The following is a 72,089-nucleotide window of genomic DNA, read 5'->3' on the forward strand; positions in this document are numbered from 1 at the left end:
AGGCACTTGTTCTTCTCTCAGACTGCACTGTTCTTTTCCCCTCTCTCTGAATGGCTGGGCCATTATTGTTATTCAGGCCTCAGTTCAAATTTCATCTTCCAGAGAAGCCTTTTCCATCTGTCCTAACATGGTGGCCACCTCCAGTAACTGTTGTCTCATCATCTGGCTTATTTTCTCCATGGCATTCCTTACAACCTGGAATTATAATTTGCATTTTTGGTTGTCTTGTTGAGTCTCTGTACCTCCCACTAGAAGGTAAGCCCTATGAGGGCAGAGATGAATCCTGTTTTTTGTTGTATCTCTAGGCTTGGCACTTGGTATATTATCAGTAATATTTGTTAAAATGTTGAATAAATGAATTGTGCACCCCTTAGAATGTGTGGGTTCATGTGAGATGAGTGTGTGAGTATGTGTGTATTTATATGATTGTGTGAGTATGAGGTTGCTCTACTGCACATGAATGTGCATGAGAATATGTGAATGTGCACGAGGGTGTGCCTGTGAGAGTGTGAGTGTGGTTGTGTTACTGTTTGGTGTGTGTGTGTGTGTGAAAATGTATCTGTGAGTGTGTCAATGTGTGCATGTTTGTGTATTTGAAGAACATTAGAGAAATCTGATTTCTCTGATTTGATGTGAATCAAATACTTTAATTAAATACTTAACAATTAAGGTGTAATCAAATACTTTAATTAAAATAATCCCATGATGACAAACTACAGTGTTAAAGGAATATTTTATAGTCCTCTATCTTAAGAGACTGACCTCATGAAGCTCATCATTACAATGGGATATGTTGAGTAAGAACTTGTGGGATTTTTGTTAAATCCTATGGGAACTCAATGCTTTTTCTATGTCCTCTTTACAGAGACAACCCTGTGATCTACAGGGATTTGCTGGATAAATGCATATCTTTCCTGCCTAATGCCCATGCCATTCCTACTGCTTGGAGTATTCTTAGCCTGCCTCTTTACTTGGCTGAGGTCATTTAGGGATTCACTGTCTGTCTCCTCCTCTAAGCTTGAGGAGTGTAGAGACCTCCTTTTCTTGTTTACTGCCACATATCAGCATCTAATATAACCTCTGACATAAATGTTTAAGAAAAACTATATAGTAATTAAAAAGGAAAGCTAATACATTTTAAAGTATATGTATATATAAAGTATTAAAACTATATGTAATATATACGTGTGTGTGTATTTCATATATATACATATGAAATAATTACCGTTCCCAAAGGCAGGGCTTGCTTGGTGTGTGACACACACATAAAAGCTCAATAAAGAGAAGTCAGTCAGTGGAACCTTGAACTCATACTATCCTATGCCATGAATAAGGGCATTCTGAAATAAGTCCACCTCATTAGAACCCAAATTCTGTCACTTATTAGCTATATGACCTTGGGGAATATACATGGCCTCTGAGGCTCAATTTGCTTCTCTGTAAAACAGGTTTTCTAATGGTACCTTCCTCAAAGCAATGCTACAAGAATTAAATAAAATAAACACTTTGGACCATACCTAGAACATAGTGCTAAATAAATATTGAAAAGAAAAACAAGACTATCAGAAATTATATCATTCAAACATTTAACATTTCAACATTTTAGTATTCTAACCTTCAGAACAGGGTATATAAAAATATTCTTGTAGAGGTGCCTGGTTGGCTCAGTTGGTTAAGCATCTGACTTTGGCTCAGGTCACAATCTGACAATTCATGGGTTCAAGCCCCATGTCGGGCTCTGTGCTGACAGCTCAGAGCCTGGAAGCTGCTTCGGATTCTGTTCTCACTCTCTCTCTTTCTGTCTCTCCCCCGCTCTCACTCTGTCTCTTTCTCAAAAATAAGTAAACGTTTAAAAAGATTTAAGAGGCATGTTTGTAACCTAACAGTTGGGTAGGATTTCTTAAAACTTTCAAAGTGCAAAAAATTAGTGCTTTGATCACATCAGAATTAAGAATTTTTATTCAGTTCAGGTAATGATGGAAAGGATAAGCAGACAAAAGGGAGAAGCTATTTTTAATATTTCACTGACCTTGATTATTCTAATATCTCTTGATTACTATTTATAAAAGTAAATCCTAAATATCAATAAGGGAAACACAACTGTGCAACTGTGATAGAAAAATAGACCAGGGATATGAACAAAAAAGAAAGTATAGACAACAAATTCCCAAAGGCTAATGAGCATAATAATTGCTTAAATTAATTTTTACCAGGGAAATGCAAATAAACAGTGAGACATCCATTTATTCCAATTAGAGTCACAAAAATTACAAGCTGGAAAATGTAAAATGTTAGCAGGGATGAGATACGTAGGGAGTGTAGACCAGGGTAGTCATCTCGGAGAGCTGTCAATACTTAGCCAAGTTAGATATACACATACCAGTTCTGCTCTTGGTTATATAGCCTAGATAGATTCTCCCAGAGTGTCTTAGAAGATACAGCTGTCAGGAAAAGCTCAGTTGTGTTGTGAGACAAAGAATCCCCAAATCTCAGTGGTTTGAATAACTACATTTTTGTTCATACTATGTGTCCATCGTGGCAGGGACTTCTTTACTCAGCTAGTCTCTTTGGGGCCCAGGCTGATAAAGCAGCCTTTTTTGAACATTGCTCATCCCTGAGGCAGAGGGAGAAGCATGTCTTAGGAAGTCCTGAATGGGCAATTAAATGCTCTAACCCAGAAATGACCCATGTCACTCTTCATACAATTCATTGGTTAGAACTAGGCACATGGTCCACCTGACCACTAGGGATGAGGAATTAAATCCTACCTTGTGCTAGCATAGAGAACTAATCTGACTGTTGTTAAGGGGCATATATAAGAATACCCCCTGGAAGGACTCAGAGATGGCAGCAACAGATTAGATACATACATAGTAAGGTGGTTAAAATTTGAAATCACAGTGTTGAATACAAAAAAGAAATAGAATGAGATCAATATACATACATACATTATGTACATATACAGTTTTATACGTATGTAAAAATACATACATCTAAAACTGTATACATTTCCATGGCTTTTGCCTTCTGAGCCCAAGGTTCTGCCTTCAGAGTCATTCTGTTTTGTTTTATTTATTTTTTTTTTGAAGGGTAGTAATAGTTTTTGCAACTGAAAAGTTTTATCAACCTGTTTCTTGCTTGTAGAATTTGAAGGATGGGGTCCCATAGCCTTACTTCATTTCATCCTTTCCCTGTGCCTTTTGGTCCATGTTGGCAATGTCTGCTTAACAGCTGATAGTGGTGGAATAACATTTTCAAACACTTTGTGAGTCTGCATATGTATCAGGAGATTCACACCATTAGACATTACAGTCTTCCAAAGATCTTTCCTGGGTCACCCCATCTCTATTCCTCACTTCTGTTGAGACATTTGAAGGTATCCGTGAGTCACACAATCTCTCCTGCAAATCTTGTCCAGCTAGCTGTACCCTCGGCCTTCTTGACAGAGCACATATTCCTACCAGTGAATCTCCTCATTTTGTCTGGTTAGACTAAGAAATGCCAGAATCATCAAGTCCTGGTTTTGTTTTACTTAACAATTCTTCTCTTAGTCCCCCCCCCCATTTTATCATAAACAGCAGGAAGAAACCAGCCTGAACTTTGAACATTTTCCTTAGAAATCGCCTCAGCTAAATATCCACAGGTCATCACTTACAAAAACTGCTTTCCATATAACCTGGCAGAATACAATTCAGCCAGATTCTCAGCCACTACATAAAAGAGGATCCGCTTTTTTCAAGTTTTCAAAATAATGTTCCTCATTTCCTTCTGAGCCCTCACCAGCAGCTTCAGCATGCATTTTCCTACCAACATTTTGTGTATGGCAGTATATATATTTTATAAGACAATACAGGCTTTCTGTCATGTGCTCCTCACTTCTTTCTTAGCCCTCACCAGCAACATCTTGAATATTCCTCTTTCTACCAACAGTCCATTTAAGGAAACCTAGGATTTTTCTATCATGTACTTCAAAATTTTGCCAGCCACTACCCACTATTTAATTCCAAAGCCACTTCCACATTTTTGTGTATGTGTTACAGTGTCATCTTCTTCTCGGTACCAAATCCGTATGTTTCCAGTGCCTGCTGTAACAAATTACCAGAAACCTGCTGAAAACAACAGAAATATATTCTGTCACAGTTCTAGAGGCCAGAAATCCAAAAGCAGTTTCATTGGTCTAAAATCAAGATGTCTGCAGGTCTATGTTCCTTTGGAGTCTCTAGGGAAGAATCATTCCTTGCCTGGTCTAGCTTCTGGTGGCTACTGGCATTCTTTGGCTTTTGGCTAGTCATTCTAATCCCTGCCCCCATGGTCACATTGCCTGAATTTCCTTTGGGGAGGCGCATTATTCATTCTATAACAAACATTTATAGATACAAGATATTTTCTATATTAATATAGAAAATTATTATATTCGATTTCCTAGTGTGTAACCATGCTTGCATTCAGGAAAAACTCTACATAATAATCACTTGATGCTTTTGAAGGCTCTGCCATATTTCATTTTATAATTCTACCATTCTTGATTTAGCCAAACTTGACCAATAAACATTAAGGTTATTTTCAATCTATCTATATTTCCTTATAAAATCTCTACATATGTACACACAAATTCTGTGTGGAATATGCTCCAAGGAGTGGAATTGCTGACGCAAAATTTATACACTTAAATTTTTTATTTATCTTATTAAATCACCCTCTAAAAATGTTCCAATTTAAAATCTCATTTCTCTCTAAGAGAGTATGTCATTCCCCCTGTACCCTGCTCAGCTCAGATTACTAACAATTCATTTTACAAGATACAAAACATAATATTTTGTAATTTCACTTTACATTGCTTTGATTAGTAGTTGAACATGTTTTATATCTATTACTTGTCCATTTTCTCCTGTAATTATCAATCATCGTTTTGATTTTTCAAGAGCGTCTATATATTAAGATAGTAGCCTTTTATATTCAGATACTTTTTTATGTAGGCTTAAACCTATATTTTGTCATTTTGTCTCTCAACTCTGTTAATATTGCCTTTGGTTATACAGAAGTTTAAAAGTTTTAGGAAATAGAATATGCATTCCTTAAGGTTTCTGGATATAATATTGTTCTAAGAAAAGCCTTTCTAACCCCAGGAATATTGGTCATTACTGTTTTTTTTTAATTTTTATTTTTGAGAGACAGAGTGTGAGCAGAGAGAGGGAGACACAGAATCTAAAGCAGGCTCCAGGCTCCGAGCTGTCAGCACAGAGCTTGATGCGGGGCTCAAGCTCATCAACTGTGAGATCATGACCCGAGCTGAAGTTGGACACTCAACTGACTGAGCCACCCAGGTGTCCCAAGTCATTCCTGTTAATATGACCTTACTTACAACTACAGAATGGTTAGGCATAAGGGCATTCACGTTTTGTTAGTTATTTCCTAGGTAGATTCTGGGCTTTCTAGAGGGTTCTTTTTAATTGAATCCAAATATGCCTCTTGAATTCAATGCTAGTGTAGAAATTTCTGAAGAGACATCCTGACCAACATTTTATGCCAAATGAACATTTACTATTAATCTGTATTTTGTGTTTATAAAATTTGGACATTATTTTTCTTTCTGTTCTTCTTCACTAAATGCTCAAATCACTGTGATCAGATGCATACAACTTAAGTGAGAGAAGGAGGAGATACAGGTCTGAGGACCTCACACAGGTCTGGTCTCAAAGGTGTCTGAGATCATAAAATATGGCGTGTAATAACCAAAATGTGGCATCTGAACAGCAGTTAACACAAGCTACTTAGATTTCATTTCATGTAATATTTTAATCACAAGAATAAACAAAGAAAAAAACCCTGCTCGCTATCAAAACTGAGAGTTTGAATTCACATACCAGTTCCGGACAAGATAGGGGTACATTTTTTTCTCCTTAAGTGTTCTTTCAGGGTCAGCAAAATTGCAGATAAAGCAAAATTGTGAAACATGTGTCTTCTTAAGTTTATTTTTCTCCCTCTGAATTTTTAATCAGGTCCATACTTGGATTGTTTGCATTCATGTTAATAACTTCTCAGAACTCTTTCTTTCCAATGTTAACTAATATCAAAGGGTAAATGAGAGATAAATTTTGCTCATGCTTGCCTCTCTTGGGGATTTCAAACTTCCCTTTTCAGTTGTTATAAATGTAGATCCCTTCAGGGTATCTGCCTTTGCAACACCTGTCATTTTGCTTCCCTCAATAAGGTCATCACAGACGCACCTAGTTTTTGAGCTTTTCCTCTATAATTTCCTTGAGTCACTGAATAACTTTATCTACCTTCTGCCATAAACTTCTCATTTTCTCTGATATTCTTATTTGCAATAAATCAACCAGAATTGAGCACAACATGGCTTTTCCCTTCAATGGTGCTGAAATAATTTCTTCTGACTCATGCACTGTGCACTGAATGGTGATTAAGGAAGTCTGTGATTGCTTGTTTAAATACTTGTATGTTAGATTATTTAACTATTTGTTTAATTGTACCTCACTGAGAGTCTGCTCTCTGTTAAACCTTGTTATCATGTGAATACTACTCACTAAATACATCATTCTCTTAATCCAAGTGGTTCAAGTCAAATATTTATTTCCTTGATTTTAAGATGTACTACCTGCCCAACACACATACATTTTCACATTTCTGCAAGCAGACTAGATTCATCATGCAATTAATATAGTGTTTTTCTCCATAAAGACGCTTACTAAATTCTTCATCTTGCAATGAACAGCTTCTTCGAATCCTGGAGGTGTGATGAGACAAAGGCACATTAAACTTGGTCGTGGGTTTGAGACATTAATGAATTGCCATAAGTCCTTTTCTGACTTTACTCCTCAGATATCAAGGTTCCTTAGGAGGAAAAGAAAAAGCACTCTTGCCTTTTGTGAGTTTAGGCCTAAGCTCGTATGGTTTGGTGTTTTTGACTTTCTTTCCTCTGCCATTTCCTTCTCCTGGATCCATAACAGAAGGTGGCTAATCCGGAGACAGGCCCTGCTTCACTCACCTCTGTCAGCTCCTTCCCACTTGCACCACATGCCATCGGGTAGATGTCTGCCCATCTGGGTTTTTTCTTAAGTTCTTTGCCTTTGAATCTACGGACTTTTGTCAAAAGTTTTGTTCACGTCAAGGATGGTTTATGTGTAAACATGATTTTCTCTGTTTTGGCTCCTCCTCACAATGTTCATGAAATTACTGAATCCCTTTAGCTCCAAAAAGAAGTGGGTAAAATGCCAAGTTTAAATACTAAGGTTCTATGTTTGTCTGACTTTCAAAAATGTAAAGGCATCTTTATTAGCTGTAATCTTTTAAATATTTCTCTATCAAAATGTGTATCTGATGAAAACATATTTTCAGATATCAAACAGAAGTTTGATAGGTAGATGGAAAAGTATACATTTCTATCTATTAAAATATATGAGTGATTGTGCTTAAAGTCTAAATAATTATTAGTATATTCATTTCTACAGAAATATACACAATTAGATATGTGATAATGGATTATATAATATTGACATATGTTACTGATACATATATATAAACATGTAGAAATTTAGATGTATCTTTACAAACACAAATAATCTATTTAGTGAGATACAGTAGAAACAGGGCTCAGATTATAGCTCCATCATTTTCTTACTTTGTGAAACAAAGCCATTTAAGTATGCTGATCCTGTTTCCACATCTATAAAGTAAATATAAAATAATAATTCTGCCTTACACACAACAGAAGACTATGCAGAGAATCTTCAAAACCTTTTTTAAACCACAAAATGCTTTATATTGATAATATTTGATGATATGTATTCAAACACTCCTCTTCCTACTCACAAGAAAGATCTCATCTTCTTCAAACAGTATATTTTGTCAATGATTTAGCATCTAGTTTTTCATTTACATGCAATATGCAATACCAAAGCCTTGAAACTCTTTTAAATGTTATCATAGGTATTTATGTATAGGAAAATACACAGTGTATGTGGGGTTTGGTATAATCTGTGGTTTCAGGCATCCATTGGGGGTCTTGGAATGTATCCCCTACAGAAAAGGCAGGGGGACTACTGTATATGTAATTCATTGCATTGTATTTATTGTATTGTATAAAGTTGTATATGGTTTTAAAAACCATAAGTATATAGCATAAATTTACAACAGATGTCAGCTTATTTTCAATGCTTTAGCCCAGAAAACCCACAAGGAAAAGCAGAATCTTTTAAAAGTTTCATTGATTTCCCAGATGCTTAGGTTTAACATATCCAAAATGTGATTTTTTGAAATAATGGCACATAACAACTAAATATAACAAATGAAATAATAAGAGAAATCCTATATGAACATCTGTGGCTAAAGGTAAATTGAATACTCAAATAACTCAAAGACCTGAAATATCTTGCAGGTTTTTGCACAATTAGTCTGCAATCAGCATGGTCTGTAAGGCCCTGCTCTATGGAAGTTTCTGGACCCCAAAGCCAGCCTAGAAATGTCTCACGAGAAGGCCCTGGGCATCACTGAGTCAAACACTGAGAACCAACCCCTACGGTCCACGATGGCTGACACTTTCATATATACTCTCTTTGTTGAGACTTTTAAATGTAAAGCAGCTTTTTCAGCAGCCATGCCCAAGAATCTTCAGGGACTTAACCTCAAAATCAAGTAGGTGGAGTCGATTTGGATAAACCCTTTACCCGGGGAGTTCCAGTCTTGGGTTGAAAATACGTTTTCTTTCCTTGTAGGGTGAAGAACCTTCTAGTCTGTGTTGGCTGCTCTCAGGTAGAATGAGTAGATAGAGTCAAGCAATACCAAATGAAGTACAACTAATATTAGAAAATAAACTATGGCATCTTTCTTCTTCCCCCTCCCACATTCATAAATGTGTCTGCACCCATCTCCTAAATTTAACACTCCTCCATTAAGTGGTAGAGCATAAATCCCCTCTCCTTACATCTGGATAAGGCTTGAGAATTATTTTATAACCAACAGAATGTATCAGAAGTGACACTGCTTGACTTCTGAGACCAGGTAATAAAAGACATGCTGTATGCTTTGCACATTGGGCCGCCAGCCTTCAGAGCTCTGAGCTGCCACGCAGGAAGCTATGGTTCTGCTGTGGTGTGAGAGAGCCCACATGGAGAAGGCGCATGCTAGTGTCCGGCCAACAGCTCCCGCTGCAGTCCTTGTTGACAGCAAATATCACCAGCAAACACGAGTAAAGATGCCTCCAGATGATTCCAGTCCCTAGTCTTTGAATCTCACCAACTGAGGTTTCAGACATCAGGGGGCAGAGGAAAGGCAACTCTGCTGTGCCGTGAGTTCCTGACCCAAAGAAATTGTTATGGATAATAAAATGGTTATTTTTCATTCCTAAGTTTTAGGGCAGTTTGCTTCATAGCAATAGGAACTGGCATACCTCCCCTTTGAATCTAGCTGGCCTCTTGCTTGCTTTAGTCAGGAGAATGAAGACAAGGTGACAGTGTGCCCATTTCCATTTATGTGTTGGGCCTCAGTGTCATGAGAACATGCCTAGACTAGGCTGGTGGAGGATGAGAGACATGTGGAACATACGTAAGTAATCCCAGCTGAAGCCAGCCTAGGTCAGCCAAAATCCAGACATAAAACAAAGCCACCTCGCTACAGTGAAATAAAAACTGTGTACTGTCGAATGCCAATAAGGTTTTATGGTTGTTTGTTAATCAGCAATGCTGTGGCAAGAGATAATCAATACACCACTAAAAATCCAGAGCGAATAATGCACTCTTCCTTCATGTCATATTCTTTATGAACTGCCTTCTACCAGTACTTTTTTTCACAGTAAAACTTCTCAAATTAGCTACCTACTGCCTCTATGTCCACTTTCTTATCTCCTAGCATCTCCTTACCCCTAGTAAGTCTGACTCCTGCCCCAACCACTACACTGAAACTGCTCGTCAACATCAGTTACTTTCATAATGCCAAATGTAATGCATTTGTTGCTTTATCATCTTCCTGGCCCCTTCTGCAGCATTTAACGTACAAGACCATATTCCATTTATAACCATTTTTTTCTTTTAGCTTCTGAGATATCTCCAGGCTTTCCTCCTACTTCTTTAGGTGTTCCCTTTTATCTCTTTTCTGCTTTGTTCTTTTATTCATTAAAAAAAAAAAAATATATATATATATATATTGAGAACCTACTGTGTGTCCAGTATTTGTAGGGGTTGGGGGGGAGGTTTCTTGTGGTCACAACAGTAATACAAAACAAAATTCTTTACTTTATAGGGCTTATGTTCTAGTAAGAAGAGAAAGAAAACAAGCAAATAACAAGTAAATATATACCACATAGTGATAAATTCTATGGAGAAAAAAACAGAGGAAGGAGGATAGTGATAGGGATGGGATTGTGTTGCTATTTTAAATAAGGCAGTCAGTGAGGTCCTCACTTAAATGAGTGACATTTGCATAGATACCAGAAGAACATGAGGGAGTGAGCCATACAGATTTCTGAGGGTGGAGTATCCCAGAAACACAAGGAACAACAAGTGCAAAGGTTCTAATTCAGGAGTATGGTTAGCATGTCTCTCAGCCTCTTTTATTTTCTACACTTTTACTGTACTCATTTTCAAATCAGTTGCTTAGGTTTTTATATTGGAGGGTTTTTTCCCCCCAAAACAACAAAATATTTATTTTGAGGAATGAGAATAAAAGGAAAACTAAGTAATGGGGATTGGACTCTCATCCAAGTCTTCTGGGAAGTTGGAAGCACCACCCTCTTCTGCAGGTCGATGCTTCTCCAATTTAGCAATCAATTCTTTCGCTGGATTGAAGATGCCATTGGTCTGCTGGTCACAGACATAGCAGCGAGGGGTAGTGTGGAAACGCTGCAGTGCACAGCCCTCGCAGAAATAATGCCTGCACTTGGTGACAACTGGATTCTGGAAGGTCTGGCGACAAATGAAACACTTGAATGGCATCTCCTCCTCATCGCTTCCCACTTCATAGTTTTCATCCTCATAGATACCATAGCGACCCTCATGAAGCTCACGTTCTATCTGCCACCCATGCTTGTGATCTGAACGGTCATGGAGGAACTTGCAGCTGTCTCCGAAGCCACAAAAGCCAGTCTCCTTGTAGTCCTTACAAATGTCAGGCTGGTAATCCCAGCGCACGGTGGCACGTAAATGCTTGGGAGCTCGGATGGGGCCCTTCCTCACCACCCCAGAGGAAGCATTGCCCAGAGACGTATCCTTGGGCTTCATGTATTTCTTGTAATTATTAATCCCCCGATAGATCTTGTCATCTTCCTTGCCCCTCAGCTCCTCCTGTATCTTCTGACTGCGCTCAAAGATGGCCTGTGCGTCACGCTCCTTCTCCGTGTCTAGCTCGTTGACAGCAGTCGCCCCCATATCCTCTGGTCCCGCGGGCTTTGCCGAGCGAGTGGACTTGTACACCACGCCCAGGCTCTTGGGCTTGGTCTCCTCCTCCTCGCTGCTCAAGTGGCCGTAAGCTGTCCTCTGTTTACCACTGCCACGGGTCTTCTGTATCATCGGGTTGTGGATCACCCGCTTCTTTTCTGGGCGAACCACTGTACCGCCTTCATCACTGCTACTGCTGTCTCCGGACTCTTGGTTGCAGGCAGGGTGCCTTCTGTGGCCTGCAGCTCCTTTCCATCTACCAGCCTTTTTGAAGAGGAAGGTACACACCTGGTCTGTTGTCTTTCCTGGAGAAAGTTGCTCTGCCATTTTAGAGTCCCAAGCTCCAAACGGCTGTGGTGTGTTGTGTACTGAAGTTTTAATGAAAAAATAAAAATAAAAATAAGAGCAATAAAGTGATCCTTCACAAGCATATATCTCAAGTTGGTACAGCATATTAGGGTATGAAGAAAGGAATGCCTTTCAAATCTCACCTTGGATCATGTGATCAAGTCTTCTGGAGCATGGTCTCTGACCCCAACACAGAGGGTTCTTACTGCCTGGCTTTTAAATGCTCATTCTTCAGAGAGCAGTCCCTCTTTTTTCTCTACACTCATGCCTTGGGTTAGCTCATCCATTGTCATAACTTTTAATGCCACATGTATGCCAACAATGCTTAAGTTGACATCTTTAGTCAAGACCTTACTTCTGAGCTTCAGATTTAAATATCCAACTGCAGATTTAAATATCCTTCATATCTCCACTTGGGAATCTCTAACTTACCAGATCCAAAGAGAAGTCTTAATTGCACCAACAGCTCCCAACCCAACTTCTTCTCCCCAGTATCTTCCATCTTTGGAAATAGCTATCTCTTCACTTTCTCAACCCATAAGCCACGTACCCTCCTCGATTCCTCCATTTTACTTATATCCCAATCTTTTTAAAAATGTTTTTAATATAATTTATTGTCAACCTTTAATCTTTTAAACTTTACCCCAAAACATCTCTCAAATCCATCCACTTTTTTTTTTAAGTTTATTTATTTTTGAGAGACACAGAGAGATCAAGAATGAGCAGGGGAAGTGTAGAGAGAGGAGACACAGAATCCGAAGCAGGTTCCAAGCTCTGAACTGTCAGCACAGAGCCCAACATGGGGCGCAAACCCCCGAACCATGAGATCATGACCTGAGCCGAAGTCCAATGCTTAACTGACTGAGCCCCCCAGGTGCCCCAGCATCCACCTTTTTCTAACTCCACTCCTCCCAAGCTGTGCCAGGGCACCAGCATTGAGTGCCACATTCATGGTATTCATGGCCAGTAGCAGCTACATAATACAAGAAAGCAAAGGTGAATCTACACTATTATCATATAAACTCAGTTAACCAAAATTAATTTAAGATAAAGCAAACATCCTAAAACACGGATTAAATGCTGGATGAAAATTTGACTTTTAAAACTAGTAGTTCTATATTTAGCTTACAAAATTATATTTTTTTCTGTGGTACTGAATATATTCCTATACAGGTTTCAAAAAAAGAAAAAAAAGCAAATTTTAGACTGAGGCATATTTAGAAGAGTGGAAACATCTCAGTGCTTTTTTCAAAGTCACTTTCATGTCTGCAATTTTATGATTTTTATGTGTTCTCAGACTGACAATTCTGGCCCATTCTTACTCTAGACCAGTTTATTAAATTATTGGATTCCTGGTTTCTAAGATGTGAATAGAGATTTTTTATGAACATGAATAACTATTATTTTAATAATAACTCAACAGTGCTAAAATTTGGCATTTAAATTTATAAATAAGATCACAGCTGCTGACCTCTTTCAGCAAAGAAAAGAACAAAAGGAGTTAACATCTCATTCTGAGAGTCCACCTAAATCAATTAGGATGTTAAATCCATGCATAAAATAATGTTTAATAAAAGTGCTTTAAAGGGAAAATGGTCTCATTTTAAATTGAACGAATACAAAAGATGACACGAAGTTCCCGGACTACTGCTATGAGGCTCTAAGACACCAGACTCAGGCATTGCTAACAGTTCAACAGTAATTGGAATATTAATAGGATGTGTCATTCTGATTATATAGAATATGCATCAGAGTATTTTACCTGCCTCTTCTGGATTGATTGGAGAGTGGCAGAGAATAATCTGATTGTCGCTTCTCTCAGTTTAAGAGCCCCATTTCAGAATGCTTACTTGCAGACTCTATTTGAGGACATAGTAAAAATAAAATCAATGCATTTATAACTTAATTAGTTGGTCTCCATTGATTCATGTTCCAGATATTCAGTTTGCATAGCATCACTGTTTTCACTAACTACCTGTAAATATGTGCTGGGTGGCATATTGGGTTAATGCACTAGTCTCTCTCCTCAAGGGAACTGAACTAGCAGCTAAAGTAAGTAATCAATGAAGTACTATGTTTTGCAGTTTTCTACTAGTCAATACATGTTAATAAGACTTCAAAGTTTTATTTAACACTTAATCTCAGCGAGGTCCTGGGCTCTATACATAACATTCAATTAGAAATGGTTCTTGTGTAATGAGTTTACTGTCTAAAAGTAAAGGAGACTTGACCTTTGAATAGCTGGCTGTCTCCGCTCAAGGGTTTAAGTAAGAGGTCACGGGTTCACTGGAATCACGTCATTTGAGTATAACCCCTTCAGGGATGTGGACCCAATCACATGTTTTCATTGTACCCAGTTTCAGAAACCGCAGTGCCCTTTCAAGTTTGTTTGCTGCAAATTTTCATATAAAGTTTCATATAAGAAGAAAAAAGTCACACCGTATGATTATTTCAGCAGTCTCCTGACTAAAAAAAATATCAGAGTCCATGTTATACGTTTAGGAATGATCATACCTCTCTAATTACATCAAGCAAACTGATGAACTTTGCTCTCAAAACACGCAAATATTCCTTAAACCGTGGAGAAATGGCAAAGCTCAACTCTGGGGCGCCAATGCAAACAGAGGCTTAAAGACGTTTGTGGCTTTCAGACTCGAAGTTCTGGCTCTCTGGGCTTACATAGGAGGTCACTGATTTACTCCTTCCACAGAGGTGAAGAGAGAGGACCAGGGGAGATAGGTTTAATTAATCTTAAATATCTCTGCAATTTAAGAATTGTAGGCCTGGAACAGTTCCTGTACTAACATGATTAGCAAATATTGACTTTTGAATACAATAATAATGTGTCATCTGAAACCCTTGATAAGTAACTTAAGTACTTCCTTAGCTTGCATCTTATTAAATTAGATGAGGTATGGTTGAGGCACATTACACAAAGACACTGAAATGAAAAATCAGACCTAAGGGTTTTAACATTGATTTTAAGAGAGCTAAAAGTCACAAAGAAAACATACATGCTTCAGTTCTGCAGCCTATGAATGTAAGCTGTCTATTTTCTCTAGATGGATTTTTTAAAAGTATGTAATAATTTTCATCGTGCAACTGTAGTAAACATTTACAATTTGTGACCTTTCTGACAGCTGTAATCAATCATCAGATTATGTATGATGACCATATAATTTTAGTTTTATGGAAGGTTAACTTACACAGATTATGAGCTTTTGATGTTAAAATATGGAAGAAAGAGCCATGTCACACTAGTGTGCCTATGAATATGGTAAGGATAATCTACCCAACCCCCTTCATAAGGTTTAACTTAAAAATGTGTGCAACAAGTCAGCTAAGAAAAGAGTTTAAAGATGTAATACTAGTCAGCTGCAACCTGACAAATCTTACTGTATTGATTAGTTTTCAAAGGCCGCACGGCCTGTGTACTCTACTTACAATAGAATGGGAATGAGGGGAGAAAAGCCTCCAAATGTCATCAAAGCAAATGGTCTGTGAATGTTGCTTCAAAGCTCGTCATTAGTTGCCAGGGTATTTGCCACAAAGCTTGTAAAGAGGTTTCTGTGGAGGGGGAGGGATGACAAAGTGCACTTCTTGGCAAGAAGACTTAGGCTCAAGTAGCAGCACACATTAAGTCCTGCTTGATGAATCAGAGGATTAACATTCTTTATGAAATTTTGCCTGCTTTTTATCCTTTTCTTTTTTAAACCAAGGATAGACCCCAGGCCTTTTCTTGTTCTCTAATGAGACTGCAAATTGACTTGTGTTCAAATGGTGCTTGAGTAAAATGAACAATTAAAAATGTATTGGTAACAATGAGATGTATCAGCCAATCTCTTTAAGGATTAATTAGTGGCAGGAACAATCTTTCTTATGTAACACACCAAGATACATAGAGCAGTGGTGGGTGAATAAGAAGGTGTCAGAGAATAGGTTTTTAACTTGTGCATACAAACACATGTACCCATACATACATATGTAGTACAAGAATACAGATGTGTATACGAAAGGATTTTTATAGGTTTAGACCGAAAAAATTAGCTGCAGCTTCCTTGGAGATATTTATTCCACCTTAGTCAGGATGATTTGACTGTTGCTGATTAGTGATCCATTAGTTAGCTTGAAGGCAGCCAACAGATTTTACTGATCGTAATTTATCATTAAAGCAGAGAAATGCTTTAGGTATTTAAATAATGTATGCAGATAAATTCACTCTTATTTTTTTAATTATCCACCTGTACCAACCTTGTAAGAATCTTTGCCCCCTATCAAAAGTTTGCTCTCTGAGGAAAATTTCAAAGTTAGCCTAAAAAGAAAAGCCTTTCTCCCTAGTTGCATTTATCAATTCTGCATTTCAACCCACCCCTTCTCAAAATACTTGGTATGTTTCAGGTTATGTCTACAGTTCGTAAAAAAAAAAACCTTGAAATTATCTCTACATTTGTCACTGAAGACTGAAGCCTTATCTTGCAAGATATGATACCTCTGTCATTTCTTTAGCAAAGATTTCAGATACAGTAGGAATAAACTGTAGTCCCCAGAGCCCACTGTAAAACTTCAGGGAAAAATGGCCATAGTTTCCTTCTTCGAGACCTGTTTAAATAGATGATGTTCCAGAAAATGTCATTTTTGTTAGGCTGCCCTAAAGTCAGATCTTCTCAATGCCACCAATGTGCCGAGTCAGTCTAAAAGGGCATTTAGCACTAAGGCATTTGTTAAGTACTGCTTTATTGTGCTTCATCCTCCCTACAGGGCATTCTGAAAAGATGAATAATAAGTGTGAACAGGAAGAACAAGTTTCCCATCCTGTCAAATTAATTAGACTAGTGGAGAATGAAGTGAGGTTTGCCGTTAGGTAAGTTGAAAACATGTAAAGAAAACCATCCAAGCAATCTGAAAGGATTTTAAGAGAGCAAAACATCCTCATGTATTTTTCTGTATTTGTATGAGAGGTATTATATATGTGGATAATTGTGTTGCACGTAAAAGTATATCGTATCTGAACAGAGAGAATGGTCTGTGTTTATGCAATAGATACAACATATCCCAAAACATACAACACTGGCCACAATTCAAAAGGAAAGCCACAATTCAAAGAACATCTATGTAAGTGGGGGGAAAATAGATCTGACCCTTTTACTTACAGGAGCAAACCCTGGTTCCATACTAAGAACTGTATCAGGTGAGCTTATTAAGAGATTCATGAGTGCAGAGGGAGCAATGCAATTTGGTTGTTGTTTTACCAGGTTCCAGTTGGATGCTTTGAGCCTCCGACCATATATAGGCAAAGATACAAGAGAAGGAGACTTAACAATGTGCAGCAAGGTGCTCTTCTGAATGCAGGGCCTTCGGTTGGTAGTTTGGGCTAATTTTAAATGACCTTTTGAGATACATTTCCATATATTTCATTCTATTCTGGAAAATTGATTTCGGTAATTGAAGTAATCAATTTGTATATCTATAGAGCATTGACTGCTTTGTACCACTGCCACAAAACAGGCTGGCTAAGGTTCCATGATGCAAATTGATGTTTTTATATCGAGTTCCAAAGGGGCTGGCTGCAGTCACCCTATTTGTCCTACTCAAGAGAGGTAGTTTCCCCCCACAATCACGGGACCAATGCCCATTGCATTAGTTTAAATCTTCCTAAACCACAGTATTTCCTGAATCACATAAAGGTTGGTAAATGATTTTCTTTTTGCAAAGGACATGAAGTCCCGAAACTTTTCATATACCTAGCCTTTCTTCTTCACCTTTTCTCTCCCCCACCTTTTATCTTTCCAGTCTCCACATACCTCACCCTCTTTAACTCCTGACCTTTTTCCTGACCTTTTACTAGTTACTTCTCTCTACAAGCATCGATCAATTTTGACTGACTACATTCAAGCTCTCTTCTGTCAAAACCAAGAGAATCTACAATTGTCATTTTTTCTTCTCTGCTGCTTATTCTATTTTGCTGCATCTTTGGTAGAATTCTACAGCTAATTCCATCTCTTTCATACCATCAAGTGATTTTCCCAATTGACGCATCTATTTCATTTGATTTTTTTCATAAACAGGGTAGAGAAAGGCAGAACTGCCCTGCTTCTGAGTCCGACTGCCGGGTCTGATTTCACATGTAACTGATGTCTCCTGCAAAGTGACAACTGGAAGACATCAGAATACTTGTGTCAGCAGGTGCCATCAGTATAACTTGGAGGCCACTCTGCTTTACTTCTGAGGTGTCAGAAGGTGTGTTTTAGCTACCTACTTTTCTTTTTCAGGGAGACTCGACTGTCCTTCCACAATAGAAGCAGGACATGTCATCTCCCAAATGAAAGAAATTCATGCCCATGATGAGTAATATTCCAATTAAAATTCATCACTAACAGCAGGCTTTTTATCTTTCTTGGACAACGTGAATCATTGGTGCTGGAAAATGTGCTTCATAAACCCCCATTGTCACAGAATGTCTACTTCCACAAGAACTTGTTTTATATTAGTAAATAAAACATCATCTGACATTTTTGTCACTTCTTATGTCTGGGTGCTAACGAAAATAATGGGAATGCTCAGAGGTTATGGGACATTGTTTATCAAGGAATGTAGGTGATGCCATGAAGTATAAGTAACGCTATACAGCTGGATGATTGATCCCTGCTGCATATTTTAAAGCTCCTTTCATTGCTTATCGAAACCTTTTAGGTAATGCACTCCTCTCATATCATTTCACGTTTGAAAAGCTTTATAATTCATAATGAAAAGTTGCTTAGTTACCCCAAGTGAATCCATAGCTTCAATTATTCTCTGTGCAAATGGTTGGACTCCATTTTGACCAATGTTTATGGTGTTTGGCAATTTTTCATTAGCTACTTTGCTCTGATATGATTAATTTCTTGCATAATACTCTGCTTTGCATGTGTGGAGCTGAAATAATCTTAGTAGGCAGAAAGGAAATGAAAGACCTTGTGTGTTTCAGTTTTGGAAACATTTGAAACATAACATCATAATGTTAAGAGTGCCAAAAACAATACCAGTTAGGCTGGATAAAGACAACCACAAGAGACACGAATGTGCTGATGAGACCCAGCCCTGGGGCAGCCAGACCTTGCCTCGTTCTGTGGCCAGCTTGCTCTGCCTCAAGACACTGAGGAAAGGGAGAAAGTGAGCCCCAGAATTTACCAAACTGGATTCAACTGCCAGAAAAATGCTGGCATCTTCTCATTGGTATCTTTTCCTAAGGTTATCATGGGCCTCTTTCTTTGATAAAATTACATACAACACATCCTCTTACTATGTGGCTACACATGAGGCTGCTGCTCCTTGTGCAGAAAGGTGAGGGACATGCATAACTGTTGAATAAGTGAATGAGTTTATTCATTCAGGAGCATTATGTGTGGTGACGTCCTGACCCTCGGACTTTGGGAAAATGTTTACCATGCCCTGTCCTTAGCTGATTTCTGTTGCTCTGATATCCTGGAATGCCTGTATTTCACAAGTTTCAGACACTGTCTCTCTTTTCTTCAACCCCTTTCTTTCTGACCAGTTGTGTAAGTTGTGAAATGACACCTACAATAGGAAGCCTGGAAGGTAGGCACAAAGAACATTGGTCTTGAAGTCACACCAACTCAGGTTAAAATGGGGTAAAATGCTGGCTGGTAGCCTCACATAGCCTCAGTATGCCCCCTAGAAAAATAGGAATAATGATATAGTCTCTGTTCTAGAAAGAATGATTTATTTAATGCTCTAGTGGTGCTTTCTGTAGTACATGCCAGGTACTACTCTAAGTATGCAATGTACCAATGAGGTAGCTTCTATTACTACCCCCATTTTACAGAGGTAGCAGCTGAAGCACAGAAGTGTTAAGCAATCTGTGGGGTCACAAAGTCAGTACATGGCAGAGGTAGGACTGAAACCTAGTCAGTCTGTCTGCAGAACCCATGCTCTCAAATACCATGCAGAGCTGCCTTCTGTAACAGTAGCTGCCATGACTGTTATTATGATGAGCATTTCTGCTGCCATCACCACTCTCATTACTGCTACAACCAGAGGCACCTGGAAGACCTGGTATCAGTGGAGAGAAATGGCCCAAGTGGTGTCAGTTAGAGACAGCATTGGCAAGGCCGGCCATTCCTTTTCACTTTTATCTCAAAGCTTGTGGACACCGTCCCAACTGAGCAGCCCAAAGCTGATGCCACTGCACTGTGTCCTCAGCTCTGTTAAGAAATACATGCTCGTATGTCTCAAGGGTTCAAAGATGCTGTAAGTCATCAAATTTTCTTCATTTCAAACGCAAATATATTCTTGATATAATGTAAACATATTTACTTAAGATTTTCACCATTCAATTTAAATGTATTTGAGTAGTCACCGCTAGCCGAGAAACGATGAATAGACTCTTGGGCAAGCAGATCATCAGAAGATAGCCCAGAAAATCAAAAGAACCATAGAGTATTATAAGTTACTATTAAAGGGATAGGTAAAGATGACCAAAGAAGAGCAAAATACTATTTTCTTTATTCAGCCAAAAACAAAATTTTGTAAACCGTAAAAAAAAAAAAAAAGACTTTCACCATTCAATATATTTGTAGGGAGCTTTTATTGTAAAATTACTTTACAGGGCAAAGGCATCTTTTTATTAAAAGATAGCTCTTTTTAGTAGCTCTTCATTACATCAACAGCAGTAACAAATTTTCTCTTCTTTTTTAATGGAAATTGGCTCAGCCTCTCTCAAAGAGTATAGCAACTTTCCCCCTCTGAGAACTGAGAAAATAAGGTAACATTTCTATCATGATAAAACAAAGTGAGAAAAAGAGACCCTGGCTTTGTCAGATTTGCTTTCCCCAACAGAGGCCCCTAAAATCAGTGGGAATCAGGGATTACACAGAACGTGGAAGTAAGTATTTAGCTCTGCTAGATGAACAGGAGATGGAAGAAAGGGGGAGGCAGTCTCAGATCAAAAAGTCTGTTGCTGGACCTAGAAAAACAATGACTTATACTTCCAATCACAGCTGATTTTTACCTAATTCTTGTGAAACAACATAAAACCATACAGAACCTATCTTCATTTTTGGGGGGGTTTATTTATTTATTTAGAGAGAAAGAGTATAAAAGACTGAGAGCAGGAAAGGGACAGAGAGGAGAGGGAGAGAAAGAATCCCAAGCAGGCTCCATGCTGTCAGCACAGAGCCCAAAACGGGGCTCAGTCTCACGAACTATGAAATCATGACCTGAGCTAAAATCAAGAGTTGGACGCATAACTGAATGAGCCACCCAGGTGTCCCATTTTCTAAAGACTGATCAGCATGAGTAATTTCGTTCAAATTTCTCTGTTTGTAACCAAAGTTCATTTCTTATCAAGAGCTAGAAAAATGGGTAAATAGTTAAAAATGGGAAATAGTCCCAAAAGGTGTATGTAGAGCTCTCTCTACACAGGAAAACCATAGTATTTATAGATAAACATGTCCACAGTATCTATAATCCTTTAAGAGTGGTGGCATGCTTTTATACTCCAACCTGGAAGTATGTGAAAGTAAAGGCATCATGTGAACTCTGCATAGGAGTACATCTTTTCATGACATACAATCGAAACCAAATAAAAAGTCCGGCAAATTTCACAAAATTCTTCCAACACAAGGCACACTTATGTTTGAATCCCAATGAAAAGGATTGAAATGTAATCATATAATCAAAATTTTAATGTCGTCTTTCTAATAGCACTGAATTACATGAGATGAGTAGGTAGCATTTGGTTATCAAAGAGTAAGAAAAGATTTCAGAAAGAAAGGTAGGGAAAAGATTACCAAAAGTTGAAATCTTCAAAGAAGACTCTGCCATGTAGATTTAGGCATCAGGGAAGACTTTCCACATCTAAAATGCCAGTCACTTCCCAAGTTACAAGAAAATTCTATGTGTACATCTTAATAATTCAGTTCAGTAGAGTGTTTCTGTTTCTCCTCCCTCTATTTCTAAAACAAGTATTTTTAAAAGCTTCATGCCACAAACATGGGAAAAGAATACGGCATATATATTGGTAACCTGGGATAGATGATACTGTTTTAAGAAAATCGGTATGTCAAAAGCATATGCTATGCCTCATGGCCAATAGGGAAATGTCAGGGGTTTAATTGGCAGCTGTGAACAGCAGCACCTGCAAACAGCTCAGGGCTCGTTCCTGTGGTCTGGCAGCATTCTTACTTTATGCTTTAAATAAAGGCTTACTCACTGGGACAGAAATGACTGACAACGGATGGTTGATGATGGCCCATCACCCAATGGCTGACATCTACCATTCACCAAGTCCCTTTACAAGTACACGTCCAGATTTCGTTAACAGGGGTACCACATCCAGGAGCTGACCAGCTACAGATGGCTACTCAGTAAACATAGTTTTGAACACCTACAACTGTCTGACTTCTTTTAATCTGGGAGAATAGAGCATGCAGGATTCAGAATTCTTTTGCAAAATAATTTTCTTTCTTTTTTTTTTTTGGAAGATAATTTTCACAATTCTTTTTTTCCTGCTTGTTATGTTGCTTTTTGTGAGAGTTTGGTTTCATGTTCAATATCAAGTTGTCTTTTTTACATTTCTCTGATTCTTATTGAAAATTGGCTTTTGCATTTGAAAGATCTGGTATGAGGAAGAGGCGTATTAAAGGAGTTTCTTTCTAATTATTAATTCATAACACTCTCATGTCCAGGGGGCTATTTAAGCTTTGAGTACAATAATGTTTACTATTTTAATTAGGAGGGGGAAAGAGAGTGCAAAGAAATAAATCCACAGTGCAAACAAATGGCTAACATCCTTTTCCACACCTGGACACCCGTCAGCCCACAGCGGGCCTCTAGGTATAGCCATAGCCACACAAGCAATGTTGGAAAGAGCACTGGTGTAGCAAACCTTTCAAAATACAGTGCTAAATTAAAGCTACCTCGCACTGTTCAATAAAACCCAGAGTATCTCCAGGCTAGTATGTTCTAGCATGAGGCTAACATTTAGCTTTAACTTTTTCTGCATTTCTTCTCCTCAAGTCCACTTCTGCCCAGGTACAATCTTACACTACACATCTGCCTTGGCTAATTTTTTTTTCTCCAATTAAGTTTTGATCTTTTCTGAGGCACTTATAAATCTTTTCAACTTTTAGTGACTGGGCCATGGGTTATGTCATGATCTACCTTTTGGACACTGACAGTTCCCACATGCAGTTTTAGGAAAGTGATGAGTCATTGTACTAAGTAATTGGGTCTTCCCCTAGAATTCTGCTCAGGGACTAGTATTTGTGTAGCAACCACCTATGACCACATTTCTACAAATAGTTGTATCATAGGCTTTTCATTAGCCAAACTTGAATAAAACAATTTGTTTTTAGCCCTCCTGAATCTCACCATGTTCTCCTGAGGGAAGGAGGGCGAGCATCAGACAAGTCATTTCACAGCAAGAGGAACTGACTGAGAGAAATGAGGCAACTGGTCCCACACTGCACACCTTTAGTTAGCACAGGAGCCTGTCTGAGTGTAATACTCACTTGGCACTCACTAGACTGTTTAGCTATAAGGATCATGGACTGTATGCCACATGTCACCTGCTTACTGTGGTCCTTGACTAATGTGAAACCATGGCCAGAGAATGGCTGTTCCATAAAATGTCCTAACCCAACCAAAACCATTTCGTGAGCACCAGTGGACAGAGTCCCAAGCATGTGCAAAAGGCTACGCTACTTGTCAGTTAGTACACAATACATTACTGCAAAATAAGGGAAGTTTGCCTTGCCTCTGAAATTGCTACTTTTGAATATGCATCGATCTAGTTGGCTTTCCAAATTACTTTTTTTTTTTTTGCTATAAAATCTGCTCTCTTTTTGTTTAATTGCATTCAGTTTTACAGTCTCTCCCAGGAAGAGCAGCTAATTATAATATATTTCAGCAGAGAGAGAGAGAGAGGCAGGTGTTAGCTAAGATAGAAGTCCTAGTTTTAGCCTTGACAGTTCATGCAGTTTAGCTGGATCTTAGTGTAAAGTCAGCATACCAGGCAAGTGCAATTTCATTGTTTTAGGTTTTCCTGGATCTTTAGGGGATCACATGACTACAGATTTAAACTCTGAGGGTATGAAATGACAAAAATGATTGATAATAATCACTGATGTGGTTGATGTTTGGTCTTGTATACAAGAAAACTGCTTCATCTATAAATCCAAGTGAACCAGACATAGAAGGTGACTAAGACCATTTGGATAAACTGTCAGACATCTTTGGATTGAAGTAGATCTATACATTTGCTAGCTATATAATCTTGGGAAAGTCATTTAACCTCTCTGCTTTTGTTTCTTTATCTGAAAATTGGGGTAATAACAATTTCAACCTGTAGATTGTTGGGAGGAATAAATGACCTAACCATGTAAAATACAACACTATGTCCAGGGCATAGCTAGATACACACATTATTTTCAGAGAATTACACTGCAAAAGGCCAAGATCCCTGGGACAAGAGCAGAGATAAAAAGAGCAGAAATTAGAAACATATCCAGCAGAAAATTCTCCTCTAACAAATGCTAACATTTCAGAATATATCTGAAAAAAAAATGCTTGCTTTTGAGATCAGTGGGTTCCTTCCATATTAAGATCATCTTAGTTTCCATGAACACGGCATTAACAGTTAAAATATACAATCATTTCTGTGAAAACAATCTTCAACTTGTTCTGATGTATTCATGTACATCTCTAAGTAGGTATGTATATCTTTCTTGTCAGTCTAAAGTTAGTAGGGGGCCGTATCACATAGGCCACACAACTGAACAATTTACTGACTTTCCCTCATTCTAACTGGTTGTTTTGGCCAGGGCGAGTTCTGGCCCAACTCTGTTGACTATAATTTCTGGGCTGCTCTCATAGAAAAGGAGTTATCAGTTTTTTCCAGGCATCTGCTAAGTACAGTCATATATTATAGATGCTGTGACTTCTCTACCACTGGAATAAAGTAGAAGATGCAGGCAGAATCTGAATATTAGCAGAAAAAATTGTCACTGCTAGTGATGAGTCATTGAAAACAATTTTAAGACTACCCTTAATACTTACATCTGTGCATACCACCCTTCCTTAAATGCTGCACTGGGCTTCTGTGCTAAGGATCAAAAGTCATGATGGTTCATTCCCCTGACTCTCCAAATTCAACCCTACTAACACCCCTTTCTAATAGTTGTCATATCTATTTTGTCCTCTCTGTCTCTACTTTTCCAGTTAAGTCCTACATCTCCTTTTGTTTGGACTGTATAATGGCTTCCCAAATAGCCTTACTGATCCTTGTTTCTCTCCCTTGAAATTCATAATCCAGCCTCCAAAGTACCACTGGAGTCATCTTTCTTAAAGCCTAAACCTCAGACATGGTTCATCAGTGCCCACGGACTAGAAACTGGTTCCATCCACGTTGTTGCAAATGGCAAGATTGCACTCTTTTCAGTGCCCGCGGACTAGAAACCAGCTTTCTCAGTAATGCACAAAAGACTCTCCATGATTTAGGCGCTGAAAGCATGGTCAGCCTCATCCCCCGACCCTTCCCACTCGTGTTCTGCAACAATGAACTGCTCATAATTCTGTCTCTCTCTCTCAATCTCTCTCTTTCTCTCTCTCTTTCACTAGTTTCACTCTTCCATGTTCTTATAAATATTATTCCTGGCATACAAGTCATCTTCCTCTTATGTCCTTAGAACACGATTTACACTTTAATTATTTTTAAAAATGTAATTTATTGTCAAGTTAGCTGTCAGTGTATACAGTGTGCTCTTGGCTTCTGGCATAGATTCCCATGATTCATTACATACAACACCCAAAAGCGCCCTCCTCAATGCCCATCATTCATTTTTCCCTCCCCCCACCCCCCCATCAATCCTCAGTTTGTTTTCCTATGGTTTGTCTCCCTCTCTGTTTGTAACTATTTTTCCCTTCCCTCTCCCCACAGTCTTGTGCTAAGTTTCTCAAGTTCCACATATGAGAGAAAACATATATCTTTCTCTGACTTATTTCACTTAACATAATACCCTCCAGTTCCATCCACGTTGTTGCAAATGGCAAGATTTCACTCTTTTTCATTGCCAAGTAGTATTCCATTGTGTGTATGTCTACATATACATACACACATACATATCTTCTTCATTCATTAGTAAAAGCTGTTATCAAGGCAGGATGGTATTGGCACAAAAACAGACACACAGACCAATGGAACAGTATAGAGAACCCAGAAATGAACCCACAAATGTATGGCCAATTAATCTTTTTCAAAGCAGGAAAGAGTATCCAATGGAAACAAGATAATCTCTTTAGCAAATGATGGTGGGAGAACTGGACAGCAACATGCAGAAGAATGAAACTGGACCACTTTCTTACATCACACACAAAAATAAACTCAAAGTGGATGAAAGACCTAAAGGTGGGAAAGGAAACCATCAAAATCCTAGAACAACAACCTCTTTGACCTCAGCTGCAGCAACTTCTTACTCAACACATCCCCTAAGGCAAGGGAAATGAGGGCAAAAATGAACTTTTGGGACCTCATCAAGACAAAAGGCTTCTGCACTGCAAAGAAAACAACCAACTATTTACATTTTAAGATCCTGGTTAGGTTGACATTTTCATTGACTTCTCCAAAAAAGAAGATCAGTTACTCCCCCTTCTCTATGGTATTTTTGTACAGACACAAATGAAATTTTATATGTATTACACTGTAAGATATTTCTCTATTCTCTATTTCCACACTAGACAGTACGTTTGAAAGGGGGTCATTCATTCATCTTTGAGTCTCTATTCATTGCCAGGGCCTTTAGATACAAGATGTGTTGTGAAGAGAGTTCACAGGGTTTTATAGCTACTCAAGGATTCATCTAAACAAATTTATGTGATAAACAAAATCATATGAAAATAAAATCCAGCTTGGGCAAACGAAATGCCTATTAAGATGCCTGCTGTGGACAGACTTCTTCCTCTAATGCCTTTGACAGTACGACCCAAGGAACACTTGCTTACCATTGCCCCAAATTCTGTAACTCATTAAATTTTAATAGCTAGAATCTTGGCCAATTAACTGGTGTTCATTCTTGCAAATTTTGAAAAGTAATGTTGACAATGACAAAGAAATATAAGCACAAAGATTTTCAGTCTTAAGTGGCTCACTCCCAGAGGCTGGTCCTTGTCCTTTGGCAACATTGTGTATTTTGTGTGAAAGTGACTTTCCCTCTTATTTTAGAAAGGAGAGCATCCAAAACAATAAGGAGAGAATTTCTAAAATAACTAAGGAGCCAACTTATGGCTGGAGAACAAATGTCATTGTCGCTTGGGATGGGTGTTGTTCTTATTGCTGACCTGTGCCCTCCATGCCCAACTTCCTTGAGGCTTTTAGAACAGAAAATCTCCCCAATTTTCTTTAAGAACCATCATATCAAGGGGACTATCATTCAGCCTACAACAGGTTATTCTGAGGTGGAATGTTTTCCAACTTAAAGCAATTGTTTCCTCAGTCATTTTCTTTTCTTTTTTTTTTTTTTAAGGAGAAAGGAGTTATTTTGAATGTATGTAAAATGCAAATAGAATGACTATGGATACTTGCAGAGCTCACACCTACTAAGTCCAAAGAAGCTTTGATTTAAAAACTGAAAATTGGCACGTGATCAATCAACACTGGCCTCCAATTGCTTTTAGTGTCTTGACAAAATAAAAATGCTATTTTAATGGCAGAGATGGTTTACTTTGAAAAGTGGCTATGGAACATGCACAATAACTATAAAGATGTTTTCCTCTGAATATATAATCCACATGATCAGCTACACACACACTTTGGTACTGCATACATGTGACTAACATGAGGCATTTTAATTTTAAAAATGTTTTCCAAAGTGTCTACACACGTTTATGCATTATAGTTACTCCATGGTATTAGATGGAAAACACACAAACTGTATAAAAAAAAAAAAAGGAATGGAGACTCTGTGCACAGCGATACAATGGAATATAATGGAAACCAGAAAAGAAGGCTGTGTCATTTCATAGGCAAGGCCAAAAAAGAAAAAAAAAACCACCCCAAAACCTTTGACAATTCAGTCATGCTAAAACTAGGAGACAATACTGACATAAGAAAACACACTCGACAGTAAGGCAGCAGAGTCCTTCTTAATCACAGCAGGTCTAGACAGCTCCCACAGCTGTGTCTGCTCTCTCACAGAGTGATGTGTGGCCCTAGCTGGGGGGTGGCGTGAGCTCAGACGGGAATGTCAGCACAGGGTCTTAATTAATTTCCTTCTGCTAGGGTGTGTGTGTCACAGTGCGGTTTACATCTGCCGGGAGGCAGCTTACTGGGAGAGCCTTAGGCGCACAACACCTCAACTCCCCAAACCTCAGGGAAAAGCTCTCACCCTACTGAGAGCTCACACAGTCCCTTCCTGGCAGAGCCAGCCAAGGCTCTGCCTTCCCTTTGACCAGATTTCAGCCTCAGGCCCTGCCTTCTCTGGCCCAGCAGGGGCTCCCCAGCTTGCTTCAAGTGGTGTGCCTGGCCAGGACTGCTCCTGTGGTGGGCCTTGATGCAACCCAAGACAGGAGTCTGAAGCTGGAAGGCTATAAACCATGTTCTCTGTTTCCGCCAGGTTTAGGTGGGTTTTTTTGTTTGTTTGTTTTGCCCGCTGGGAACAAATAAAGCATGAGCTGTCCTCCCCACGCCCATGGGAATGGAGGTGACAGACCTGATCGCTCTAAATGCATACATCAAAAATGCCTAAAAAGAACACTGCTAATAAGATGCATAGAACTTAATCCATCAAGTGGTAGCTCTTTACCCATGGGGACTGTGCCCCAATTATTTATGGTAAATAATGGAGCTATATCCGGTCTAGTTAGTCTCTCTTTCAAAGACAATAATGTCCCTTTCTTCTGAAGTCCTGTGACCTTGATATTCTGTCTATACCAATGGATTCTAACTCAGTTGACAGGAGCCTGGCACTGTGAAAGCTTCGAGGGGTAGGGGGTAGTGGCAAGATCTAGTTATTAGCCTGTTATCAGCCAAATGAAATGTTATTAACCAAATGGGGGCTTACATTACTGAAAGCTTGGATTATCAATGGCAGCGCCAGCTTCTGAGAATCAGCTCTGAGAATCAGAATAAGGTGGTAAAGTTAAAAATGAGCCTTGGGTAATAAACTTATTTAGGGCAGGAATACAGTTTACTGTAACCTCATTGAGGGCAGGTACATTTGGTCAGAAACAATATTTTACTACATCTCCATTGAGCATCCATGCAAAATTGTCTTCTAATTGGTTGACAAAATGGAATTATTAAAAATAAAACCTATCCTTTCAAGTGCAGCCCTCTGGCCTGGGAGTCTGGAAAGGAGGGCTCTTGTTCCAACTTTGAGTGCCTCAAGAGTTTCCAAACTTTGACATTTTTTTCCTGGAAATGCCACAGTATTATTTGACTCATTGCCCTGAAAGACTAATGGAAGCAAGTTTTTTGAAATCACAGGGACCACCTTTATAGGCCCTAGTCACTGATCTGTAAAATGATGTCACCAATGTGACAAGATGATTTCTAAGGTTCCTTCTGTTCTCTTCTGTTTGTGCCCTGCTATCATTCTCTGGAAGGCTTTCGTGTAGTGTTGAGATACCTGAAAGAATGTATCTTGTATATTTAGGAGCTGAGCATTTAAAATTCTCCTCAAATGGTTCCTTCATGTGGTACAACATTTGCAAATGCAATTTGGGGCCCATTTTTTTCTTGTTGTATCTGCAATGGATCATGGGTTTGTCCCCAAATCTACATCATATACACAAGCAAACCAAGATCTGGCAGATTCAGAACTGATGTAAACAAATCATAATTATCATCATCATCATCATCATCATCATCTTCTTCTTCTTCGTCATCTTTAGTTCTTCTTCATTTCTTTCCCTCTATATATTATCTAGTAGGCCATGCTGACCTGGGTTAAGAATTTTTCAAATATAAATGGTCTAAATGTTACTTTACTTGGCAAAACAAAGGCAGAGTAAGTAAGTTTTCCAAATCTCTCTTCAGACATGCCTTATAAGGAAGGTTTTCTTTCTAGGGGGATTTGGACTCTCATTAATCTATTTCTCCTTTCAACAATAAAATGAAAAATGGAATAAGATTATCAAAATGGATAGTCTGGTGTGGACCTGATAACATGCTTTTGAAAAGTGGTTTACATTTGACATCACTTAAGCTCCCTGGGCCAGCACATCTCAGGTCTGCTATGTAGGGCCTGGACTCCCACTCCCTGCTTGGACACAAATATGCTTTATTGTTTTCAAACGCCTCTCAAGCCAGTTGGAAGGATGGATGAATTCCTAGTGCAGTAAATATTAAGTCATCTGCAGAACTATAAATATCCCCTTCCCCTATCTTATTCAGCATTTATACAAAGACATTTTTGTGCAATATGCTTTTTTCCTTAACCTGGATATATACTTATTTTAAATTTTTATTCTTTTATATATATGTGTATATATATATATATATATATATACACACACACACACACACACACACACATATATATATATTACATAATACAAAAACTATAAAGTGAGAAACTAGGGTATTTAAAATTTTATGTATCTTCCTTTGTGCCCTTTAGCATATATAACTATCGAGTCTATCTACTTCTTATGCAAGGATTTTAAACAATCTTAAGGAACTGAAAAGTCCTGTGTTTCTAGTAATCACAAGAACAATGGCAGTGAAAACACCTAACTTACCACCTAAAAATAGTTCTTTCAAAGCAGTAATTCAAAATATATAGAGTGGCTTAAAGAAAAACAAGCTGACTTGTAATATTGCTTCGCTGTTTGTGGCTGTGTTTCTAATCAGATGTGTGATGAGCAGAAGTGACTTAACCCACACAGTACAGGAGAGGCGGCCAAGTACAGATGTTGTCTTTCTCACTCAATTGATTAAAAATTCTTGATACCTCTAACATTCTCCACCCAACTCTCTCAGAATCATGTTTGTCGAGTAAATCATGAGATGAACTACCCTCTCCTGAGGTCCTTTAATAAGAGTGGAACCCAGTACTGCTCAATGCATAGAGAGGGTCAATACTAAGCTAAAAGCTTAGTCCTTATTAAGACTAAAAGCTGGTGACAGCTGGCCCTATTTCTCACATAATAAAATGAAAATGGGGGAAAAACAGGAAGGTGGCTACAATGCAGATTCCTGGGCTCCATTCCCAGAGATGCTGATTCAGTGAGTCTTGGGCAAGGCCCACTGTGCCTGCCTTTAAAACGGGGGCCTGGGTGGCTCTGTCGGTTGAGCATAGGACTTCGCCTCAGGTCATGATCTCACCGCTCCTGGGTTCAGTCCCCCGGCGGGCTCTGTGCTGACAGCTGAGAGCCTGGAGCTGCTTCTGATTCTGTGCCTCCCTCTCTCTCTGCCCCTCCCCCACTCACACTCTATCTCTCTCTCTCAAAAATGAATAAATGTAAAAAACAAACAAAACAACGGCGTCTGGAATGATCTTGTTAACAGTATCTATGGCCTGAACCTTGAGAAGCATGGATAACGAAGGTCCGGCCACAGATCCCGGGGTGGCCGCCTTTGCCGTGGACAGGTGCATTGTGCCTGAGGTCCAGGAACTCAATTCCTCTTACCTCTCACAACGTCCCAAGACGTGAGGACATGTGAATGCATTTGCCTTGTTGCACCCAAAAGTTCTACGGAGTGAGAGAAGTGACGCGTTTGAACTCCTGAAGAGTTAAGAGCAGAACCCAGGCCTGTGTACAAGGCAGACGCTCTCCCGGTGCCAGGAGGTCTTTTTGCCCCGAATCCTCTGGCTGAAAGGCACGTGCTAAATTAATAAGCAAGGTGAAAGGAGACGGTGGATGTCAACCCCAGCGTCCCTTATCGTGGCACGCCTGCTCCCTGCCCTTCAGCCCTAGCCCACGTTAAGGAGCTCTCCTGGAAAGCTACTCTTGCTGTCCCCTCACTATTTGCTGTCTCCTTCCGCAGAGCTGCCCCTAGGGCTGTGATCTTCTATTTATACTCAACGTCAAACTGGCGTTCAGAGGCCCTAATGAAGCAACACTGCACCAGCAAAGGTAAAAACAAGTACCTGAAGGTAGGACCCCTCAAATGGCTCCTCAGCTCCGCCCCTACAACGTCTATCTTCCACGTGCTACGTCTACGTAAGCGTGCTAAGTACTACGTACTACTACTACGTAAGCACAACAGTTCCGCCAGCGCCCAGCTCCTCCCTGCAGTCAATCAACTGCCTGCGGCAGGCAAAGCAGACTCTGGGTGTGGGAGGCAGGGTGGGATTTAGGCAGGGAGACCAGTGGATAAAACAACAGGTTAAATTTTCAGCCTGTACACCCCAAGTGAGGAAGAAAACCCTTCATTTCCCCTACCCTGGGCAGTATTTCTTAAAACTCAAGATTTAGCAATTTTTTGGTTAATAAGAAAATTTGGTAACAAGAATTCATTCAAATTGATCAAATATCCCTTATTCAAAATAACCATAGAATTGCCAAATCTCCATTCTACTTTTTGCTTGGCATAGCTTTGCAAAAGGATTTAAAGACTAAGGGTGTGTGTGTGTGTGTGTGTGTGTGTGTGTGTACAAGGCCTAACCACTGAGCAATTTGCCCAAGGTCACATAATAGTTCCCTGCCACTTCCTTTATTGTCTGCCCTCAAATTCTCTTTTTGTAGTAAGCAAAGGGAAATGACGTGGGCTTCCAAATTTCATTATAAAAGCTTCCATTTAAGACAAAATGTATTGCATATTATAATTGCAACCAGAACCCATGAGGGCAGTGGCTTCCAACCTTGTGAAAAGTCTGGGGCTGCTGTTACATTCGGCTGACTTCAATGAACCCCAGTCCACCCTCCAGACTGCAGATTATAGAGCATTTTCAAAAAATATACTGTGCAAAACACAGACACATTTAATGTATTTTTTCTTTTGGTTAACAAAATGTACGTAATTTTCTTAACCAAAGAAATTATGGTAATAGTTCTGTAATGGTAGTAAAGTGTTCTGTTTTCCTAAAAGTCCACATTTGAATCTGTATACACAAAACTGTTTGGAAAAACAAAAACACAACTGTTAATTAAAAATTGGTTTTTTTCCTCCCAAGCAACAAGCTGTTGAATTCAATTGTTATTTGTTTTATGCTATTGTTATTTGTTTCAAACCTGCTTGTGTATGTAAATATAGCTTCTGTGTCTCCTTGATAGTTGCAAAGAGGCCAGTGAACTTCCCCTATGACAATGACGACAACTGACCTTCACTGTTTACCCGTGCCAAGCCCTAGGCCTGGCACTTTACAACCATTAATTTATGTAATTCTGCCTACAGAGACAGAAATTATGACCTCCTTTTCACAAGTGAAAAATTAGGCTTAGAAAGGTCAAGAACTCGCCCTAGGTCACCCCAGCTGGGCAGTGAAGGAAGCCTCGCACCCAGGGCACACGCTTTCCCCTCCACGCTGCACTCTCACAGCGGCCGGACACTTGCATCTGATCCACACTGAGGGTCTGAACCTCCAACTAGTTCCCACCCCCCTGGAAAAATTTTAAGGGAATTCTCCCTTAAAATTCTCAAATTCAGAGTCTATTTTACCCACACCCAAGAAACTTGTAGCAAGCACTCAGTTACTAAGGAGTTATTACCCAGGCCTTTGAACCTTAATTACTCCCAGGACTGAGCTGCATGGACAAAGCAAATAACACAGTGCAGAGCAAAGTAGAGGTTCAGAAAAGGAAACAGACTTCACAGTTTTTTCCCCTCTTCCTCTCTTTTTTTTTTTTCTTTCCTTTTGGTTAGGCCTTGTGGTATCAAATGAGAGGAGATGTGTTTCACGTGCAAAAAAACCCAGAAAGCAGGGGAGTTAGGGTGGCCATCTTTCTGAAAATGTTTCAAGGCCTAGAGTTGAATACAGCCATATACCTTTGTTGACGTTCCTATCACCAGTACCCATATCTAAGACCCACTACTCTAAGGGGAAGAATATTGAATCCCATCCTTGGTGGTGATACAATACTCTCCTGGGAATAGACCATTCAGCTTTTAGCTTCTCTGTGAATGCACTAAGAAGCCAGGCTTTGGGTCTCGGATGGATGGGCATCTTTTCTCTGCAACAATATGCACTTACTGAGTACCAGCCGTCTCGGTGGGAGGCAGACAGGACTGAGTCTCCTGAAGGCTGCAAAAAAAGGGAATTCTTTCTGTTAGACTCATTATGTTTGCAATGGCCCACCTGAGACATTGGTTGTTCTTCTAAAATAATTCCCTTTTATGTATGCAGAATTGGAATATTTTACTAACAATTCCCATGACCTGTTCCAAGATTTTCCACAAACCTACCATACCTAAAAGACTCTTTCTCTACAGAGTTTCAAAGATAGGATTCAATATATTATCCATATTTAACTATCTTATATTTTTGCACAATGTTAAGAATTGGAATCATTTCCTTCTATTATGGAAAGGAATACCAAACAGAATTCTTCAATTATTTTTACTATTTGATCCAAGTGAAGGAATAGTTTGAAGAAATTTTTCAAAATGCACAAAATGGGGGTAAGGTTTTTCATCAGAGATGAAGTATTTGATATGATCATGAAAGAAATCCTTAAAATTAAGATTTCTTTTTAAACTCTTAGATATTCCACATATGAGAGGAAAAAATACCACGATCGATTTTTTTAAAATTTAATGAAAGTAAGTGATCTTTCTCAAGATTTTCCAGTATACACAAAGGCTACCAAAAATGGATAGATAGGTAGGTAGGTAAGTAGGTAGGTAGATAGATAGATAGATAGATAGATCGATCAAGATACAACTTCAGCTCAAGTAGCAACAGTGACCTCTAGTGTGTCTTTTTAATTTTCTCACTCTGCAACTTCAACTCATTGTTTCTTTAACCTCTGGGGGATTATTTAAGCAAAATTTTCTAGTTCGTATTTGGTCTAATTTCTGTATTGACTCTATGCTGACAACTGATTCTTAAGAGACTTTCTTTGATCCTGGTAATATATGATAAAGTAATTGTGCCTTCATTAATGACTATAATTATAGTACATAAAGCAGTCATTTACATGAATAATCACCCTCCTCCCCCCCCAAAAAAGCACTTTATTTGCAAAATGAATTTAACTTAGCCCGAAAAACTCTTTGAGCTCTAATCCATGAGCCTCCACATGAAGTCATGTATTGTTTGCAAGAGGGCCCATTTCTCTTGGTAAGATTGCCTAGTTTTTTATTTTACTAAAATTACTTTGAGAGAAAAGGAATCTATCTGACAGGGAAAATATTATTTTGGTATTTCAGTATTTTGGGTTTTCCCCTAGATGTGCACTGATGTCAGGACAGAACCCACAAGAATGTAGGGCTGCGGGTCTGGCAGCTCATGTCAGCACTTCTATTCCAAGTTCCTCTTTTCAGGAGTTTATAACATTGCAATAAAATTTATTATGGGCTGGGACCTGGCATACGGCAGCCTGAGCCAATGCTGTAAAGTAGTTGGAAGTTTTTTGGTGTGTGTGTGTGTGTGTGTGTGTGTGTGTGTGTGTATTTTACCCAAGCAAGTGTTCAAATTTGTTGTGTCCTGTCTCCCTGTAAAAGGAGTTCAAAATCAGTCTGATCAGATGCACCTGGCTCCCCCTTGGTCTGTATGTCAGAGGCAAGTGAACAGGGCCCCTTACCTGCTCAATGATAAACTCTTTTAGGATAATTTGAAAAAGGGGTGGGGAAAAGCAAAGGAATAAATGTTTCCTATAAATGAAGGAGGACCTTCGAACTGCAATTGTTGGAAAAGATCCTCTAGGGTAGGAGAGGGAGACATGAAAAGGTATTCAAGATTGTTTTCTGTAATTGGGTGATCTTCAGTGCCCCCCAGCAGCTGGGCTTGTTGGCAAACAAGAAGCCTGCACGTGGAAAACATGCTCCAATCTGTGTAAACTAAGCAAGGCATAAAAACACGTGTCATCCCCAGGTTAAAAACAAAATGAAACATGCCGAAGACAGACCCTTGGAGAATCAGGAAGGAGGATATGAGTATGTGAAGGTATATACTTTTTTTTTTAATGTAGCATATATAAAGTACATACTCTATGCTCTGTATTTATATTTAATGTCTATCTTATCATTCATGCCTCCCTTGCTATTGTCTTTTTGTTAGTGCTCATGAGGATCTGTCTCAGTGACAATTCCGAGACAGCACCTATCCAAAGAAAGAAGAAACAATTGAATCAGAAAACTGATGAACCCCATAGGAGGAAATTAATGAGAGCTGTATATAGCTCAATGAAGAATTTCAGAGTCTGAAGGAACTATAGAGCTTTGCTTGACAAACCTGCCTCATTTACAAGTGAATGAGGCCCAATATGCCAATTTATCTATGGTCAGGGCTAATCTCCAGCTTGAACGCACATATTCTTACAGGTTATTTATGTCCAGCATGAATTCTAATTGGACAGTGCCCGGGCTATCCTGGCCAATTATTCTTGAACATTTTTATTTATGTATTTATTTATTTATTTATTTTTAAATGTTTATTTTTGGGAGAGACAGAGGGCAAGTGGGAGAGAGACAGAGAGAGAGGGAGACACAGAAATCTGAAGCAGGCTGACGCGGGGCTTGAACCTCTGAACTGCAAGATCATGACCAAAGCCAAAGTCAGATGCTCAACTGACTGAGCCACCCAGGAACCCCTTGAACATTTTTTAATATCACTCCTGTCTGCGGTCACATAGTGAGTTTGTAGCAAGCAGCCAAGTGTTGAGTTTCTCTGCCAGCTATCAGAAATTGTTCAGACTCTAAAATTTATAGCTTGATGGATGTGCAGCAGCTTTCTTAACCAGTCTCGATTTAACTTTGCCAGGTTAGATCTACACCATCAACCACTGCTTTCTATTCACTGCACAAAACTCACTGCAGAATGAATGCTAATGGTTTCTCACCATGGAGCTGAATGTTCACCAAGAAGTATTCTCATCTGAAGTTTGTTTCTAAACCTGCTTATGTCATTGAACTTGTTGATATAATTATGTCATTTAATATAACATTAAAATATCAGACAAAATATGAAGGTAGAAAGGGTTATATCTATGAAAAATTAAGCTGAGTGCTTTAGAAAGGCTTGATATAGGTAAACTTTTAAAATAGGCTGTTGAAATAGAAGTGCATAAGACAACTATAAATGATCAGAAAAAGCTATAAAAAATGTGGACAGCTTTTTGGCAGTCAAATTGCTTTGCAAGTATCATTAAGTTTTCTCAGGGAAATCAGAATGTAGAGATGCATTCTGGATATGTAGATAAGAAAGATTACTTGGAACTCCAAAGAGAATCCAGACAGAAGGAAGTGGCCTCCCTCTTGCATCAACACACACACAAAGTGAATGTGCATTAAGCTAAATGTTTAAGTATATTATTATTTCAAATCATTTACCAGTTGAACAAACTTTGCATTAACTAATTAACAACTGGTTTTATCATGTCTGATAAGAGGGCTCTTCTACTACTCTTAAATCTGCCTCTTGGCAGGATCCTAGAGAGGACCTCGTGGTTTTCAATTCTGGGTGCACATAGTGGTGGGGAGCGGAGGTGGGTCAGTAGGGGGTAAGAACCAAAGCAATGAAAGGTGGTGAAGCTTTGGACTAGGGACCTACTATAAATCTGGGTAGGTTCCTTACAGATAATATAGATTTAGAAGGCAACTAGCAAAGATTGGTGAATGGACAATAGCATTGGATAAGAGTAAATTCAAATAATGAATGACTCATTCAGAATGGTGCACTTGGAGAACAAATGGTGTGTGTTCCTCTTAATCGTAGTTAGTATGTGCATATACACAGATTCCTTACAGGCAGTCTATTCCCCCCTACTTCTGCCCACTTCTAGAATATTTGCTAAACGGAAAATGCAGACACATCTGGGCAGGTTATTTGCAAGGTTGTTTTATGTCTCCTTTTAATCTGCCTTTGCAGCTGCAGGACTGTTCTGTGGGTCATATTTGCCAGAATCTTCTTATTCTTCCCAGCCATTAACTTGGCGAGGTCTCCTCTTCCATTATCTTCCTTTAGTGTGTTCATAAAAATGTTTTGAGTCTTTGCTATGGAAGAATGTAATGCTGGATATGGTTTTGACTGTCCTCTGGAGTCACTATTCTATCTTTTAAAGATATAATTTAGTTGACTGGAGCATAGTTCTTTTGTTAAAACCATCTTGGCTTTAAAAAGCTTGAATTTAGGTAGAAAGATAGTGTTCAGTTTGCATCATCTGGCTTTTGTCAATTTGTGTCAAACCTTAATGCCATCTCTTTCTTTTGTAGTATAAATAACATGAAAATTCTTCTTTTTAAAACAATTAAAGAAGTGAATTCATGGTTTCGGTTTTTCCCTTAAAGGGAATATTTAAGGTATTTTTTGAATTGTTTTTGATATTTTAAAATATTTTAGCATACACACCTTCAAATGTTCTTTATTATTGTGAGGAAGGGAGAATGAAGGAGAAATCCAGATTTTGTTTATGATCACTTTAAGCATCTCATATCAATGGTAGATGTGTTTTTTTAAGTTCCAATAATAATGTCACCACATCCCAGGGAGACACACTCATACTATATCACCCAAACAGACAAAGATGTTTGCTGAGGTATTGTTGAAAACAGGGAAGAGTGAAACAACATGAATGTCTGTTAGGGAACTGGTTCAGTAAAAATGATAAAATAGTAATGTAACAATGAAAAAGAGGCTGTCTCTTATCCATATCCATTGACATTAGATCTCATGATCTTTTTTTTTTTTTAAAAGAAAAAAGCAGGTTAGGAAATAAGTGGAGTATAATACTATTTATTTAAAATTACATATAATTCTCTGCATATATATACATATTCAAAGACATATAGATATGTAGACCTATAAATATAAAGAGAAAAATAAAGAGAAATTTGAAAAGATGGACACCAAAAGAGTAATAGTGCCTACCCTTGGGTGGTGGGATTTAGTTTATTATTACTACTGTTATTTTAGCTACCAAAAAAAAATGCAAGCTTCTGGAAAAGATGCAAAGGATACCAGCTGTGGGATACTTAGAGCACACTGGGGTAGAGACTTATGGTCGGCCAACCCAGTATTTATTCCTACCCCCATCTCCCCCCATGCCTTCTGCTATTGAGACTGGAAGAGGAAAATACTTTCTCAGCTTCCCTGGCAACCAGAAGTGACCATGCGACATAATTCTGGTGATAAGGTAAAAGGAAAAGTGTGTCAGGGACCAGAAGAATCTAAGAAAGTTTGACTCTGATGTCTAGTGACTCGGCAGCCATCATGTAACAGGCATCAGGAAAAGCCCAGGTCATCTCAGAGATACCAGTCCCTACAGCATCAAGTCAGGCAGCGATGGACCTCCAGCCTTCCTGTTAGGAGGAGAAAACTAACCTCTGTTTGTTTTCAAGAACTTGCAGCTGAAATATTCCTCATTGGTTAGCAATAAAAAATTAAATTGCCTTTCTGTCTCTCCACCAATCCAACTACCCAGAATTTACCATCCAGGGTGGCATTTTCACCCCATCCTCTCTTTTAGTCAATCTACTACATGTGCGTGTATGTGCACTAACGTATTTGCATATGTGTGTATAGTTACATACCTTGTTTTCTAAAGCTGAAAATATACCCTGTATTTAAATTTTCCTATTATTTGTTTTTATTTAAAATAAAAACTAATTGTAGGGTTATCACATAGTTCTATCATATTTAACAGCATTACTGAGATATAATTCACATATCATGCAATTCAGCCATTTATAGCATACAATTGACTGTTCTTTTGTATGTGCAGAATTATGCAACCATCATGACAAGTTCCCCAACCCTCAAGAAACCCCATAACCATCAGCAGTTACTGTCATTTCCCCCTACTCCTCCAGCCCTAGACAATATGTGTCTTATTACTCTTAAGCATATGCTTCATTTTCTGTAGTCGGACATAACATAATTCAATATTTTTTTTACTAATAACTATTTAGGTAGTTAGTTTTACCATTCCAAATAATGCTGTAATGAACATTCTTATAACCTTCCTCCTTCACACATGATTACAATTGCTTTTCTACTTGTATATATTCCATCTTTAGAATCAGGGCAAGGAGTTTATTTACACTAGAAAAATGCAGGTCATGACCCACAGTGAGGTGTTTAGTGGACAAGGCCCAGCTGGGAATAGGATCCATCTTGGGCTGAACCTGCCCAGGAAGGTGTGTGTTCTGGCACAGGCTGCATGAGCCCAGGGCAAGGATGCCTTTGATAATGCTCTACCAGGACAGGGTGCCTTCTAATTCAACACAGGCAGGGCACTTGGCGGAGGGTAGGTGAAGATAGCATTGGCTGGTTGAAGGTTTGGGGAAAGTTTGCAATTGTTGCAGGGTCTTGCAGTCCATACTAGGGAATTTGGATTTTATTCTGAGTGTGACAGGAAGCCATCAGAATCTTTTATCAGGGAAATAATATGATCTGATCTTAATTTTATAGAGATCATGGTGGATGCTGCATGGAGAATTGACTGCAGGTGTAAAGGTATAGCTTAGAAGGCTATTATGGTGGTCCTGGTCAGAGATGGGTTCGACCTCAGAGGGCTCAGAATTTAGGAAAAGAGACAAATTACATGTTAAGTTACTGTGATGCAAGCTAAAGAGTTATAGATGTTGGGCATCTGGGTGGCTCAGTTGGTTAAGAGTCCGGCTCTCAATTTTAGCTCAAGTCATGGTCTTACTGTTCAAGAGATTGAGCCCTGTGTTGCACTCTGTCCTGACAGTGAAGAGCTGGTTAGAATTCTCTCTCTCTCTGCCCCTTCCCCTCCATGAGCACTCTCTTTTTCTCTTTCAAAATAACTAAATATATATATACATTTTTTTCCCTCCCTCCCGCCCGCTGCCCTCCTCCGGTCGTGGCTAAATACATTTTTTAAAAGTTATAGTGTTATGCCCAGATTACAATATCATCCTCAAAAACCAGAGACCACCAGGGAGACCGAGTCACGCATGCAAAAGCAAGGGGCATTTATTATTACAAGCTTCAGCTCGGGCTCACAGACTTCACTAGCACAGTGGATCCGTGCTGAGAGCCCCGAACAAGGGCTCAGCACGGTTTTTATGGGTTTTGGGAAGGGGGAGTTACAGGAAATTGAGACATAGGTACAGTGATCTAATCATAATTGTACAACAGTATTGGCAGCAACTTTAACCATACACATTGTTTAGAGCATTTGTTACTTTTGGCGGGACCCAATCACAACATTTAGAGTGTCTTTGAAATTAACTAATTACAGAGTGGGCTAAGGACCCCCACGTAGGGTATAATTAGCCTTAAGCAATAAATGATTATCTATAGCTTCTACCTCGAGGCCTGCCCTAGGAATGTTAAGCATTTTAGTTGGCCACTTCTGATTGGGTGTTACTAGGGTGGTCCCTGGTTGAGCAATTTGTGTCCTTTCATTGTCTAATTATTCTGAGAAACTGACACTTAGACCTCCAAGGTCACAGGGGAAACTTGAAGCCTGTCATGGAGTCAGTTTGGTTCAGACCTGTGTCCTTTCATTTTTTTTTTTTAATTTTTTTAATGTTTTATTTATTTTTGATACAGAGAGAGACAGAGCATGAGAGGGGGAGAGGCAGAGAGAGAAGGAGACAGAACCGGAAGCAGGCTCCAGGCTCTGAGCTAGCTGTCAGCACAGAGCCTGACGCAGGGCTCGAACCCACAAACGTGAGATCTGACCTGAGCCGAAGCCAGAGACTTAACTGACTGAGCCACCCAGGTGCCCCAGACCTGTGTCCTTTCAATAGATGTCATCCAATAGTCACATAAAAGAGTCACATAAGACACTATGAAAATCAAAGGTGGAAGAGATTATTTTCAGCAATGGAGATCAGGAATGGCCTCATGATTAAGAATTACAGGTAGACCTTGAAGGATGGAGAGAAAAGAAAAGTTCTGGTAGGTAGACAGAGGCATTTAGGAGAGAACTTCTTATAACCTATAATATTTACTGTTCACTTTCAGGCACTAGGTACTAAGCATGGCCATTTGAAGTGAGAAGGGCCCAGCCCTGGAGTGGAGATCTAGGTACTGAGAATGCAGACTGCCAGTCTGGCTAACTGGCCTAGGCTTTGGGTCCCATTGTCACTCTTCTCCACAAAGGAGGCATTTCACTAAGTTGTGAGAGTGGACTGAATGGTATCCCACAGGATACATTCACTTCCTAATTTCCAGAATGATCTTACATGGTAGAAGACTGAATTTGGCATGTTAAAAAGGAAAAAAACAAACCTAAAGTGGAGTCATTTGCCCCCCAACAACAGCAATCCGAGATTTAAATGCAGTTTCAACCTATTTCAGGAAAGTGACCTTCAACTTCAATCAGCCTGAAATTTCCTGATCAGCGCTAATGAGGTCATTTGCATGATAAAAACCCCTGCTCTTCCACCAGCCTCCCAGGACTACCAAAAGAAGATGTCCTGACCCGAAACAATCCTTTATTTTCTTTTGCTAATAATTTCCTTGCCCACCTTTCTACCTATAAAAAAACCTTCCATTTTGTACAACTCCTTTGAGCATCCCCACTTGCTAGATGGGATACCGTCTAATTCGTGAATCACTTAATAAAGCCAATTAGAACTTCAAATTTACTTGGTTGAATTTTGTTTTTTAGCAGGCAAAAGACGTTGATTCGGGATCTTGAGGGGAGGAGCTTTCTCTGGATTATCCTAGGCCAACAGGCCAGGAATGCTGGCAACCACCAGAAGTCGGAAGAAGGGAGGAATAGACTCTCCCTACAACTACAGAGGAACTAGGGCCCTGCTGACATTTTGATTTCAGTTCAGTCATACTGGTTTCTAATTTCTGGCCTCCAGAACTGTGAGATAATAAATTCATGTCACAAGCTACCAGGTTTGTGGTTATTTGATATAGCCATGGAACCTAATACAGTCACATACATGTGATATGTGACTCCATTACACGGAGAGGTGTGAGATGTTCTGGCTCATTATGCCACCCATCTCAGGGAAATGTTTGCCTGTTTTACAAAGACCATTTGGAAACTCACTGCCGGAGCTCAAATGCATAACCTTAGTGGGCAGGATTCGAGTAAGGCCATGTCAGGTGAGGGGAATGGTATTTTGGGTTTGGAGCAGGAGCCCAATTTAGTGCCATTGCAATGATAACCTTAAGGACAGTGCCTTTTCCATCTAAAGGCACCAGTGAGTCTTGAAGGGTTTAAGGTCCATCTTTATCGTGTGACTTTGAACAAATTTGAGGACTCTCCATCTCAAATATTCATCTCTAAAATGGAGACTAATTTTTATTTCAAAAGTAGTATTTGATTACTAAAGAATATAGCATATATGAATGTATTATGCAAATTATAATGTGTTATCAATTAAGTAGCACTATTATTATTTTCTGTGCCTGAGACCTTGAGTTGAAGTTGAGGAGACAAATGATACCCTGAGTTGGATGCCTGTTACCTCACTAGGTTTTTGTGAGGATGAAACATGGGCAAAGTAATTGCTCCCATTCATGAGGGCAGATCAGATGATAAATATTGTATGAAATAAGTACCTTCATCCTTAGAACAACTCTGAGATTACTATAGCCCCCATTTTGCTGCAGAATGATTATATCTTAGAGGACATTCACAGTCCTGGCACGTAGTAGATATTCAATAAATGGTTGCTGATCTTAAATTTGGTCCCCACTGGGCCCTGCAATTTCTGCCTCAGTTCTAAACTAGTCTACACTATGCTATTGCTTAAAGCAGATGACAAAAGACCATGATTTGCTGGTCTTCCTGTTGCTTTTCTGTAGAGTTGTTTACAACAATAAGTACCTGCTTTGAGTACAATGAGTAACAAGGCCCAGCTTCCATCACTGGCTGCCCAATTCCGGAGATGGGTAGGATCTCTGTATTGCAGCAGCTTGATCTTTGAAGGTTCTAGAGAAGGAGAATTAGGTCTGCCCCAGCTTCTAGATGCATTCCTCAGGTGTCCCTTTCTTGGAGTACAAAAGAGGAAGGGCCTCGGGCAGGTTCTTCAAACAGCTTGAAATTCATAAGTTAATTATCATCTAAGGGAGCTCTGGCAGTCAGCTTTCCTTCAGAGCCTCTCCAGCCAAGAATCGGAGCTGCAACAATTACCTCAGGAACCCCTGTTATTATTTATCTACGAAATACCCACTGAGTGGGAGTTCTACTCCAACCTCACCTCACATCAAGTGACCTATGTACAGGAGAGAGGCCTGGATTTCCTAGTGTGGGGTTAAGAATGGGTTGTAGTGGGTTCAGTGGTTCAGAGGGGATCAGGTAGGTAGATTTTGGCACAATGGGTGACTTTTTAGAGGCAGAACACCAAAAGGGGCTTCAGTGCAATGCAGTATCAACATATAAGGAAAAATATACCACGTTGATGCATTTTAAAAAATACATCAACTATGTTCTTAATAATAATCCTAAGAAGGAATTCAGATTTTAAAACTAAAGGGACACTAGATACCTGTTTATCTGTGAGAAGTAAGGGGGAAGAGAGAGAAAGTGTTACGAGGGCAAATCTAGACAAAGAAGCAAAGGTATGTGATATTAGTGGGAAAAGCAGCAATATTTAAAAATAATGATACCCCAAGGGATAAAAGGTTGTGCTCAAGAGGTATGATGCATAGGGAGACACTGGGTGTCATTAGGTAAATCCTGGTAGGTTTTATGGAGGTTATGGCATCTAAGTGCTACCTTTGAAGGAGGGGGGAGGGTATTTAGCTGAAGCTGAAGACAGCACGTACTTGATACAGCGACACTTGTATGCGCAAGAAGAATACCCATAGGAAAATACAAGTCCTCTCAAGGATTTTTTTCGATCTTATGATTCATTATGATTAATATACAGATCATTATATGTGGGTAAATATTAATTTAATTCAGGGCTAGGCAGGCAGACCAGAACTTGCCCGTGGGAAAGGCTTTAAAAATTCCTATGTAGAAATGCATGTGCATCAGGGATTCGTTGAATAAAAAGGAAATTGTGAGATTAAACCCAAACTTAAAGGTGGAGTCAGTCGGCATAACCCCCCCATGGGTGTACACAACATGAGTTATAACTCGGGTTCCCACTCTGCCTCCAGACCCTAGCATGCGACAACACTGTGGTAATAAAAGAACAAACCCTCAAACTACAGAGGAGCTCAAGGTGACACTGTCAAAGGAGGTTTCGTGGTGCTGAGACTGCGTCTCCAGGAGTGACTCCTCCTCATACATAATGCTTATAAGTGGCAGAAGAGGCCCCAAGTTCATGGCTTCAGACACTGGCCCATCTCTCCTGCATGTACTAAGTGAGGATTTGAACTCTTCTCACTGTATCTGAGAAGAGGTGGCCTGCAAAGTATCCTCAACCTGGCCCAATTCACCAATACAGGTAGGTGCCCCAGAAGGATCAGGAAATCAGGTCTTCGTATTATCTCAAAAAAAGTTTCTGCTACTGATCTGATCCCACTCTTCCAGTGATTCCTATAGTTATTTCTAAAAACCCTCAAGAAATATTGTCTAAAATTCATATATCTCTGGAGGTATACTAAAGTTAATTATTGGCTATTAGCCAATGGCTGAGCCTGTATGCAGAAAAAATTAGGGGTCCCAGAAACAGAAAGATAAGGCACAGCTTTCATGATACAGAAAAGTTAGTTTAGGCCCTCGGCCATATTGTGATCTATGACTGACCAGCACTATTTTCTCAAAGCACATTCTTGAGTAACCTTTGCAGGACCTCAACCCCTTTGAGCAGTCAGATACCAAACTAACACCAGAGAAGTGATGATATTGACCCTTGCAGGCCCTGGGGACTCCAACCAGGATCTTTTGTGGACTTTTGTCTCAATTCCATGCTGACTTCCCTATTGTGCAAGCCCTTTCATGAATATATATGAACTCTTAGCTTAAAACTTCCCCAGTTTTGTTGTTCAAGGAGACATCATTTGGGGAAATATCCCCCGTGTTCTCCTTTATCTGCTGGAGGTAAAACCCTTCCTTTTCCTCTTCTTTAACTTGGTTGTGTCTTTTGGCTCAACACTTGCACCTATCAAGAGTTGGTGCCAACCCAGTTTCAGGTAACACGCCCATCAGATATTTTTGTAGTGATGGTTAGTTGAATAGGATGTAATAAATGTAGTAAATAGAAAAGTGGATTTGAACCATTATGAACAGCAGAGCCTGTTTTCAAAAACATATTGTAAAACCCTACTCTCAACTAATCGAATCACATTTATTATAAAGTCCATCTATTAGATCAGTGGAGTTGCTTCAAAAAACTATTCATTGCAGCTGGGAAAGACGGCTACTGGCTCAGGGCACTGGGTGGTTCCGCTGGTTGATCATCGGACTCCTGATCTCAGCTCATGTCATGATTCTATGGTTTGTGAAATCGAGCCCCACATCTGGGTCTGTGCTAACAGTGCAGAGCCTGCTTGGGATTCTCTCTCTCTGTCTCTCTCTGCCTCTCTACTCTCATGCTCACTCTCTCTCAAGGTAAAAACTTAAAAAAAAAAAAAAAGACTGCTGCCAGCTCAGAAAGGCATATTTAAATTAGGGATTATCTGGGTCACCTGGTGGCTTAGTTGGTTTGATTTCTGACTCTGATTTCCGCTCATGTCATGATCTCATAGTTCATCAGATAGAGCCCCATATGAGGCTCTGTGGGCAGAGCCTGCTTAGGATTCTCTCTCTCCCTCTCTCTCTTTGCCCCTCTCCTGCTTCGCACTCTCTCTCGCTATCTCTCTCTCAAAATACATAAACATAAAAAAATGCTTTAACATCAAACAAACAAAGGATTGTTTGTATAGTCCATGAAGTGTCACTGTACAATCAATTCTAAAAAACTCAGATCAAATATCAAGTGTTAGGCAGATGTCTCCCAACTCTTTGCACAGACCAAAGAATGTTCGTACGATTATCTACTGGTAGGGAGAAGGTGGTATTAAGACTTCAACTAGTTATAGTTGAATCTCATCTTCTAAAATGCTAATTTTTGGTATCTATTTTATATATAACTTATTTATATATATATAATTAATAAATATATAGGTATTGAGAGATTGCTTAAAATTTTTATCAAGAGGGTACATGTAGCATGAATAGAGATAATATGAGGCCCTGTCCATGGCAGGAGGAGACCTGGACTGAAACTGGACACCCTGTATTTTGCATAAATTGAATTTAACATTGACTTCAAGTTAGAAGAGAAATCTTTTGGGTCAATGCCATAAAAATGGTTAAGCATACGGGTCTGAGTCAGATAGGACCAGTTTTTATTCTACAGTGAACAACGGTCCCAGTGTGCCTGGGACTGTCCTGGTTTTAACAATGAAAGCCTCATGTCCCAGGACACCACCTTTCACAGCTGGTCATTCCTTCCCATCCAGCCTTACTGCTTAGAAACTATGAGACTGTGGGTGAATTACCTATCTTGCTAATCCCAAGTTTTCTCATCTATGAGATGGAGATAACAGGAGCACCTATCATATGGTTCTTTTGAGCACTCAATGAGATAATCCTCACAGAAGGATTCAGAGAAGTAGGGAGAGGCAGGGCAGGGTGCAGGAGACAGCAGAGAGGGCTCATGGACAGGGACACTGGATGAGCACCTTTGCCAGCTTCTGTTTAGCCCTTCCCTTGATTCTCAGTGTTTGCTGATTAGTTGAGATTGACCACACTTGTACCCCTGAATTTTCACATCACCTTGTATTTACAGGTAGGAAATGCTTCTTCCAAGAGCTTTTCACTTTCAGGAAGACGTGCTTACTGCCTTGCCCTGCCATGTTCTTGAGTGAGGACACAGAGGAAACTCTGTGACGTCCTACCAGCTTCCTGACCATTCACTCATCTCTGATGTTAAGTGCTTTGCATGCCTGTCATAAGCCAAGGGAGTAGAGACTTCCTTCCATTTTCTTCCTCCCTCTCTTCCTTCCCTCCTTCCTTCGAAAGAAAAAAGGGAGAGAATCCAGTTCAGAGATTAAGAAATAAGTATAAAAGCAAATTATGTAGGGAGACTGCACAGCATAGTGGAAAGGACATGATTTATTTGTTCATTCACTTATTTTTGTATCAGAATTGCAGGACTGGAATTATGCTGCACCCAATGTGAGAGTCATGTGAATTTGAACAACCTTACTTAAACTTTCTGAGTTTTTGTTTCCTCATTCATATGTGGAAAAAAAAGAATACCACATCCATAAACTTAGTCGGAGGATTAAATATTTTAGATGACTCAAATAAAGCATGTAGCATAGCACTGGGCCTGAAAATGTTTTCTTTTTCTTTTAAAGAAAAATAAGATACAAATACAGAAAATCCTGAGACTTTCTTGTTTTTGGCTTTTTATTCTTTTCTTTTTTTTGAGAGAGAGAGAGCATGCACAAGCTGGAGAGGGGCAGGAGGGAGGGAGGGAGAGAGAGAGAGAGAGAGAGAGAGAGAGAGAGAGACAGACAGACTTAAGCAGGTTTCACACCCAGAGTGGAGCTTGACTCAGGGCTCAATCTCACAACCAACCATAAGATCATGACCTGAAGTGAAATCAAAAGTAGGATGTTTAGGGGTACCCGGGTGGCTCAGTCAGTTAAACACCAGACGTTGGCTCACAGTTTGTGGGTTTGAGCCCCATGTTGGGATCTGTGCTGACAGCTCAGAGCACGGAGCCTGCTTCAGATTCTGTGTCTTCCTCTCTCTCTGCCCCTTCTCTGCTCATGCTCTGTCTCTCCGTCTGTATGTCTCTCTCTCTCAATTTAAAAATTTTAATTTAATTTAAAAATTTTAAAAAAGAGTGGCACAATCTACTGAGCCACCCAGGTGCCACCCCACCCTAGACCTTCTTGATAGGGCACTGAGTCAAAACAATAGGATTCAAACCTGTCTTTCTATGTAAACAAACATAGAACAAAACATACAGACCACTTTCTGAAATGTTTAAAACACTCACATACATTTAATTTCATTTATGAAAGGGATCCCTGAAAAGGAGACTATGCAGAATATGGGTAGGAAGGAGCCAGAACTATCCCTAAAGGACATGTGCCTGTGTTCTGGGGCTCCCGGAGGCTGGACAACAGCTGAGGTCTCGTGTACTGGAGAACACTGAAAGATATCCTCTCAGAACTCCCCCTGTGGTGAAGTATGAGTACTGTCTGCAATAGAGCCACAAGAAAAGACATGGCAGCAACAGGCAGAGTCTTCTAAGTGTGAAGATTTTATGTCTGGAGAACCACCTGTGGTCCACAGTCCAGCCTTAACACCATAAACGGCTGGGGTAAGGAGAAACATAGCTAGTAGAGATTTTCCAAGTAGCTGTTGAATGCTTTCTTGCTCTCCTTGACTTTTGTGCCAGTTTGGAAACCAGAAAACACTGGAGAATGCATGCTGACCTGGGGGCTATAAAACACATCCTCCCAAAGATTGGCAGAAGATACAAAAACACTGGAAAAAGGCTCAGTGAAACTTGAGGATTTTATGATTGTGTTAGCTGCATCCTAATGTAGCTTAGACACATAGAAGACTAAGTAAGAATTTTATCGAAAGGAGTAAAGGTCAAAGAGTTTAAGTCCAAGTCCTATGTGGATTTATGATTTTCATGAACTTAGATGGAATCAGGAGGCAAGAAAATATTAAGAGACAAATTTTGGAATGTTAAAATTGCCTGATATGAAGGCTTTTACGAGTAGAGAGCAAGTCACATTCTTCCCTTTCAGTGGCATTTATATCAAAATGTGAGCATTTGGCCCTCAATATTGAAAAAATGAGGTTCATTCTCTCTCTTTGCTGAGGCAACGTCCATAAAGGGTAGGGATAAATGGAGAAAACTATGGAATGAAAAGAGGTGAAGAGGAGGGAGGTTAAGGAGGTGGAAGGAGAGAAGGGAACTTGTCAAGAAAAATGGAATTGGGAAAATATTGATTTCAGGTTTATGGTTTTGGATTTTCAATTGTACAAACTAGCCACTGTTTTGAGCTTCCATTGGTATCCCGGGGAAAAACATAAATAGTCTTAATCCTGAAATAACTATTGCACAGAGAGCAAGCATCAGATACTTAAGATCTACGAACATAAAAGATAGCTAACTAACATGGATGGCAAATACCACAGGGAACTTGCACAGGCTGAATCTATTTGCCAGCTTTATGGGGCGTAAGCACTTCCTTCAAGTGTGCTCCTCAAGTGTGGATGTCTTGACCCCCTCTTGATGAGTCAAGGGTACAAACCTCCAATTAGTTTTAAGGATGAAATAACTCAAGCCCTTTGACTACCTAATGTTATATATTCTTTGATAGCCATCAGCTACATTCCAACATACCAAGTTCCAAAAATTTGGTTAATTCAGATATTAAACAGTAAACTAAAATAGACTTTCCTTTAAAGTAAACATCCTCATGGGGATGACTAAAATATAGAACAAAATAAGAATTTGGTTAATTGTGCTTTTGAGTCCCATACACAATTGACACTATACTTTGGAGACTTTTCAGCTCTGCCAGAACATAAACAGTTGCTCTTCCACAGATACACTTTATAATCAGAGTTTTCCTTTATGTGACCCATGTATCAATGGATATGCAGTTGCCGTATAAAATAAATATAGAAAATAAAGTCCATAGCATTCTACTTCTCTCCTTTTGGGATTTCTACCCAAGACTCCAAAAAAATTTCCTTCTCACAGAAGCATTCAGACATATTTCCATTTCCGCCAACAGATCTGACCAGACTTAATATATAGTAGGGCTATTTAAAAAAATCAGCCTAATCAAATGATAAGTAAATAAAAATACACTGGTTATATACAGTGACAAAAAGTGCAAAGATTTAAATGTTCTATCTGCCTCATGGAGGAATATTTGAAATAGGGGTCAATATTCAACCTTTGGTGTAAAAAACTTTAAATATTCAATTGTTATTAGGCAATGAAATCTTGAAATACCTTAGTGATAGGTACTAGCTTGGACTTTGGGTAAAATGTTAAATCCTTAGCCTGGCGTATTAGGTGATCATGACCTTGCACTAACCTTTGCCTCCCTCTATTATAAACAATCTCACAACACGCTCATATCTTCTGCTCCGGGTTTATGTAGGGTGCCCGTCTCCTCAGCCCATAGGGTGCACTTTTCCCTTTGCCCACTGGCTCAGGCTTACACTCACATAGCACGACCTTCTGTTTCCCTCTCTTCCTTCAGAAGTTAGCTCTTTCAGAGCCAGTGCCAATTTCACCTCCTACAACTTCCCTGACCAACTACTTCCTTCCACACCAGTGTATTTCTCATCAGTATAATTCATTTAAAGAAGAAAAAGAAAAAAAGGAAGCATTTATTTTTTTCACCACATCTCTCTAAATAGTTCTACGTGTAGTTATATCTTGTCTCACCAACTCTGTTCTAAGTGTTTCAGGATTGGGAAGCATGGTCTTCATTGAGTTCAATTCAGTTGACGAGCTATGTCTACCCAAAGCAACAGAAAGAGTCGAGAAATGTCCATGTGAGATCTGGAGAATGCTCTGTCATGGCCTTTCACTCCAGCCATATCAGGAAATATTCATCATTGGCCGTCCATAAGACGGTAACTCACCAGACAGTAGGTATGCTCAATTAGAAGTTATGAGGAATAGACCATGAAACTCTCTTTCCACTAAACAAGCCGATACAGACTTTATAATTCTTGAACAGTGTTTCTTCACCAATAAAATCTTTCTGAGAGAACATAAAAATCCATTGTCATTTCTAACTTACAACTTCTTAATAAGCCACCACTTACAACTATATAAGTAAGTTTGCTGTCTCATATTGGTACTAAGCCTTTTAAAACAAAGATAACCATTATAATTACTAGCTTGTGTTTATAAAAGCGGAAACCTAATAGTAATAGTAATTTTTCTTTGGGCATTTCTTTGAAGGATCCAAGATTAACACACCATATGCCATTCTAACTAATACAGATTACTTTCGTTGACTAGCACTTTTTTATTGTTTTCTAAGTTTGCGGGTTTGTTTGTGGATCCACAAGAAAGGAGACTTGAAAATAAGCCATGACCAGGCTGGGTAGGATGACGCTACATGAGCCCATGCTGGAGCAAGCCTTGCCTAGTTTCCTTTCCAACACAGCATGCCCTCCATGGATTTCTGTTAGGTTCATTATTACCTGCAAGAGCATGTGGCGCTTATCACTTTCCAAGTTAGAAGACCTGGCCTTGGCCATGAGGTCTTAATATATCATCAGGTCGTTGTTCAGCGCTGGTTTCAGCTTTTCTTAATGGTGCACTTTACCAGGCAGCTTTTTCATACATCATTAAACAGCAACTCTAACGCTTGTGCCCCCTTCCTGATTTACCGTAGATAGTAATGTTTAAGATCACATTAAACACCACACATGCTCTTTGCCACTTGAGCAACCTCATGGTAATGAACAGTCAATAGTACCTCTAAATTAAGCTCCACAGAGCTCAAAAGATTAGTCTGGTCTTTCAGAGAAGGTACAACTATAATGCTAGATAATGAATTTCCTAGCTATCTGAGTTTGGGGGTCTCCTTTTTCCTCTCCTAGTGACTTCAGAGTCTAAATTGTAAAAACCATATAAAAAGTCAACCAAAGAGTGATGGCATTGTCAACTATGGATCTAGAGTCATTTAGATCAATGTTTACTGAGAATGTCACCTATAAGGGAAGAAGGGAAGTAGCAACATGGACACTGCCTTCAAGGAGTCTCTGAAAATAATTAGAAAAGAAAGAGGTACAAGAAAGCATGTAATACTGCCTACCTCTAGGCCAATGTTTGTAGCTATGTACTAAAGAAAGCACCCTAGGTTCATATCTCTTAGTACTTTGTATACTGAAGTCATCTAGGAATATAGCTGTCTTTCCTACTGGACTGGAAGTCACCAGTGGACAGGAGTTATTTTATGAATTTTTGTGTCTGTCATGCCTGGAATGCTATATAAAACGCTGTAGACACTAAAAAGTGTATGTTGAACTAATCTGATCCTGGTAGTAGGTGGAATGAAAGAGAGAAAAGCTTCGAGGGTCTGATGTGGGAAGGCTTGAGAAGCACAAATATCTACCCAGAAAATACTTGCTAAGTACAAAGAAATTGGTATTTTCTTTTCAATGTAACTTATCTATAAAATGCATAACCTAACTGAAAGCAGAGAGCACATCCTATGAAGACAAGCATTTTCACTAAGCAATTATATATAATGTTGATAAAGCTGCAAAGTTATAGGCCTTGAATTCTGGCGTTTCCATTGAAAAGATACTCCTGTAATCCCAAGCTCTCTGCTCACAAGCATTTCTCTACTTTTATACAGGACCTTCCCCTCCTCCACTCTCTGGGCTTCTGGAAACCTGGAAAGGGTCAGCGTCTACAGCCATGTAGGAAGTAAGATTTATCTTGATCATGCATGCAAAAACATAGCTCTGCCAGGATTATTCAGATAGGTGAGGTTGTGGTTTGAAATATCCAGATAATACTTCTCAAATTTCGTTTTTCTCTCTTATGCCATTGGTTGGGCTGAAGTGCGAATGACTGAAGATAGAAATGTCAGAAGCCTTAGAAAGTTTCAGGTAATCTAGGGAAAGAGATTTTTCCATAAGACCCAGGAATCCAGCAAATAAGCCTTGAGCCTTGCCTAGCAGCATGGATTCTGTTCCAGAGTAGAAACTTCGCCTGTACTCCAGTAAACTCTCCTTAAAAGCACTCTGAATGCAAAAGTTGGGGATCTCCTCTAAATTTTGATCATATAATAATGAATGCTCCTGTGATGCCCTATCCTTGGCTTACTTTAAGCAGCAACCTCTAAAATATAAATGCAAAGAGCAGAAATTTCTCTTCTCCATAGTGTTTAATTGCTAAAGACCTATGGCGTTCTCTCCTGAGGCTAGCAAGCCTATAACCATCCCACAACTGTGGACATTTATAAACTTCACATTTCTGCTTTCTTAATTAAATGGCTGCCACTTATTCATGAATACACCAATATTTATTGAGCACCTACTGTATGCCAGGTACTGAGCTGGGCCCATTAGATGGAAGGAATAAAATCACAGCGTAGAAAATAGACAGCCACAGTTTGTCTTTCTCCCTCAGGCTCAGAACAGAGAATACTGGGGACTAAGTAAAGCACTTGGTGTCCTACTGCAAACCCCACCCCACGATTGGAGCCTTTTTTTTTTTTTAGTTGGAGACTTTTGAAGCCACTTAACTTTGGTGGTAGAACCTACTCAGTCCCACTCTGAATTGTGCTTAGAAAGATGGAAAAATATACATCTAATTTTCAAAGAGAGGGACAGAATGCATTATCTTTTTTGTATATGTAACACCTACATTCAAGCACAATTTCATTAATTTTCCCAGGTGATTAATTTTATAGAATGTTGGTTGGTGGCATATTTTCTTTCCTGGACTCCTGGGACTATCTGAAATACAGCTCCCTTACCATAAATTTATAATAGGAAGTTTGATTAAAAGAGAATACTGAATGACAAATGCAACCAGGAGAGTTCCGTGGAATAAGGGGTAAGAAATAAATGGCGCTTATGTTTTTCACTGTTTCTATCAGTGTCTTTGTGTCTTCATAAATTCTTATATGTTATATACAACATTATAATAATTACTAATGTTAATAATAAAAATTTAATATTAGCTATATACTATGTATACATAGTGTATAGCTAACTCCTAAAAATTCGTGGCCTAACTCAGTCTGTAAAAACATTTACCTAAGGTACTTGAAAAGCCTGGGGCATGCTGCTTTATGTCTCAATTTATGTTTGCAGTTCCCTCCCATGAGAAATCTGCTAAAGGTGGCCTCTTGGATCCTTTCTGTGATTGGCCACTCCACCATCAGCAGCTGGTATCCTGGGTGCTTATGTCTTCCTCTGGTCCTATGGAACATCCCCTCATCACGGAGGACAATGTGGGTCCTTCTCACCCAGATAGTCCAGCCCATGATTACCCCTCAAAAAACCATTTCCAAAAGCTTATAATTTTCTTCCTCTTTTTAGTTTCTCCTTTATTTTTTCTCTCTTGGGAGAATCACCTTCTGTGTGTTTTGAGTCCTCCAATGTCCTCATTTTTAATCTACCCATGCTCCTTGCAGTATATTTCTGTATGATGCTCTTTTTTTTTAAATGAACTAGGGGAGGTGGATGGGGAGATAGGCATGTTATGCTCTTTTAATATCCCTACGTGATCATTAACAATATTTTTGTTCACATTCAATTCAATTTAACAAATGTGTATAGAGTGTATGCAGCATGTCCTATGGCAGGAAGAATGGAAGGACCAAGGGTGAGCAAGGTGACTGTGGAACTGCTTCCACAGCGAGCCACCTGCTTAAGCAGAAGACAATCATCTGCATTACTAGCTAAAGCCTAATATGCCAAGAAAGCATAAGTGCCATGAAAGGCTTGTGGCACCAAAAACAAGGGATTATGTCGAACTGAAAGGATTATAGACCATTTCACAAATTAAAGATTTGCAATATGTACATAAATGAAATCATTATGTTGTATACCTAAAAATGGCTACAACATTATATATCAATTACAAATCAATTAAAGAAAAAGATAACATTTCAGTGGAACAGAATTTTTATAGCTTTCCAAGACAAAGGGGAAATGGTGGGCAGAGACCCTGGGGAAGAGAACCCAGTATGTATTTTGGAAATGACAGGTCATGCCTTGTGAATGAAGAATGCCTGAGAGGGTTAGTCAACAATTAGCCTGGGAAGGTAAGTTAAAGTCAAAAGAGCACCTGCAAGACTATGTGAGGGACTTAAGAAACAGAGCTCTAGAAGAGTCTTGAACTGTGTTGTAGAGAGAAAAGTCCCATTAGCATGTCGTACATTCTGGAAGGTAACTTCACCTAATTAGTCTGCTGCAGTATATCTTGTCGACTCAAAGAGATTAGAGATTTCTCCTCTCCTTTCAATCACTGAAGTAGTGGCTGTCAATTTATGAAGAGATTCCCCAAAACATGAAGGACTCAATGAAGCAATAAGATTGGTATAAGTTGCTCTACGGATTTTCACATTCCTACTCTGAATGCATTCCTCTTTCCATGTCCACAGAGCTGAAAAAGACTGAGACTCTGCTATCAGTTTGGAAGAGGTGGATTCAAAATATTAAAATTTGAGGGTTTTTAAGAATAGCCTTTATTCCTCCTTCATGTCTTAAAGTATTAGGGGTTATTTTTAAAAATCCATATTGCTGCCCAGATTTTTATCTCTCCATCTTCCCTTTGGCTTTTTCCATTTTCCCCCACCCAAAATAATTACTTATTGAACAAAACAAAACATGGCCACTCTAGAACCTAAAGAGAATAGTGAAGAAGAAAGGCAGCACCTGAAGACAGACAAAAACGTCAAATGGATGCTGTAAGCTTCAAGTAGATGCCAACACTTGGTGGATGGCAAGAAGTGGCTCCTACAACTAGATGAAGATTCCACTCCAGAAGGGTCTCGTTGAAGCAAGTCTTTTGGGTTTAAAGCTGGGTGTGATGCTTTTCAAACTCTGCACCTTCAAACTTCACTTGGCGTTGGCACTAATAAGCAGTGGGCTGCTGTACATTGTTATCTTATCCTCCTAAATATCTTGGTTGCAGAGAAAGAATCCCTTTCAAACAAGAATTTTTATCATTTTCATCATACTAGCTTCAGTTGAGCTATTAAAAAAGCCTTTCTTTTATGAAATTTTTCTTAGAAAACAATGCATTATAAGGTAACAGGAAATGACTGCAGGCAAGTGAAAAAAAAACACTAGTAAAGTGGTAAGAAAACTTTCCAGAAGTTTCTTTAGATTTTTGTGTTCTGTCAAATTTCAACCATGAGCGGTCTTCCCCTTCTTCTACCTCATCTAACATTTATCATCCTGATTACACTGGGTCTGTTCCTCTTTTGCCTAGATAACTATCATAACAGGGATGATTTGGCCCAGTCTTCTATAAACAACTCCCTCCCCCTAGCCAAAAAGTAAAGACCCTTGACCTCTGAGAAGAAACCAGTATGTTGCTTTCTTCCATTTGGAAAACACAGAGCAGTATCTCTGCCCCAACTGCCATCCAAACCATAAGCAAAATTGCAGTGCTCTTTGGGGATGAACCAGAGTTCGGCAGGTAGCAGAGATGGAGAGAGACTCTAAATTATTGCCTGAACTGTGTTCTTAGCTTCTCCCCTCCCTCTTTTTCTCTAGAAAAGGAGCTAGCAGGTGGCAGGCTAGGCAGCGAACCACCAGCAGGCTCATTACAGCTGTGCATGTTTGGCAAACAAATGTTAATTTTGGAATTGGTTGTGGGCCAGCTCCACTGGGTGGGGGCGGGGAGAAGAACCTGCTGTTGATGCACTGGGGAAATAGAATGTGTCCACAGACGCCAATAACCCGGAGCACTTCATGGAGAAACACGAGTACAAGGTCAGCTCCAGTGCCACTCCTGGGAACTGGACACCATCCTAGACCCTGAGAGAGGAATGGGGCCCAAGGAGAGAAGTTTGCCTTCTCTTGAGAAGCAGTAGCCATGCAAAGAAGGAAGTGTCTAACACTCAAGGTTTTCTGTGCTCATTGCCTCTTGTACAGAGAATTGGAATTGTGCCATTGGACGGAATCTGCAGGCATTGCATCACACCTTCCGGGAATTTCAAATTCTCTAGGGGCTCACTTTCCTGGCCCAGCTCCCAGAAGCTAAGTTAATGTCAGGGACTGTAAGGTGGTTTTCATTCCTCCGACTCCGGGCAGCCTTGGGCAAAACATTTAATGGATTGATGCCTCCATTTCTCCATCTATATAACTGTTTGAGCTGCCCCTCTCCCTTTAGATGTGGGAGGGTAGGATCCAACAGTGGATATAAAAGTAGTAGGAAATAAAAGTCCACTTAAAGTGGATATAAAAGTAGTATGAAAGGGCCCAACAGAGGTGGAGTCAACTGAGAAAAGTCTAAAAGCAGTTATCATTTCATGTTCATGATTCATGCACCTCCCAAAGGCCACACACATCCTAATACCATACCAGAGAGGTCCTTAGCCCCTTCCCACCACATGAAAACAAAACTACAAGGAACCATCTGTGAACCAGAAAGAGGGTCCTCACTAGACACCGAATCTGCTGGTACCATGATCTTAGACTTCCACGCTTCTGGAATTGTGAGAATAAATTTCTATGGTTTATAAGCTTCTTGGTTTGTGGTATTTTGTTACAGTAGCCCAAATGAACTAAGACCTGGGTGGGAAGGAAGAGACTTTTTTCTTCATTCCTTGGAGAAATATAAATATAAAAGTTGCTGTGAGAATTCATAAAAAAAGGCAGCCCTCTGCACATGTCATGTAGTAGGGGAAAAGAGGGAGGAGCTGCCTCAAAATTTACCCAATCTCCTTCCCCTTTTACATCTATTTTACAATATGGTGATAATTGATGCCCATAATGAGAACAGAATTACAATAGAGATCTAAAGTAATTTCTGTGCTGTCAAATCATGAGTCACTTTCAGGAGGTTCAGTATTTGGCATGAATCGAAATCTCAATCGGTATGTATTTTGTCACTCTTAGAAGCAACCAACACATCTAGACTAACCAGAAAACTCCTCAATTATTGTAGAGAAATGGAAATGTTTTCACACACCTGTAGGAAATTTACGAGTAGCTATCTTGGGATACTTCTTTCTACATTATACTGCACATATGGAAGATAGTTGAAAAAGTTAACCCAGTAACCGGTTATTGTATCCAAGATACCTGAGGACAAAAGTTAGGATTTTTGAAAATGACTAAATACGCACAGACTTTTTTTTTTTACTTTTTTATCCAAGTATTCAGTTTAAACGATTGGTCTATGAATTTCTACTGGTCTCACTGTCATGCCAAGTGTCCTTCAGAATTCTTATTTTAGCAATCTGTCCTCTCCTTCCATTTCAATTTTCTTGACACACTGACCACAGTAAGAGAAGAATCTAATCTCCCTAATTGCTGGTTTTGTAGAATGACTAAAATATGATCGGAACAGTGAGTACAGACGAGGAGCAGCTGTCAATGTCATGGTCCAAGCCTCCTGGTAGACATTCCATGAAATATTTTATCTGGGAGTGAATTTCTTAGGGCCTCTCCTATCTGTAGTTTTTGTTATACAAGATGAAAAGAGCACAGTGGTATCAAGTGTCATCAGGCAGTGATGAGCATGCGTGCATTTGAAATTTGGGGTCACCACATTACCTTGAAGGGTCAAAGTGTTTGCAAATTGTCTGTCAAGTCCCATGTATCCACATGTGTGTTTTCTGGGGCTACCTACGGATAAATTGTTGGGTTTAACTTAATTTTAGCCAGATTAATGCAAAAGTTAAAAAGTGACTTCTTTATTTCTAATTTTTACCTCTTCATGAGTCTTTAATGACCACCTAGTCTCGATTAGCCAGTACCCCTTTATTTGTTGATTAATGTCAAACACTCATGATCTAAAACTATCTTGGTCATTGATTTTTGTCTACTTTCCACCACAAAAATGTAAGCTTCCCTAAAGGACTTGGCTTTGCTCACTACTGTATCCCCAGTACCCAACTGAAAGTTCAAATATAAAATCCTAGTAGATAAGGCTAATGTGCATACACAGCAGAGAAAAACAAAGGACAGTTTACACAAATGTGTTTGAATATGCATCAGATATCTCTGAGAGCATCATGTACACCTGATAACATTAGTTGCTTTGGATGCCAAGGAGGAGGATATTTCACAATGCCCTTTTGTACCTCTTGAATTTTGAGTCATGTGAATATGTTAACTATTCAAAACCAAAGGAACAGAGCTTTTAAAAATGGGATTGTTCCATATTTGCAAATGGAATTTAGATGCCTTGGAAAGTTATAGCTATTTTTTCCATTCCTGTCAGACCTATAAGCTTTTATGCTCATTTGTTGGTTGTCTAGGGGAGTCCAAATCATTTTACACTCTTACATATCTTGCCTCATCATCTTCAAATATTAGTCAAACATAACAACATTAGAGGACTCTGACCCCCAACTCAGATTATTCTATACCATGAGAGGAAAAAAAATCAAATGAGCCAATTACACAGGAAGGATGGAATTGCATAATTAAGAACATTCACGATGGTTTTACTGAACAGCATTAAAACGGTCCATTTTCCAATCATTCATTGCTTTTATTGGACACCATCCTGACTTAATAGAATGGTTCTTCTTAACACTGTTAATTTCTGGAAGGGCTCCAAGGCAAATGAAATCGTGATACTCGTGTTCTGGGAATACAAGCTGTGAAATGGTGGAGGTGGGGGATGTAGGGGAAATCTTGTTGAAGAAGAATTTTACCCTGAAATGTGACAGGATGCTTCATACCTCATCACGACCTAGGCAGTTTATCTCATTGCTTCCTCCCAGCCTCTAGAATGATCTTCTGTCACACTGAACAAGACTCAGGCAGCTAACTCCAAGAGGGTAAAGAGAAACTAAAACCATAATATAGATAAACATTTCATGCTTTTTACTGTCTGCTTCCCCCACACCAGGGAGTTGTGCGTGAGTGATTTTAGTTTGTATAATTACATCAAATAATTATAATTACATCAAGAATAAGAACATTAATAATAACATCATTACATTGGATCAATCCAATATCAGGCTTCAAGAGAGCCAAGGTCTTTTCATAGTTATGGTTGGGATCACCTTACCTCACCATGAGTGCAGTGGGCTAGGTTGCTGTTCTTGATCTCACGACTTCTTAAGTGTCCAAACAGAAATCCAGATGTGGTCTCAGAGCCTCAGTCTTTTGCCAGAACCACCACACTTCTCTGCTCTCTGCTGTATCTTGGGACACTTATGGATAATCCTGGCTAAAAGAAGGTGGAATAAAAATATCCAACAAGTTCATGAAAAACTCATCATTGAACTGTGAATCAGGAAACTTTAGACTAACTAATTAACTAAGCAGATGCATGTCAATTAGTCTGGAAGAATCAGACTAATTTTTACCAAAATACATTCAACTTAACCACAATTGATATCTGGGTTTACACCTATTAACTACTTATTCCAGATGTTTCTTAACATGTTAACAAAGTTTTGATTCAGACATTGCTAGTTCAAAAACTGTGGTTTTTTTTTTTAAGGTAAGGTAGAAATTTCCTATTTTTCTAAGGGAAATTTGCTTCCTCAATTAGAAGAGTAAAGATAATTCCATAAACAGCATTAACCTAACTGAATAAATTCCTTTCAAACACGTTCAAAGCACCTTTTTCTTGTAAACAACAAATATACTTGCTTAGAAGACACCAATAAAGCAGAAAATACCTCATTCTGTTCAGTTGTTCACTCAGAAGAATTAGCACTGCATTGATTTTTAAGGATCCTGTAACTAAACCTTTCCCAAACTATTACAAACTAATAAAATGTTACCAAGTCTTACATACGTATATTGTATGTGTACACAACTGTGTGGTTTTCAGATGAGTACATTTTCAATCCTTATCTCAAAATATTCATACCCTGGCCAGACTGAAATCCACATAATGAAAAAGACAAAATTTCATGATTTCTCTGGACACATATCAAAAGATTAAATGAAAAAGAAATGACAGTCATTAGATGTTTGGGTTTACTTAAGCCAAGCATCTGGTATCCAAAAATTCTGGATAATGGACACTGCCTTCAGGGGTGTCACTTAAAATATTTAGCAACCAATAAAATCCAGGTAACAAACAGTAAGATGTCAAAGGCTTAGAACTGGCCCGTCTGCATCGGTGCCTACTTGTGAAATATCAGTACGTAAGTCTGAAGGTATGATCGTGCAATACAGGCTTTCTAACCGTGATGGGAACCACAGCCCTGGTAGAGCTCTCTGGGACTCCTAAGAGGGCAACGCATTTCACGACTTCTTTTTATGTACCCAAGGTTAATAAATCACAGGAAAACTGACAAGACTTTCATTTTCATTGGGCACATTGGACCATTTTCAAAGGGCACACAAATACTTGTTTATTAAAATATGCACAGTCGCCATCCCATGTACATGTACAGGTTAATTAAACTAGATGCACGGTGTAAGAATAAGACTGATTTCAAAGTGCTTTGTGGCTGGGTCCACACACTCATACCACATTGAAAAACCATCCTTTTGACTTTAGTAAGTCAGTCCATCAATTAATGACCAGTTATTTTCAGATATTTTTCAAATTAATCTCCTAACTCTGGCTTTAACTTAAAGATATCTGGAATATAAAAAAACTCCTCATAGGACTCCTAAAATCATTTTTTTCCTAATTGGTTAAATTCAGACAATTATCATAGAATCTCAGATTTGGAAGGGACCCCAGATTTATTGAACTTAATCTCCCATCCTTTATAGAAATCCTCTCCCCCAGATTCTTGAGTCTCTGTTTGATAACTTCCAGCTGTGAGAAGCTTACCATCTATCATGAATACTTTTCTAATTAGCAAATTATTTTATTCATTCCAGCTGTATATTGCTTTTAATTTGGGAGATTTTGTTTGTTGGTTGGATATATAGTTACATTTTAGTCACATTATTTGCAGCTTGTAAAATGATGTCTATAGGTGGAAAATTACATTAAGGAAGGATTACTTTGTAGCATGCTCCCAGTGGGAGGAATAAGAATAAAAATTTCTTCAGAATACATTCTTTAATGTTCTCTGGGGAAAGTAGAAATCTGAAGTATATGGCAAAGTGGTGAAAAGAAAGAAAAGAAGGTCAAAAGATCAACAAATCAATTGTCAATGGGTATTTATTAAACAATTATTAATATTCTCAGACTGTATTAACTACTCAGTAGAAAATGACTTGGCCTTTAGCATTTAGTGATAGACTAGAATGGTTCAATAGGATCGTTTGGGAATGTGAAGCTCTGAACTGAGCCTTAGAAGAAAGCCAAGGCTTGGAGAGGTGCAAAAGAAAGAAAATAATTTTATTTTAGAGTCATGTAACTTGAGGGTGTGATGAATTAAATATAGAACTGTGGAAGTCAAGAGGAAACCAACTTGCTGGAATAAAGAGTGGGTTGAAGAGGAGAGGGACAGTCTGTACTACCCAAGATAATCAAAAGCTTTTGATACAGAGCTAGCCAAGGTCATGGAGGCTTCTAGGAGATGTAGGGGAAAATGCCTTTAATGAGTAAGCATTCGGACATCACTTGTTTCAGGGATGGGATCAAAAAAGTAAGACATGACTCACCCTTCTTGGTAAATTCATGAAATTGAACACAGACAAAAATTGTCTTTGCATGCCCATTCTATTCCTTATAAAGACAAAAACAGTGATTCTTAACATGGTCACAGCCAAATAATGCAAGGACTCTGGAGATTCATCCCAATCAGCCTTTCTGTCAAAGGAAGAAACTACACATATCATGCATACATATATAGCCCCAAACTAACATGTTTTGAGGAGCATTTCCACTTTCCACTTCAATTTCAATGTGAAATACAGTGTCATTAAAGGGTCCAGAGAACCCAATATGTGTGAAAAAAGTACAGTAATTGAAACACTGCAAAAGTCGGTGGGTAACGAACTCATTGTTAGCTAAGTAACATGATTTATACATTAATCTTATAGCATGAATAATGTCTCAAGCTTTCTTTCTATTGCATTACAATTTCCAGCCAGGTTCTGATTAGTCAAGATAATTCACTTTCAGTGTGTAACCCAACCTGTTTTGAATCTGCACACATGTGTATGTTACCTTTTATAATAACTAGGACCACTTCAGAAGAAGAATGGGATACCTAAGACACATTTATCAGCTGTGACAATTCTTCTATTGTTATCACTCTTTGTCAAATGTGACAACCCACAGGCATTTAGCAAAACATAAAGATTTATCACCCGCTTCCCTTATTCATGGTCACTTGGATATTTTGATTTTCGGTTTGATGCCAAGACGTGTACTTTCATTATGTACCATGGATGAAACATTTGTGCTATGCCTCCTACACATGAGTTTTTTAGGTTTTAGGCCTTCTCTCCACCATAAAACATGAACTGTCAAGGGCAGTGTTTGGTCTATTTATCTCTGAATTACTGTCCCTCGCATTAGAGTTTCCATCAGTGGAGTAGAGGAGGAGATGGCTGCTTGTTTGCCCTCAGGAAACAAATATTTGAAACTGAAATGCTCTTAACAGTAAGGGTTGAAGCCGAGCAAGGAAATGGTGTCGTGGTGGTAACTAAGTGAACTGAAGCGTGGAGCCATGGAGGTGACATGCTCAGGCTCTATCCCTCCTTCTTAGCTCACCTGTGGCCCGGTGCCATGGACTCATGTCTTCAAATAAACACATGGTCAGCAGAGGAAGAGCATGAGATCTGGTTACTGATTCTGACCAGCCCCACACACATTTCTACAAAAATCGCCATTTTATAGCTTCCCAAAAAGGAGACATTTTTACATGCAAAAATGTTGGATAAAACATAATTAAGGATTCATATAGGTACTTTGAATGCATTCTACCCCACTGAGAGTTTTAATCAACATGTGTCCCCATTTATTGTTGAAGCCGAATCATTAACCATTCAAATAACTCATCCAGTACTGTTTATATACTGGTTAAGGGAATATTTTGTCCCTGTGCTTAATACTTCACCCTAAATTGAAGCAAACCTGGCTATAGAGAGGGTGCAATTTATGCTGCCTGCCACACTCCCTGGCTGGGTAAGACTTTCAGTTAAAGTCACCCTTCCTTCACTTCCGTTTTGCCCCAGGGAAGGGGATACACAGACATTCAGCCCTGCCAGGTAAGTGCTTGCCACTTATAAAATCCAATAAATAAATTCTAAATAAATATATCTGCAAATCGAAACCATTTTGAGCTACTTAACTGAGTGCATATCTAGTCCTTTGTACACATATTTGTACAAAGTGTTGCCTGTAATTTTAAAGATGCTTGCCTCCGGGAGGTTTCGTTTTTCCATTGAAGTCCCCTTGATTTACTGTACGCAATATGTTACAGCTTCCTATTTGCTCCTTTGGGACAGTTACTGACAGTAAATCTCTATTAAAATATTCTTCCATATGGTTGCATGAAAATTTTATTGCAGTGAGCCTGGGGCTGAAGGTCACAGCTGAGTAGCTGCAGTTAAGTATTGCAGTCTATGGACTCGGAGGTACATCTGTTCTGGGAGCTGGAGTAAAATTAGAATTTTACTGTCAATAGCATTTCTCCAAAACTAGTTACATTTGTTTACTGTGGCTGGCTGGGCCTTTGCCTCCACAGTACCTGAAATGCATGTTATCTGGCCCAGCACTCATATCTTTCAGGTTGGAAGTTTTAATACAGAATTTGCTGAACCTGAAGGTCATTGAGAAGTCCCTAATGGATATTTCATTTATGATACATGAAAATTTAATTTTACCTCTTCTAATTTGAGTCTATTGCTTGCTCACATTGGATTTAGCTATAACTCATTGTTTGTTCTGAATGTTTCTTGGAAAGCAGATCATATAAACTTAATAAATATGACCAAAGAATGATTTTTAATCTGCATCTCCAGAGCCAATGAGGAAGGATTCAGGCAACAAGTTTCTAGTACTCTGTATTGCTGATTAGAAGGGGAGGGATGGAACGGATGTCAGTTGCCGGGGATTGGGATGTCATTAGTTCAAGTGTCAGTAGACAGCTCTCACCCTAGCAAAGACTGGGGAAACTGAGGCACTTTTGAAAACACAATTCCATTCCGTAGTTGTAGAGTGTTTTACGGCTCTAAACATCACATTTAACACTTGGGAGCTAGAGTCATCCAAGTATCAATGTTCAGTTTTATTTGCTATTAAAAGGGGAGGGGAGGGGAGGGGAAGAAAGGGAAGGGAAGGAAAGGCAAGGGAAGGGAAGACAACATTGAACCATGTCTTTAAGCCTATCTTTCTGGCAGTGTGACTTCTAGTCTAATCCAAACCCACTCGGCCTCCCCCAGCTCAGTGCACTGTAAATTACAAGGAGAAAGCCAGCTCAAGGAGTTTTAGGTATGCGGCCACATCTCCACAAAGCTCACCAGTAGCTCCACTGCAGCCTGCATCCCAACAGGGATTTGATCAGTAGATTCAGAAATCTGAGTGACTCTGCATTAGATTCCTTCTTTGATACTAATTAATTTCCAACCTTATTTCAGAGACTTCTTTGATTATCTTCATTTCTAGACATTTAGGGAAATGTTCAAAGTGAAAAAAAATTTTTTTAAATTCTTATTTCTAAGCATACGTCACCATACTGAATCTTTAGGAGGGAGTAGAGGGGGATACAGGGAATGGAAGTAGAACAGGCATTAGAGAATACTAGTTACATTCACTGAGTACCAATTGACGGTGAGCCTGATACTTCTCAAAACACTAACTCTCATTATTCTCACAAGATGCTTATAAGCTAGGAATAATTATCATTCACATTTTACAGATGGCAAAACTAAGATACAGAGGGATTAAGTTATTTGTTAGTCACACTTCTAGTAAGTAGAGCTGGATTCAAAATAATATGGCCCTAGTGTCTGTGTTGTTAACCACTGCACTCAACTGTTCCTTAATTGAATAGATTGGTGGGGAAGTCATAGAGGGTCCCAGCTGATTTCCCAAATCTGATTTGAGATAAATGCCCAGACCATGCTGTTTGGCCTTAGGATGTAGTCTCAGTAAGTCTATTCTCTCTGTCATTTAGGTTGATGGAGATCATGCTCCTGATACCCAGCAGTGAGAACAGATACGGAGCAAGCTAAACTTTGAAGGCTCTAATAGCATTTTCACAAAATATATAATAAAGCCAAAGAATTCAATCTGATGGATCTGATAAATTACGTAGAGTCTCTCCCCAACAGGAAGCTGCTCTTTATAAACAAAAATCTATTTCAGAGATGCAGGTTACCACAGACTAAATCTCAACATCACCACTCATAGTTTGCACTCTGTACATCACTCAGCAACACACACATGTACACACGCGCACACACACACGCACGCATGAAAGCTGGGCAAAGGGAAACTGGGTGCTGTGAAGGCCACCAAGAAAGACGCAGTGGTGGTATGAAGAGGAAATCCAGGCCAAGAAGAAGAGGAAATATGAGACAAAATTCCTCTTGGAGGGCTAGCAGCCAAACTTTGGGGAAGATCAGATATAAGCACCATATCTAGAGGGCCAGAGGCAGAACCAGAAGCTGGGCATGGGACAAAGGGCTTGAAGTGGAAGGAGGTACAAGAAAAACAAGAAAAAAGGTGTATGAGAGCACTCTGAGACCTCAGTGCCTCAAATGCAGAGCACATTCAGAAGGCTTAGAATTAGAGAAGCATTCATTCCCTTTTCAGTAAATATTTTTTTAAGTTTACTTATTTATGTTGAGAGACAGAGAGAGAGCATGAGCAGGGTAGGGACAGAGAGAGAGGGAGAGAAGAATCCCAAGCAGGTTTCACACCATCAGTGTGGAGCCTGACACGGGGCTTGAACTCACGAATCATAACCTGAGCTGAAATCAAGAGTCAAATGCCTAACTGACTAAACCACCCAGGCACCCCTTCAGCAATATTTTTTAAAATTGTATTTTGAAATAATTTTAGGCTCACCAACAGGTTTTGAAAAAAGAACAGCGTTCCCGTGTATCCTTTCTCCACTTTCCCCCAGTGATAACGCCTTACATTAAGTACATGATCAAAACTAGGAAATTGAATTTGGCACTATACTTCTAACTAAGCTAGAGGTTTCATGTGCATTTCACCAAAACAAGTATTTTTTGGCACATTCTTTCTGTGCCTGACACAAACTGTCCTACAGGATGGGGTCCAGTCCTGGCCTTAGACTGTTCTCCATTGATTGAACAAAGCTTGCAGGGCAGCCAGGTAAAGCCAACTCTACGATTTAGTGGCTATTATTTGGAAACACAGTCAGTCTTGAATTGCATGACAAGGAAAAATCACTAATTACATCTCTCAGTGCCTTTCATTTTACTTAAGCATGCAAGGACTGACTCTCAGCTGTGCCTTTAAATTACAGAGGATGCACACTAGTGAAGGATTCCCAGGGGGGGGTTTAGTGGAGGAGAAGTGGGACAGTAAGCGATGAGGAGTTGGGACTTTTCCTTCCTGGCCTCAAAGAATGCGATTACCAATATCTGAATGCTGTGAACTTTAAGAATACTATTCACAGATTACTAGGGTATTTGTGTGTATATTGAAAACTTAAATAGAATCCCTCAAAAAACTTTGAGGTTTTAGCTATTCTTTTATTCATAATTACAGATACTTTCTCTTTTTGATATTAGGTAGCAATCAGTTATTAGAAATAGGGCTAATTCCTGCATTATTAGGTTCTGCCCCATTCTGAGAAAGCTAGAATGTATATTACTAATATACATAAGGTCAGGATTTTGACAATAACATAATTGGATTCATGGTAGGAAAAGTGATTATTTTATAACCGGTTTTTGCTATGTCATTATATAATATTCATTTTTTTTTGTAAACTAGAAGTCATTTCAGATGACTTTATATGTAACATAAGTGCTCTTGAAGAAATGTGTAAAATGATTATAGCTGTGTCCTGGAGAGTGAAAGTTAGTCTCTCTGTGTGTGTCCACTTTAAATCCTATTATTTAGAAGTAGATGCAGTAATTCTGAGTAAATACATATTTGCTAACCGTACGTGCCTCCATCCACACATGGGCGCCTATTACAGAGACACAAAAGGAACAGCAGGCAGACTCCCTCTCCACTCAGCTTGTGCTGCCAAGCTCCTTCTATTTGCTTATTTGAGAAAGGGGAAAAGATCATTTTAAAGTTAAATTGCCTAGTGAACCCATCTATCATTTGCAAAAAAGTAATGAGCTGGAGCCGGAAGCCCGAGTCTCTGCTTTCTTCCCCTTTCTCATGGTCAAGATATAAGCCATAAAAAGCAATTTTTCTTGATGTGTGATCAAACGATGGATTAAGACTTGCAAGCAGTCGGTGATCAATTGTCTGATAATATGTGACACATCTTGTCAGACTGACGAAAATGTACCCCAACCCAAAGGGAGAGAAGGCTCTGAGCTGTGAAGGTGGTTTCTTAAGCAATTGCCTGAGAAGCGGAGGCCTCTGTGATATCAATTATCTTCTGTATCAACACCAACAGGATTTTTGCTGTGAAAGCTGCCATCATAGCTTGATGTGTGTAAGTTAATAACTAATTAGATGCATTTCAGTAATCACTTAACTTTAATTGGCTTTGTATCTTATTTTTCAAAGGAGGAAGGTATAGACTTGTCCTAATATTTTACCATAATAATGTTCCACAACACATGAAATGAATTCCTTCTACTCTCCCCCACATTCTGACATGCCAATAAAATAGTATTAGGTGATCACATAAAGAAAAATTTTAGAAGTAGACATAATGATAAACAGTAATGAAGGGAAGCAGCTGGCAGGCTCCTTGGTAAATCTGCCACCTGATGGCCTGTCCTAGGATCCAAGGGAAGCCTCGGGCCTTCTCTTAGCAGGACCCACACTCAGCTTTGCCCTCTTCAGGGGAGGCAAAGGAGGGAACAAGGGAGAGATGCATCGCTTACACACTTCACGGCAGTTTCAGACTGGCATGGGGGGGTTGCGCCTGGGTGGCTCAGTTGGTTAAGCGTCCAGCTTTGGCTCAGGTCATGATCTCACGGTTCGTAGGTTCGAGCCCCGCATCAGGCTCTGTGCTGACAGCTTGCTCAGAGCCTGGAGCCTGCTTCAGATTCTGTATCCCCCTCTCTCTCTGACCCTCCCCTGCTCGCTCGTGCTTTCTTTCTGTCTCTCAAAAATAAAGAACATAAAAAAAACTGGCATAGGAACACCCACACATCTTTGGCCCCAATTTAAGGAAACGAGGGAAAAATCTATTCCAAAATGATCTGCACTTATTTGGGTGGGGGGCTTAGGGAAAGTATAAGTGGGTTAGATTTCTTCGCTTAACCCTAAGCTTGGGGAGAAAAGCTTTATTTTTACATGGGGCCAAAGAAAGGACTGAAATAGGTTTTAAATTCTTTCCTAATGCAAAGGCAAGGAATCTGACTACTCAGCATTTTCTTCAAGTTTTGCTGTAAAGGAGGACACTGTGCTGAAGCAATTATTTCTGTATAAACAAGCTGTCTCCCCATTTGGGAGGCATTTACATTTGGTGCTTTAGATGCAATCCCAAGGAAGCTAAAGCTGAGCTTTTATATGTGTGCAGAGAAAAGCTGGGGAAGGTATAGGTGGACGGTGAGAAGGGGAGGTTAATGTTGAAAACCAGCTCTAACTCTGTTGGTCACAGGGAGCTATAATCTAAAATAAATAGATGCATTTCATGACATCTAAAAAAGTCTTGTATTTATTCATTGAATGTGTGTGTGTGTGTGTGTGTGTGTGTGTGTGCGCGCACGCATGGGCACCCATATGCACTTGCTGTATGCCACAACCATGCTAGGCTCTCAGGATTCAGGAATGACCAAGACAGAGCCTCGCCTTCATGAAGCTTATTTGAAATGGAGGTACACTGGGGGTTTTTCAGCCCAAAGTTTCTCTGTTTGTCAAGCTGAATTCCAGAGTTGTAGCTGGAGGTCTTTAAGTGGGTTGGATAAGGAGAGAAAGCTATGTAGACATGCTCTAGCCCGTCTCCATCACCCATTCTCAGTTTCATCCAAAGAACTTCTACTTTCCTCTTTTTAATATATGGATGTACCTATTAGATTTCCTTCTCTTAAAGTAAAGGAGTCTTACTTTAAAAGAAAGAGAAAGGAAGAACCAGAGTCTAACTTTTTATTTTATGTAAAGCAAATTTAATGCTTGAGCCTGGGAAGCATTCTGTGACATCCTTGGTGACAGTCTGGAGCGTCCAGCCGGTCTGCTGTCAGGTTATCATAACAGAGTGCCAAGGAGGTCAGCCGCTGCCTCCCCTCTGCCATGTGCTGCTCAGGATGGCAGGAGCTTTGCCACACGTGAACCAAGGCTTGGGGCAGGTGCTGTATAGCACAGAACTCCTCCTGACAGAATAAGAAGCTGCACTCTTGTTGTGTCTCCTGGCTGGAGTTTAGGGGCAGCTTGCCAGTGATTTCTGTTTTTTACCTTATGCTTGTGGTGTGTAGGAGGGCATCCTGCCTTTGATCATAAGAAATGTTTGTGAGCTCTTGTGTACATCCTCATAGCATTGGCTGGCATTTTGGAGGGGTAAACTCCATTCCATGAAAGTCTATCAATTTCTACAAGATGTCCAAACTTTTCTGGAAGCAGGGTGTGAAACTCCTTGGACTCCAGTGATCATCAGGGCCAATATGACAGTAGCCAAAATGATAGCAAAATGCTGATTTAGCAGACTGGGGATGAAAGGTCAAGATTTGAGATGAGGAGAACAGGCAAATAGATGGGCATAAATTTTAAGTTATGCAAAATTAGTAAGTTCTAGAGATCTTCTAAACAACATTGTGCCTATAAATGACAATATTATACATACACTTAAACATCTGTTAAGAGGGCTGATCTCATGTTAGATGTTCTTACCAAAATAAAAACCTTCGGGGACATGTAAGGGCACTTTCCTTTAATCTACTGTGAAGGGCAAGCATGAAGTTGTTTATCTTTAAGAGCTTCAGAATCAGAGAGTGGCAAGTCTTTGTTTATCTAGTTTGAGAACAGAAATGACCGTGAACCCTTGGGCATTTTCTGTGGACAACTGTGAGCTTCTATATTGTCCGAGGCAGCTTAGCCATTTTGTTCCTTCCCACTTGCTTTCCAGGGGTTCTGGTGCCAAGGTCCAGCCCCTTATGTTCATTCCTAACATTAACTGTTCTTGTCTTATTAAACTTGGAAATATGACGCCCTGTCTTAGGTCTACCCTACAGTCAAAAGAATAATTTCAAGGACAAAATCCCCACAGTTAAGATATGTTAGTAGGAACGTGGGGGAAAGAAGAGAAGGAGCCTAAGATATTGCATAATAAGTACAAGAAATTAAACAGAAAAGAAGGGTCTTATACAGGACCTATGACATCATAATCATTCAGTAAACTTCTGTTGAGTGAATGAATGAATGGATCGATGCCGAGCATGAGATGCCATCCTTTCCAACTATGATTGGGAGTAACTGATCTTCAAGCTTTGTATCTGAACATCTCAGAAATTTTCCCTGATGAAGTTAGTGGCTCCAGCATACATCCAGTGTCAGAAGTATGGGCGGGGAGGTAGAGAAATCTGAGATAGGTAAGATTCTAGTTCTAGTGAAGACCCCTTCATGCCCCTTCCTGGGTGTATTACATCAGGGGAACCATAATCTGGTGGAAAGGAATATTTGGATAGCTTTTTAAATAAGAAATCATAAGAAAACTAAAAATAGAACTACCCTACAATCCA

General features: G+C 39.3%; 1 protein-coding gene across 2 annotated transcripts; it reads right to left on the reverse strand.

Moving 5' to 3' along the window:
* Positions 1 to 10,529: 10,529 nt before the first annotated feature.
* On the reverse strand, positions 10,530 to 31,869 carry LOC115289025 (E3 ubiquitin-protein ligase RNF113A-like). Of its 2 annotated transcripts, XM_029936238.1 has the most exons (3): positions 31,823 to 31,869; positions 13,498 to 13,594; positions 10,530 to 11,755 (listed from the first exon to the last, which is right to left on the reverse strand). In XM_029936238.1, exon 3 carries the CDS (start codon positions 11,712 to 11,714, stop codon positions 10,686 to 10,688), a length of 1,029 nt encoding a protein of 342 aa, XP_029792098.1. In that variant the 5' UTR covers positions 11,715 to 11,755; positions 13,498 to 13,594; positions 31,823 to 31,869; the 3' UTR covers positions 10,530 to 10,685. The 2 variants fall into 2 exon arrangements, with proteins under 2 accessions (XP_029792098.1, XP_029792099.1); XM_029936239.1 differs by lacking the exon at positions 13,498 to 13,594 and having other exon boundaries at positions 31,823 to 31,861.
* Positions 31,870 to 72,089: the final 40,220 nt, after the last annotated feature.

Source organism: Suricata suricatta, chromosome 4 (assembly GCF_006229205.1).
Source record: "Suricata suricatta isolate VVHF042 chromosome 4, meerkat_22Aug2017_6uvM2_HiC, whole genome shotgun sequence".
Lineage (NCBI taxonomy): Eukaryota > Metazoa > Chordata > Mammalia > Carnivora > Herpestidae > Suricata > Suricata suricatta.

What these genes read in the sequence shown, in the direction of transcription:
- LOC115289025 (XM_029936238.1), bottom strand. Translation starts at nt 11,714, where the DNA reads ATGGCAGAGCAACTTTCTCCAGGAAAGACAACAGACCAGGTGTGTACC.